This window comes from Eschscholzia californica, unplaced genomic scaffold, assembly GCF_041429995.1.
Source record: "Eschscholzia californica isolate CP2 unplaced genomic scaffold, dmEscCali1.0.p SCAF_1, whole genome shotgun sequence".
Lineage (NCBI taxonomy): Eukaryota > Viridiplantae > Streptophyta > Magnoliopsida > Ranunculales > Papaveraceae > Eschscholzia > Eschscholzia californica.
Genome location: NW_028238198.1, coordinates 26,275,552 through 26,344,903, shown reverse-complemented (window position 1 = coordinate 26,344,903; position 69,352 = coordinate 26,275,552). Strand labels below are relative to the sequence as shown.

The following is a 69,352-nucleotide window of genomic DNA, read 5'->3' as shown; positions in this document are numbered from 1 at the left end:
AAATTTCCTAAAGTTCATTTACAAATATAAGACAAAAAATACATCAAAATAGATTTACACAAAAAATATACATAAACATAGAAATTACATAAATCAAAAAAAGAAACCAAAAACTTAATAACAAAAAAAGATGTATCTTCTAAATCTTCAAGTCTGATTTTCATATGCAAACAAAAGGAAATTGTGTAAGAAAAATAATAGTTTGACACTAAAATATATAATAATATAATTATAATATAACTAATTTCAGAACGTAAACCTATTTTCAACAAAAAAAAAAGGTAAGTTTACATCATCACCATGAGAAAATTACAGATCTGTTTCAGAATATACACCATGAAAAAAAAACAGATCTGATTCATGAAAAGTTCTAAAAGTATACGTCAAAAGAGATTTTTTGAAATTTAATCCTTTATATATATCATTAATAATCTTCATCTAAAAAAAGCAAAGGTAGTCTCCATACTGTGTTTTTTTTCTATTTCTTCATAACTCCTTTTGATTTCGTCTAGACATTAAGTTATTTACAGCAAAAGTCGGATCAACAAAAAACACTAAAAGGTTAACTCTAAAACTTCGTTTGATCTTCATAACTTCGTTTTTATCTAGTTCTCCAAGACGTTCTTCTCTCTCTCTCTCTTTCTCTTTCTCTTCCTCTTTCTTTATCTGTCTCTTTCTCTTTCTTTCTTTTTCTTTCTCTTTCTCTCTCTCTATCTCTCTTTCTCTTAAACTCTAAAATGACCTAGAAAATAAAATAAAGAAGGAAAAGTGAAAACTAGGCTTATATACCAAACCCTAAATCTGATGGGAGAATGAGAGGCCAAAGAGTTTTAACCGTTGGATCAGACTGACCCTAATTAGGTTAAATCTGACTGGTTCTCGGGCGGGCTTATCGGGCGGGCTTATCGGGCCGGACGTCGGGCAAAGAGCTCTGCCCGAGTCCCGCCCGCGTCCGCCCGAAATTTCAGGCCGGGTAAGCCCGAGTTGGAGTCTCTTCGGACTGCGGGTTGCCTCGGATCGGGCGGTTAGGGCCGGATTTCGGATTTTCGGACCGTTTTCCCAGCCCTAGGTAGAATCTTGCCAACCTCAGAACTCTAATTCAAACAACTATCAAAACAATTATTCCTATTTTAGAGATCGAATTTAATTGTTGGAGAAAATTAAAAATATTATTACCTGTGGCAATTTGGAGAGGGAGATGGTTAGATGAAGATGAGATTTTGGAGAGGGATAGACAATTTTGGAGAAGGAGAAGAGGGAGATGCAGAAGAATTTTGGAGAGGGAGCAACAGTAGAGGGTTTAATTTGTTTTAGAAAGAAATAGAGGGGATACGTAGGATTTTGGGGTCTCGGGATAAGTAGGGTTTTGGGGGAGGAAATTAGAGAGAAAAAAATAGAAGAGGAAAAAGTGACTTTAAGTGTAGAAGATGAGTTTTGAACCCAGGACCTGCCGCATAAATTTTGGCACCCTTACCACTGAACCAAGTTAGTTTTTGGAATCCAGGGTTGTCCATGGCCTATATGGCAGCCCTCTTAATCCACCCCTGGTTGAAGGTTAGACAAAATATTATTTTATATAACGACTTTAACGTTATTAGTGAAATAAAATCTTTAACATTCGTAAAAACGTGGCCCTTGCCCCTTGGTAGAGAGGGGCCGACGACGCATTGGCACCAGTTGCACCCTCTCTCATACGTCCCTAGTCCAACTCAGTACTACTTCTCTGTTTTTCAAGTGATCAACAAAAAAAAAAAAGTGTATATCTACTCTCAAAAGGTTAAATCAGGTCATCTCCCTCCGTTTTTTTATTTATAATCCACTCCTGTTGCACAAATGTTGAGATGGCCGAGTTGGTCTAAGGCGCCAGATTAAGGTTCTGGTCCGAAAGGGCGTGGGTTCAAATCCCACTCTCAACATTTTTCACCTTTTTCTTTTAACTAATCCGAGTAAGGTAATGTGTCCCTATAGAATCCCACCATTTAGACCTGGTAAAATTGGGCTTCACATAATGGAAACTGTTAAATTTTAAATGCACTCACCATTTTTCTTATGTCCACTCATATGAAAGGTAATCCTTGTTCAAGTCAAAAGAGATGCTGAGTATATAACAAAAATGGTGAGTGCAATCTTCCCTGCCACAATCACGCCCATCTGGGAGACAATCACTACTTTAACAAACAAACATTGGTTCAATTATATTTCACTTTAAAGGAAATTAAGATTTTTCTTTTTCAACATTAAACGATGTTTGCGTGTTAGGGTTTCGATTTTCTTTTCACAAATAGATGTTTCCAACTTGTTCAACAACAAAAAAAAATAGATGTTTCCAACTAAACTTTGTTTATTAATTGATGTTTGCTAAAATAAACTTTACTAATGCTTGAACAAATGCAAAGAAAAAACAGAGTAAATACAATAGAAATCACTCTACAAACTCTAACCCTAGAACATGCAATATTGATGGAGATCTGCACCTTCAACATCTCATTTGCCAAAGTCATCACAAGATTCTTAAACTAAAAAGTGTGTATATATATATATATATATATATATATATATATATAAAATCTAGACCTAAATAAGAAAAAAACCCACTAAAAAATAATAATGTTAAAAAAACTCATTTTTTGAACATTTTTCAAAATGTTCCCAACATATGTAATTATGTTGTTAACAAGACAACATATTTTTTCATAATTCCATTTTTACCCTTACATGTTGACAACATATATCATTGTGTTGCTATAAAATGTTGACAATATCTATAATAATGTCCCGACTTATTATAAAATGTTGGCGTCATATATAATTATGTTCTTAACAACATATATAATGCATTAGTCAAAATATTATTTGTTCGTTAACGGATTTGTTAAATACAAAGGATAATATGCATAACATTTTAATTTTTGTAAAGGACAAATAAAAAATGCTTTAGTCTTTATATTTATGTCGAAAGCAAAACAAAAATGCGGAAACCATTTATTTTTTCACAAGACAAATCAAAAAATGTTGTAGCCAAAATGTTTGTGTTAGTTTGTCTATGTAAAATGCAAAAGAAAAAAATGCGAAATATTTTGGCAAAACAATGTCTAAGCAAAAACGAATTTGTTCAAAAATTTACAAATTGTTGAGACAAACTAAGATTTGTTCAGAAATTTACAAACTTGTCGAGGACAAACCAAGAATTATTCAGAAATGTTCAAAATTGTTTTTTGACGTTGATTTGGGCGGAAAATTTCATTTTGGAGGGTAAAATTGTATTTTTACCTACTGGGTTTTTTCCTCATTATTATTTAGTATTGGGCCTGATTCTCTTTAACTTCCCTATTTTGGGCCTTATAATATATATATATATATATATATATATATATATATATATATATATATATGTGGGCGCTTTTTTAATTAAATGGATACCAAATTAATTATTACAAAATTATAATAATTCAATTTAGACTTGATAACATGTTAATATATTAAGCTGCGGGCTACATGTATTTGCAGCCACTCACTAATCCCCGTTAACCCAAAAGTATCTCTACAAACTCAAAAATTTCTCCCTCTCTCTGTCTCTAGAATCCCATTAAGAAAATGGCGCCATTATCAAACTAGACTCTGAAGTTTTTGCCGGTGAAAGTTTGACCGAACTGCCAATGGGCAGGAACAATGTTATTGGAAGTAGAAGTACGCCCGTCACTACCAGTAACACGAAATGAAAGAGATTGACCAACTAATACTGAATTTGACTGCCAATTTTGACCCCAGTTTCTACTCATACTCATCCATCCTGTTTTTGACCCTTTTATGCTCACTCTTTCTATATCTCCTGCTCCACCTACGTTCGTTATCAAAACCAAGTTGAAATATCGGAATCCGTTTATCGTAAACCTTATACCTCCTTGTTTTCGGCACGGTACTCTGTTACAATATTCACAAAATATAATGTTAAAAGATACACAATCTCTTTTGAGTCAGCATAAAATTTTCTGGAATGATAAATCTCCGTTGGGGGACTTGGGGCCTTTTGGGTGGTTCGCCTATTGAAGGATCAAGGTGGGCCGAGACAGTGTAAACGCCCCAAAAGGTCCATACTTGGGCTCAAGCCGGCTCCGTCCAAGCCCGACCAGCATTCGGTCAAATGTGCCTCTGCAAAACTACTCTTGGCCCGCTCCCCTCTTCGCATCCTTACTGACTAGGGCAGTTCGAGTGCACTCGGATTGGACTTAGTCTGTGTTGGACTTGAACAGACGTACTGAGGCCAGTTTGAGGCCCACGGGAAGTTCCAAGAAAGGAATGGACTAAAAACAGAAAGACGGATAGCGGTGGGAGGCACCCTAGTTCACGCTACACGAGTTCGATGGAGTTTGCACCACGATTCAGGAAAATCAATTTTGTAATGTGATTCCTAGTAATTGCAACACACTTTACTTTATTTATATATCTAGTCAACTATATAAAAAGTAGAAATGGATTTTGTGTATCGTCTACTTGATTTACAATGCAAAAGGAAAGAGAATCGCAGAGCCACGTCCAGGTCTAAGACTCCCGGCCCCTTAAAGAAGAACCCGACAACCATAGGAAATTGAGAGATGAACTTACCGACGGTAAGAGACAGGAACAATCCCGGCGCGGTATTCAGCTATCTTAAGGAACATAGGCATGGCAAGATCGAAATGGGTACGAGGAGGATTACACCAACCACCATTATCAGAGGGTTGAGCAAAATTTGGTGGGCAGAAATTGGTTGCAGTAACTAAAATGGACGGACTTCCTGGATGACACCATCTTGGGTCATCAGCACATTTGAGCTCAAAACAAGCACCACAGCTAAGTCCATTGTTAAACAATGCAGTGCTCAATGCTGCTGTATTAACACCGTACCCTTGGCTGTATAGGTTTCCATATCCACAAGCTCCACCTTCACAAAGTTAGAGACAGAAAGTAAGTACAAAGAGAGAGAGAGAGAGAGAGAGAGAGAGAGAGAGAGAGAGAGAGAGAGAGAGAGAGAGAGAGAGAGAGAGAGAGAGAGAAGAAACAGGGGAAAATTGAAAATCAATCAATTCTGTTACATACCCATTGTACCAGAGGCGTCACTGCCACCATAGAATGTAGCGTGTGCACTTTGCCAACCACCGCCGGTGAATACGCCGGGGATTCTTGCTTCAGCCAGAGTGATGAGAAACGAGACTAGAGAAAGAACACAGAGCACCCTCAAAATGCCCATTTTTAGAGAGAGAGAGAGAGAGAGAGAGTAATAGAGAGAGATGGGTTTAGGGGTGGGGAGAAATAGCAATTGAAGGTGGAGTACTTAAGGATGACTCTTATTGGGTAAAAAAGAAAGAAAGGGACTAACTAACATAATTACACCGTAATTTATGCTAATTTGCCTGACCTTTTTTACTTAAATCCACCTTTTCATTTTGAACAAAATCACCCTTTCTTTTCTTGGTTGGTTTTACACAGTTATGTTATATAGGTCATTATGGGTTATTAGAAATTGAATTTTCTTCGATCACACATTATGCCAAAACCAACAACTGGTCTTTGGTGTTCAGTGGTTTCACACTCCCTTTTCAAGTCTTGTAGCCTAGGGTCCAATCCTTTTAAATCCAATATAGTATCATAAATAATGGTTGCTAACTAACTTGTTTGTTAGTTGCAACAAAAAAGAAGAACACCTTGTTAGTTGGTTGTTTAATAAGTATATTGAATAAACGAAGGACCATATAATGTATGACTATTGGTGTTCAATGTCAAAAAACTGAGGATATTCAATGTTTCGGTATCCGGTATATTTCGGAATCATACTCTAACCAATCACAAGTATTAGTTTATAAAATTTGCTAAACATCGACAAATGGTTGGTTCGGTTCCGTTTACAGAACCACTATAAAGAACTTAAAATATAGTATAATTGAACATTAAATAGAAAATTGATAATCGGAAAAATAAGAAATATTATGATATGTTAATACATTTTTTTCGTATCTTTTGACACTAGAACAAGTGTGTTACTTTAATTATGTATACGTTAAGATATATAAATAAATTAAGTTATTTATATTAACTAATATCTACAAATCTTTCAACAAAAAAAAAAACTAATCTACAAATCTTAATTATATATGAAATATATTATATGAACATTTGTGTGGATTTTGTTCAGTCCTGTTTCATTTTTCTGCAATCAAATCTTTTCACCAAACCAATCTACTAGTGTTAGACAATATCTAACCAGCCCAAACATTAAAAAAACTAATTGAATCAGTTTGGTTCCGTTTAGATAATTAGATTGGGTGGTACTTATAACATGGGTCCATGAGTTTTAGGTCCAAAATAAAATTCAAAAACGAATTAAGGTTCAATATTCACAGAAAAAAGGGAATTTAGTCATTTTCTCTTTTGGAAGAAACATTATTGATACATAATGTGTTGTGTATGACAATAAAAAAATGAAATATAGTATGAAATTTTAACAATAAATAACACGTTATTTATGAAACAAAACAAGAATCAATAAACAGAAAAACACAGTAACTTTGACATCTAGACATAATTTATACTAAATATGTTTTGTTGTAGAAATATACGTAATTGTACTAAAGAACGTGTATATTGCGAAACAGATAATAAGTTTGAAATCAATCGAAAAAATCTGATAAAAAAAAGAAAGAGAATTTTGGGATTGGTTTTCAAAAGTGGGTGTTTTCTTATATAAAAGGTTATAATGGGTATTACAATTAAATAGAAATGATAGAGATCTGTTTTTTCTATAGAGATGAACTAAATATCCATTATAATTATTATTTGGGCTTACAATCATATATTAATATTAGGGTGGACTAAATGTGTGTTAGGTGTAGATTTTTTTTATAAAGAACTCACAAATTATTAGGGTTATTTCCCTAATAGCCCCTAACTTTGTGACCAGCTTCCTGCCTAGCCCCTAACTTCATCAAAAATTCTCAAATGCCCCTTTTTTTCAGTTACCGTTAGAACACCGTTAACCAGTCATCAATTGTCTCTCCTACATCTCATCACCTCTCTCTGCCACCTCATCTTCTCGCCACTTCATCGTCTACTCCGGCGATGGTCGCCGGCCGACCAATTTTCCGGTCGACGATCTTCAACATTAAAAAAAATTCTCATCCTCTCTCTCTCTAACACTCCGGCGAAGGTTTTCCTTCGCCGGAATTGTTAGAGAGAGAGAGGAAGAGTGAAATAAAAAAAATTAATGTTTGAAGGTTGCCGGCCGGAAAATTGGCCGACGACCTTCGCCGGAGAAGACGATGAGGTGGCGAGAAGATGAGGTGGCAGAGAGAGAAGAAGAGATGTAGGAAAGAGAGTTGATGACTGGTTAACGGTGTTCTAACGGTAACTGAAAAAAGGGGTCATCTAGAAATTTCGATAAAGTTAGGGGCTAGGCAGGAAGCTGGTCACAAAGTTAAGGGTTATTAGGGAAATAACCCAAATTATTACTCCCTTGGTTCCATTTTGTTTGTAGTATTAGCGAATTCAACTTATTAAAGAATGGTATTTATTATTGACAAATATAAATACTTCTCGTAAACTATCCTCATTTAATATAGAATATTTCATTAAATACAACGTTGGTAGAAGCGTGAAATCAATTAGAACCTTTGAATGGTATTCAAATTAAAAGGTAATCTTGGAAGTTTCATCATTTTAATAATTAAATGAATATTATAGAGAGAAAGTGACCCAAATATTTTGGGAATATAAAGTGAATTCGATTTTCTCAAGGAAAATGACATAACTTGGGAATCTAAAGTAAATTTAGGAAGGAATCCCGAACCAAATGGAGGTTGATATTCAACTCAGTCTTGATTTCTGTCATAAATCATACGAAATTTTGGAAGTTAGATTTAGAAATCGTTTACAAAGCCTATCTTCGTCGGAAAGATGGGACCCGCCTGCGTACATCGGTCCAGGTACCACGCCGGGTATTAACAGAACTGATGGGACCCGTCTTGAGCCTCACGCGCACTTTCTCGACCAACACCCCACTCCTTACTAGATTTTTGTCTCACTTTTTTGTTGCTTTTCTCTACAGTAATTTTTCAACTGAGCCAGTCAAACTGTTGACTAGATTACAAATTCCATTGACCATAAGGGTAAATTATTAAATAGACCTTGAGTTTTGATAACTCCACTAATTTGTCCTCAACTTAATCTTAGGGGGTGGTAGTGGTTCAGGACATTGGAGGACACTCAGAGATAAAATGTTCCAGAGACATTTCGGGACATTTGTCCGTAGACAAAATGTCTTTATGGACATTTCAAGACATTTGATTCATAGACAAAATGTCTTAGAGACATTTCAAGACATTTGGTTCATGGACAAAATATCTTGGGGACATTTCAACATATTGAATCCATAGACAAAATGTGTATTGGATATTATTATTATTATTATTATTATTATTATTATTATTATTATTATTATTATTATTATTATTATTATTATTATTATTATTATTGAAGGGTAATTGGTAGACATTTATTATTTTAATATTATCATTAGTGTCAGAAATAATATATTTGTACTCATATTTCAATAATATGTTTTTCGACTTTTGTGGATATCTGAGGATATTGATGGCAATTGGTAGAAATTTATTATTTTAATGGTATCATTATTGTCTAATCATATGAAATAATATATTTGCACTACCACTTTGAAAATAAATTTTTTGACTTTCGTAGACATCCGTGAATATCTGTGGACATTGATGGCAATTGGTAGACATTTATTATTTTAATGTCATCATTATTACCTAATCATATAAAATAAAATATTTGCACTACTACTTTGAAAATATATTTTTCGACTTTCGTAGACATCCGTGAATATCTGTGGACATTGATGACAATTGGTAGACATTTATTATTTTAATGTCATCATTATTACCTAATCATATAAAATAAAATATTTGCACTACTACTTTGAAAATATATTTTTCGACTTTCGTAGACATCCGTGAATATCTGTGGACATTGATAGATATTTAGTTGATATTTATTATTTTAATATTATTACTGTCTTACCATATGAAATAAAAAAATTAATTAATATTTTCAAATATATATTTTTCGACTTTTGTAGACATCCATAGATATCTGTAGACATTGATGGACAATTGGTAAATATTTATTATTTAATATAGTTAATATAATATTAATATAATATTAATAATATAATAGTATAATATAATAATAATAATAATATAATAGTATAATATAATAGTGATATAATATAATATAATATAATAATAATAATAATATAACATAATATAATATAATATAATAATAATAATACAATAATATAATAATAAGATAATATTATAATAATATAATTTGATAATAATAATTATTTTTATCATCTTACTTAAATAAAATATAATAATATAATATAATAATAATAATAAAAATAATACAACAGTAATAATAATAATAATAATAATAATAATAATATAGTAATATAATAATAAGATAATATTATTATAATATGATTTGATAATAATAATTATTTTTATTATCTTCCTTACTCAAATGTCCCCAAGTGTCTACAAGTGTCTTCCATATTTTGAGAGACATTTTCTCTCCAAAAACTCTCCAAATTTACACTAAAATGTCTCCAAATGTCCCCAAAATCAATTTGTCTTGAAATGTCCCTAATTTCGTGTCTCAAACGAATAACACAGACATTTGGGGACATTTCAAATGTCCCCAACCAATAACACGGACATTTGGGGACATTTAAAATGTCTCTAACCAATAACACGGACATTTGGGGACATTTGAAATGTCCCCAACCAATAACACGGACATTGGGGGACATGAAAATGTCCCCCAATGTCCCCAACCACTACCACCCCCTTAGTATGTATTTTTGATCTCTATATTGTAGAAGATTTTTAAGTTTCTAGTTTTCCTTTTTCAAAAGTCACATAAATATACTAAAAGTTTTGTTAACAATCATTGGCCGGAGGTGTTACTTAGTTGGTTTTCAAATTTTAAGTACCGAATTTGAGACACGAATATATATTAGCTTTCTTAAGAAAATCATTCGTATACGATTTTTTACTTAGCAGCCCATATTACCTTCCCTAAAAAAATTAATTCTCAAAACTATACACATTTTCTAAATTTGTTGTTTGTAGACAATTTTTACTCAACACTCCTAATTAGTCGTGCTAGACAATGTCTTGCTCATTGATCATGGTTACATATACAGTTATCCACTCTTTAAGTAATTAGAATTTTTCTATTGTAATATTCTCTTTCAATTTTTTGGTACTTTTTATATTTTGTCTTCATGTTCTTTTTATGTTTTCTAGTGGATCGTCCATCTTTTCATTCTTCTAGTTGAATTTTAATAGCAGACAATTTGATTATGAGGTAATACTATTTGTCCTCCAATTCTAGACTAATTATGGTGTGTTTGGATGACGGAATCATGAATCCGCGGATTCATGAGTCCTTGGGATTCATGATTCCACGGATTCATGAATCCTAGTAATATTTTTTGACTTGTTTGGCAACTAAGAATCTTATGGTTTATTATTATTTGAGTATTTTTAAACGTCTTTAGAAAAAATATGATTTTTGAAAAAAATAATGATTTTGAAAAAAAATAATGATTTTGTAGAAGGAAATACTTTTTTGTTGATGTTAAGTTTGAAATTTAGGTTTATTAATCCAAAATCCTAGCAAATCCTATGGGGTAGGGTGGAATTTTGGTCCAATACAAATTTTGAAATTAGGAATCCTTAGGATTCAAGAGTCCTAGGATTCTTGGTAGCCAAACAGACCAAGGATTCATGATTCCTACCAAATTCCACTTTTAATAGGAATCCTGCAACCAAACACACCATTAGCCTATTTTGATCTAATTAGCGTGTTTGTCCGTTTTTTTTTTTTTGCCCCCTATGATCTTAACTTCTTTTTTTTTGTGTATTTAAGCAAATGTAACCATTCTAATTTTGTTTAATCTATCTACTTCCACTCTTTTCTTCTCCTCTACATGATACCTTCACTCTGAATCATCAAACCCACTGTTCCCTCCACCTCACCTCTTCTTCTTCACGGTTCCCAACGGAAAGTTGTAAGTAGCACAGTACTTAGATCTAGCAAATTAGTCAAATGAGCAGTTCCCAAATCAAATTGAAGAAAAATCCACTCTTTGTCCTATCATTTTCTTCCCCAAGAAGAGCCAACTCATTGCACCAAAAAAAAAAAGAAGAGCCAACTACTAAAAAGTAAAATTATTTTCTCTCATCTAGTCTCCGTCTTTCACCACCACCACCAGTCCTCCAGTCGCTACAGCCACTTTTATTTCTCTATTCAAAATGAAATCTGCCCACTTTTATTTCTCTATTCAAAATGAAATCTGCCCGAAAGTTAACTACATATTGGTGACTTGATAGTTGCGGGGCCAAAATAAAATTAACCTTAGAGTTCATTACAGATTGTTGCCAGGACGGCCCGTGGTGTGGAACAATCAAATAGTCTAATGTTTCTAGATGTGCCACTTACGTTTTTGACTTTGGCTGTATCTACTTTATTGGGATAAAATCCACAATATTGCCTTGCAAAAAACAAAAAAAGAATCCACAATGGATGCAATCTTGCAACAATACAAGGTAGTGAAAATGCAAGGGCCAAACGAGTATGGAATTGAATTTTATGTGCACCCATCAAAATGTAAACATACAAAATAGAGATTAGGAGAAGTATTTACTTACACATATAATAGACGATAACGAGGGATCCCTCGTCAATACTACCTTCACATAACAAATTAAGAGTTGACAACTCACATGGCCATGGATACATCCCAATTAAGAGTATTGTCTCAATGACTCAATTGGGATGCTGTTAAATCCCACAGGGATACATCCCAATTAAGAGTCCATTATCTACTTACCCTAGATAACTTTACACAATAAGATGTGTATATTTGTAACTGCAGAAAAAAGTTGGCTTTAGATAACTTTCTTAATCAGAGAAATTGAATCTTAAATACAGTTCTAGTTGTTGAAATAGATGTGAGAGAGATCACTTATAATAGCAACAAACAGAAAAATTACATAATCAAACTGTACTTTCAGTTTTCAGAATATATCAGACTACTGCAACAGTTACGGGGGGGCAACAGCCCCATCTCAAAACGTCTGCAGTAGAATCAGAAGAACTTGAGCATGCCTCGACCTTCCACACTGAGTTTTGATGCTTGAAGCATCTTCTTCTTTGGTGCTTTCAATTGTTGAAGCTTCTTATTCATCTGTAGATAACACACACCAGTCAAGAAGTACAGAGACTAGAAAATGCCCAACTTCTCAAATTTAACTGCAATAGTTTACAATTTCGTTCGAACCAGAACATATATTAACGCATCAATAGAAGAAAAAAAAGAACTAACCTTCAGCCTGCGCTGATCATGTACAACTTGTTTAGCCCGGGCTCTGATTTCATCCGGGTCAATTTTTGATTGGGGTCGGACCAAGAAGTCCAAAGGCAGAGCTTCAGGCCTGGAAGCATGTTGCCTGGACTCCCTGGAGGATGATTCACCAGACTTGCGTTCTCTGCATGTCAAAAGAAATTGATCAGTATAATATGAAGCCTGTTGATTATGAGGTAATCAATAATGAGAATGACTAACTACATATACTCTGAGCAAGATCTTACTGTGAAAATTCAGATAAATCAAGGTCATCGTCTCTTGAGTCCAGTGTTGCAGCTTTGTTCACTGGCCTGGATAATAATGGAGAAAAGCTCGAAGTTAGAAAGGAAAGAAGATATCATTTCTTAAGCACGGAAAACAGGTCAGAAGACTCTAAATAATTGCTATGGGAAGAAATATATACTTTCTCACTGGTGGTCTTCGGTAGGGAACTCTTTCATCATCAATACTTTTCATATCCTCAAACCTTGTGCTCTTGTTGAATATGGGTCGACTCTGCACAATTTTGTTTCCAGTTAGTAGTGGATCTTTATTTACATAAATAAGAGCTCATTTACACAACCTGAGCATATAATTTTCCTAGAATCAAAATCAATTCATAGAGTGAGTCAAATCTAAGCAAGTTAATCTAATATGGGAGCCAAATCGTCTAATACAGTCACCAAATACTCTGATAACAGGTTTAGACATGTCTTCCGTAAGGTAGAAAGAAGTTACAAGAGTTTCTGATCTTACCCACTTATCAACCAAGTCCTTAGCAAGTCTTCTATTAGCTGTTGTCTCTTCGTCTGATCTTGACAAAAACATAATCACCTGTCAACAAAAAAATGTCAATTCACCTACACGTTTCCTACAAAACAAAATTTTACACGTTTCCTACAAGACAAACAAAAGTTTGAGAGTTTCGTAATGAATAAAACCTTTCCAAGACCACTCTTCTTGAGCTGCTCCCTCCTATCATATTGCTCTAGATCAAGTGGGAACTGCAAAATCCGAATAGGTGATAAGTGAAGGATCAATCTAGAGAGCAGACGACCAACATTTAATACTAAAAGCAATACCATGAGACAGAGAAACGGTCATCATACATACATCAGTCAAAATCTTCAGTATCGCACTTCGGATGTTTATGTTAGGTAAGCTTCCATCTGGAAGGGGTTCAAGCCAATTCTTTAAGAGCGTAAGGACTCCATGATCTAGGAACTCCAGTTGAAGTTGTTTCCTGTGAGAACGACAATTAAAATCAGACACTACAATTAATATGATCTCATCGCTATCTTCATAAACGAAGCAGGCCTCTTACTTCGACAAAACTTCAGTCAGAAGGGGTAGCTTTTTCAGTTTATTCACAGCAGGTTTGGACTGTCTATTTAGTTCTGCATCCTCTTCAGCCGTTACTTCAAGCTCCGCCATAAGATGCTCAACTAGTAAAGCAATTTCTGCAGGCGTCTTCTCAGCTTTCTTCTTCTTTTTACCTCCCTTGAAGAGCCTTTTTATTTCATCATCTTCTTCACCCTCTTCTGCCTGCCAGAATCAGAACCAGTTTTCGAAGTTTATCAACAACTCTCAAAACTCAAACAAGAAGATACACTAAATTTACACATTCAACTAAACTTGTAATGTGAACTTAAAATGACTTCATTCAAGGATAAATTGCTAACCTGAGGCGCATCACCGGCAAATCCTGGTTCATTATCACTGCCATACCTATCAGCACGATCAACACCGGTATCATCTATGAAGTTATCATCATCCATAGTCCGGACACCCTCGTGGTCATCCTAAAATCGTGCAAAACAATATTGTTAGAGACTTCCATGGTTTAGCAAAAGTATAAGACTTCCCAAACAATCATACACAACTTACTTGATTTAAGAACAATTCAGTTCCAAATTAATCGAAGATAAGGGTTAAGACTATGATTTCTAAAGTTAAGTACAATCCAATAAAAAAACTGGTCGATCGACAACAATGAGTTCCAAGGGCAAATTTCATCTTCTGGGAACTATAAACTAATTAAATGGGTAATTTCTTTTACAATCAGAACGAACAAAACCCTAGAAACGAAGCTTGCATAAATAATCTGAATTATTAGTTATCAAGAAAGTAATAAAATAAATTAGGGCAAAATCTGATACCTCAGAATCGCCTCCAGCTATTGTATCCCACATCTCCTTCATCTCTGGGTCAGCTCCATGATCCTTCGATCCCATAGAACTTCCCCCCTTATAACTAAATTTAGATCCTTTCTCAAACCCACGATCAGATTTCAGCTTCTTATGATGATCTTTCTTAAAACTCCCACTATCTTTTGAACTCTTTCTTTTGTTGGAATACGTATCAGTATCTGAATCATCTCTAACAAAATCCCCAACATCAAATTCCTCCTCCTTCGTACTTTTCTTAATGAGTCTTTTCCTCGGCTTAGCTTTTCCAGAATCGTAATCACGAACTGGGGTTTGAGATCGATCTTGTCCCCAATCTTCTTCAAGATCTTCTTGTTCTTGATCAGATGGCATGTTATCAAAGTCCATCAAAGGCTCTCCATCCTCATCACGGTACCTAATCAATAACAACCAAAAATCAATATGAATAAAAACCCTATAAATTTATACAAGAATCTATAGAAAAACTTCGTTTTTTTTCAGATCAGATGCAACAAGAAATTGAGGGAAATCTGAGAAAGCTTACGGATCGTTTTCGTAACCCATGATGATCAAAGGGTTTGTCGCTACTGCTTGAGATCAGTTTCTTGGAGATAGATCTAAAATAACCTTCACGGCAGATAGAAATTGAGAATGAATGGATAGATATAAGAAAACTAGGGTTTCGAACTCTTTCTATTTTACCAGAGAATCAGAATACTGAATCGTAATATTATCACCTCTTTCCTGCGCTAACTTGCGCGGGTTGCTTGGTAGTCGCGGCTTGAACTTGAGAAAAGCAAGAAAATGGGTCCACATTTTAGGTCAGGCTCGTAGGGAACGGGTTGGAGTGTTGGACCAGGGATGGATCCAAGACTTTCTCTTTAAGGAGTTTTAAGAAGAAATTAGAAGGATTCATCATCAAAATTACATGAAATATTTCTTGAACAAATCTAGATTATTTTCTTGAACAAGTTTGGATTTCTTTTCTTGAAAATATCTGGAGATTTTGTATCAGATCTCTATTATTCGGTTCTAAGATATTGAAGACCAAGGATCGTTGATGATTTATGATCTAGGGTTTCTTAAAAACTAAATCGAATAATAACAAATTTGATATTTTTGAATCAGATCGAAGTATATATAAAAAATTTCTTATTATGTGGTGCATGTGTTTTCTTCATATAGATTTTCAGTGTTATAGTTTACTTTTTCGAAGGAATGTACAGGAATTTTTTTTTATGTATTGTACGTAACAGAATGTCTTATAAATTTTCTTTAAAATCATTTGAGAGAAATAGAATATTTCAGTTTGGAGAAAGAAAGATAAAAGGAAATGAATGAAAAAAAAGACGTGTTAATATCTTAGTGGATGACATATTTGTAATTTTACTCGAAAGTAAGAAGAACACGAAATTTTCTTTCATGAAAAATCTATAAATATCGTGTAAAGTACACCTAGCTTTGTAACCTTCATTTTTCAAGTGACAGGAAATCTGCGTTTGAACCTACAACGAATTTTTTTTCTGGACAGAATCAGGTTTCCATTAATGGACTGACTTTGGAGCTTTGGTCCAATCCCACTTTGGATAATGCATCAACTATAAAGTTACACAATGACGTGAAATATAGTTGAGTGAAACCAATTTGAGGAAATGAATAAGTGATAAGTCAGATCGATTATGGAACCACTTTTTTTTTATAACGTTGAGTCTAGGCAAATCACTAGAGAGAGAGCGAATGTCCTCCTCAATTTAATGGTTTTGAAACCGTAAGGTTAAACAATGTGAACTTTAAATAAAAAGATTGAATCTCCAATTTGATAGGATTATATTTTCAACAACACTCATTGATAAGGAAGTAATTCGTCATAAATTGATAGGGCTTTGACGAAGTAATTAAGAAGAAAATCTAAATTTGGAATATGAAAATGGAGAATAATTTTAAAGGCACTTCCAATGTGTTAGTGGCGCATTTTCGTCATTATTTCTCTCCAAATTTATTCTGAATGGGCCCCAATAACACTCGGTAAGGACACCTGTAAAATTTCCCATTCGGAAAAGATAATTTGACGGGAAAGAGACCAGTTGATATGATAGGAAGAAATGAGAAATGAAGAAAACGGAAAAGAAAGGAGGAACCAACTTAAATGGCCGAAGCTCTAAACCCAAAAGAAAAAAAAAAAGATCAAAAGCTGAAGAACACAAGTTCTGATACCATAAGGACAAATCTAAATTTGTGCATTATTAACAATAGAAAAAAACCTTAACTTACACGCCACTCAACACACTCGGTACATTTACACTCTGTTTATACCCTGTTTACACTTCAAAACTAAATCATTTTATCATTTATCTCTTCTTAATTAGCCGTTTAAACTCTTTATTATATACTTCGAACTTGTTGAAAATATTTATTATTAGAAAATTTGTTATACTCTTCGAACTTGATTTGAGAGGATTTAGATTTGGGTTATTTCTCAAATAGCCCCCAACTTTGTGACCAGCTTCCTGCCCAGCCCTCTACTTTATCAAAAATACTCAAATGACCCCTTTTTTCAATTACAGTTATAACGCCGTTAATCAGTCATCACCTTTCTCTCCTCCATCTCATCACCTCTCTCTGCCACCTCATCGTCTTCACCGGCGAAGGTCGCCGGCCGACCAATTTTCCGACCGTCGACCTTCAAACCTAAAAAAATAAAAAGTTCTCTCTTCTTCTTCCTCTCTCTATCTTGTTTTCTCTCTTCTTCTCTCTTTACACTGGTTCTCTCTTCTTTTTCTCTCCTATTTGAAACTACAAATTTGTCTTGACTGATAAATGAACCACAAATTTGGGTATATCTTTAATTGACTTGTTGATGCTATTGGTTTGAAACTCCATGATTATCATCATATAATCAAGAACCCTATGGATCTTGGAACTGTGAAAATGAAGTTGGGGAAGAAACTTTATAGAAATCCATTCGATTTTTCATCAGACGTTAGGTTAACATTCAACAATGCCTTGACTTACAATCCAAAGGGGCATGATGAAGTTTATGTTATTGTTGAAGAACTTCTCACTAAATTTGATAGGTTATTTGATCCTGCTTATAGAAAATTTGAGAATGAGATGAAGTTAATTGTTGGAGAAACGATAGTGGAAACTAGGGGGATTCGTTTTGTTCCGACGAAGAAAACCCTAATTTACAATCTAGGGTTTCATCTCCAGAGAGGTCTAGAAAGCTTGATCGAATGCCAACACCTAGAACAACACACCCATCTCAATCATTTTCTCCACCGCCATTTTCACCACCACCACACCCACCAAGAACAATGGCACAAATTCCTGCTCCGATTTCGAAACCAGTTATAGGTAGAATGGGGAAGTTGCCAAGGCCAAAGGTGAAAGATCCGAATAAACGAGAAATTAGCTTTGAGGAGAAGCAGAAACTGAGTGAAAGCTTGCAATGTTTACCACAAGAAAAGATGGATCAATTGTTGCATATCATAAAGAGAAGGATGTTGAGCTTTCACAAGATGGTGATGAAATTGAGGTTGATATTGAAGTTATGGACAAAGAAACTCTCTGAGAACTTGATAGATTTGTCTGTTATTACAAAAAGACAATGACATTACAAGTTGAAAAGAAAAAGAGAGAGAAAGAAGAAGAGAGAGCGGAAGAAGAAGAAAAAAAAATATGTTTGAAGGTCGTCGGCCGACAAATTGCTCGGTCGGCGACCTTCGCCGGTGAAGAAGATGAGGTGGCTAGAAAATGAGGTGGCTAGAAAATGAGGTGGCTAGAAGATGAGGTGGCAGAGAGAGGTGATGAGATGGAGGAGAGAGAAGTGATGAGATGGAGGAGAGATAAGTGATGACTGTTTAACAAAGTTATAACGGTAACTGAAAAAGGGGATCATCTGGGTGCTTTTAATAAAATATGGAGCCAGGCAGGAAGCTGCTTACAAAATTGGGGGCTATTTGAGAAATAACCCTTTAGATTTTTATATGAACGTGAAATGATTTTGTAATTACGTAGACAAATCAATGTTAATCAATAAAAATCTTTGTATGGGTAACTTGTATAGATCTATCAAAAGAAATGATGTAATGTTTAATAACCCAAATGAATAAAATTACATTATACTTCAGGAAGTAGAATTCTTTATCACACCGTAGGGTTGATTCCAATCATCAAATTCAAATATTTTATAATGTGATGAATGAGTTTATAGATTAATATGTTAGTGGCCCGCATGAAGTGTGTTACGCACTCACATTCTTTTTGTAAGAGGCACTCACAAATTGTCATTGGATATTCACTCTTTTCTCCAAAATTTTGGTGTTTTAGTGATTATCCGAATAGACACATCTCATTTGAGATAGGTGATTGATTAAATAGATATTTAATTTATTTATTTTTGTACCTTAAGACTTAAGTGCAGGCTGATCAAGTCTATAATTCTGGGCAGTTGGTACAAAAAAATGAAAAATAATATCGGATTCGTGACTATTTCAACAAAAAAGAAGATACATCACAAGGATTAATATATTTATTATAAATTCGTACGACGTAGAATGAGCAAATCGTTTCCACATCAAAAAGAAAAATGTAATCAAATAAATCAAATTAAGAAGTCCTTCTCATTTTAAAATGTCAAAATTACGGAACAACATATTATTGTGATTATTCAATCTTCAACAATACTATAACTTTCTTTTATCATAACAAATGTTACCTAGGAACATGATCTTACTTATTTTTCCATATTAATGAGATATTTCTACATCGTGTTTGCTATTATTTGGAGGACTTTTCAAACTTAATATACATTAATTAATACCATGACATGTTCAAGAAGATTCTAACATATTTCTTATCTATACTTTCTCTATAAGAAAAAGGTTAATGGATATGTCGGCCAAGTTTTTTCTGAGATTGGACCATTAGAAATAGTTTAAGCACAATAGGGTGATTATGTTCAATGCATCTCTAATATTATAATGAACATATAAATAGATTAATAATTAATTTGATTCTTGGGTTATTGTGAGATAGGGTTTAGTTTAGATTAATTATTATTTATCTAAATCAAGTCATTTAAGTAAGATGTGGGGTATATTTGTTTAACCATTTGACCATCTTATTCTTACACCTTTAAATAATCCCAATTGGTATTAATGAATAAAATTAGCAAATTATAAACTTGTACTTAGTAGGAGGGATGGGGAGTAAATTCATTGATCCCACCCTAAAGCCTGCCATCTATGCTGGAAAAAATAAACAAGAGATCTTTTTATTATAAAAGTTTAAGTTTACTCTTGTCATAACGTAATGAAGCGTCTGGTTCAAAAAAATTTATGAACAAATATTTTTGAAAAAAATTATTCATAATGAATTACGACTTTCATATGTTATCATGCATAACATTCCACAATTTTCTGAAATTTTCTATTGTATTGTGTTGGTTTTTACTAATTTATTTCTGTGTTCATAACATATAATGAACTGTCATAAAATCATATTCTTTAAAAATATAAAGTTACAAGTCAAGCATATTATAATATAAATGTTCATATTACAGTATGTAAAACCACATTACAATGTGTAGAATAATATTACATCATGTAAAGGCATATTAAAGTTTGAGTTGTCATAATACAATTTGTAAACTTTGTTACAACATGTCAAGTTCGATCTTTATACTCCTCGTTATGTCACACTTCTCTACAATGTCATATTTTCATAGAATCGACTTCTTCATCAATATGTTTTGTTCATCAGCATGTCTTTCTCCTTAATTAATTTTGATGTCAAGCATTCTTTATCGCACGTGTTTTCTTTTGATCATACATTCGTGGGTTTTGCTTCATCGGTCCAATCACATAAAATGGAAGTAATGAATCTTATTTTATTTTATTTTTCAGAAATTAACTTCGTTAAACTGCCTAACCAGCTAATGTAACATACAATGAAGTTAAAAGAGCGAACCTCAAAGCTACCAACATTAGGAATTTAACCAAAACTAAGACGCTTCAGGATCTGATAAATAATCTTTATTGATACATCATAAAGTGGTGAAATGAGATCTTCTAAAGACAATTAAATCCTAAAACCCTAGAGTGCTTGTGCATGATTAAATAACATAAATGACATATAATACTTTATATTAAAATAATATATTATGTAATATAAAATTTTTCTAGATAAATAAGAAAACCTAATTAAGTCAAAACTAATCTCGTTTTAGATGAAGAAGACGATAAAAATAAACTAACCTCGTTTTAGATGAAGAACACAATTAGAATCATATTCGTATTAGATGAAAAAATAAATAAGATTCAACTCAATGTATTGATATTTCAAACTACATGTACTTATACGAAAATGAGATTTATATCCTCACTTGATGAAGACTATGCAAGTAACCGGCAATCACGACAATTTCTGGATGACAAAGGAGCGAGGGGAACGAAAGAGATAGGAAGTGGAAGAGAGAAAAACAACACAAGTCTTAGTTTCTTTTTTCTTCTTCTTAGTATTTATAAAATGGAAATTTAGTTAAAACCCCCTACAACTATTTATTTTGGTGCAAATGGATCGCTTAGTTTTTTTTTTCTAGTCTTCAGTTCTCTAAGTATATTCGTAATTTCTAATTAATTGGAAGAGGTTTGCAACGGCTTACAAAAGGGTTACAGTTGTTTGCAAAGGAACAACAAAAAATTGCAATAAACATTAGGGTTTTAACTAAAGAAATACAAATAGTTAAGTTTTCAATCAAACAAAATTGAATTCTAACCAAATAAAATATAACTTGTTTTTTAAGTTTAAAATTAAAAGAACTTAAACTTGTCCAAGTTTTTGTTTATTAAAGGCCGCGGCTTTCGGGCATAACAAAAAATTTCTGGGGAATAAAGTTTTAGGAACATATTTATCTTTTAGTCACAAAAATTGACTCGATTGCTTTAGGCCCCTGATCTTCATATGTCTCATTCTTTCTCTCTCCTGCTCCCCACAAGAGATCCTCCATGGATTTGAGAGAAAAGAAGGATGAAGTTCTTAAGCAATAAGAGCAAGAACAACTTCTTGGGTTTTTAACTGATCTCCTAACATGGAAGTTCTTTATATTTTTTCAACCTACTAACTCTTCAATCTCTGGTGGAATTCTTGGGGGATCAAACCATGAAATTTTCTCACTTATCTGCAAAGCCACTTAAATCTGATGGATCACTTTGTATGATGGAAGCTTTTAATAGATCACAAGCTAGTCCTCTTCAACAATGGCTTCCCTTTAACAATTATAGTTTGAAATCAACACTATTGGTTTAAAGCTTTCCAGTAAAACCCTTCTTATCTTGCTTCCCACCATGGCCGATATCCATCTCGCTTCCCTAAATCCGAAGGTTTCAGATTTGAGAAGACATTGTACTATAGGGTTTCAAGGTTCTTCAATTGATGCTTAATTGATCGATCTGAGAAGCTATAAGATATCTGGACGGCTTCATCGATTCGCCACACCTTGGAAGCACCATTAATTTAGTTTCGGGTATCATTAATTCATAAAGAGATTTTGTTATTCACTTTTTTCAAAATTAGGGTTTTGGTCATATTCTTTTGTTTCATCGATTTCTGAAGAAAAAACATTTTTGTGTTGATATTGGAGGAGGTATATGAGTGAGAGCAGCAGGAGTTAGCGGAAGAGAGGAAGAGAGAGAAATACATGAAGAGAAAAAGATTAAGGGTCAGAGAACAAAAAAATCAATTTTTGGACCTAAAATAAAGAAGCTCCTTCAGTCAAATTTTGTTGACCGAAGTCTTTATTCCACGAAGACTTTTCTTTATGCCCCAAAGCCGCGGCCTTATTAAAAAGGTAGATTAGAAAAACAAAAGTTAGATTTAGACCTTTTACCTTTTAGGAAAATTATTTTGAATAATTACACTAAAGTTATTTGCAAGAGTAAGTCCAATGTAGGAGCTGGGACTCCCAATTTTGAGAGCTCCTGAATTTTGAGAAATCTTTGATTTTTTTTTCAACTCCAATGGTGGGCTTTCAACCGGGGATACCAAGTTCAATTTTTAAATTGTTGTAATTAGAATTCATTAAGAATAATCAAAGTTTATTAAAATATATTAAAATTCAAATTAAAACAACTAAAATAAAACTGTAAAAAATAAATTAAAACTAATCTAAATCCAATTCACCCAGTCTTCCATCAACTTCCTAAGAATAAAAAGTTGTGCGGGAAACACGTAAATAACCATTAACGAGCACAATATCATCTACATGACTATAACGCTTAGCGGAAACCGATGAATTCGCCATTTCATTAAAATTAAAAGTTTTTTCGTTCCCATCATTAGATAAATCAACTTCTGAACAACTATTTAACAAATCTAAAAAGCTTTCGATTATTATATTCGAGATTTGGATTAGCAATTGAAGTGAATAGACATGAAGAGAGAAGATAGATTGAGATAGAGAGAGTTATGGAGATGTATTGGGGTGGATCCCCTTGAAATAGAGATCCACCCCAACCAAGGCCGCCCCAGTCATTATTGAGGTCTAACGCCAAATCAAGAAATGGGGCCCCTTTACTAAAGCAAAAAATGAACAAAAAAATAATTTATAATGTCTTTGGGAGGGATCGAACCCTTGACCTATACCTTATAACCAAAGTTCTAAGCACTAGACCATTCATTGCCCATCTGTTGTAAACATTTTAGTTATAATTTGATTTATTACAAACGAACTACCCCATCATAAACTCCATGGAAGAGGCCCTCAGGTAGGTTGGGGTCTAAAGCAGCCGCTTTTGTTGCTTTGGTCCTGGGCAGCCCCTGACTCCAACACTACCGTTGAGAGACCCCAACTAGCTGTTGGGGACTCCCACTAGTAAGAATTTGAGGCTGAGAGTCCGGAAGGGTGGAACTCTTAGTCTCGAGACTCTCTGACTGGAAAGCCCAAGGGCTTGGGCTGGGTGCCCGTGCACCTTGGACGTGCTCTAAGTCCTTGGGACCTACCTGGGCTCACGCCTAAAAATATGTCAGTGTTGTCTATATATCTATTAAGAAATCCACATAGATTTTAAAAAATTTTATATGATAAAATATGGATCAGGTTATTTTACAGGTTTTGTGTAGTATTTAAATATTTCAGACCCCAATTATACTTAGACAACTCGCTTGAATTAAAAGATGATAATTCTAGGATTGTGCACTTTCACAAAATATGAATGATATAGTAAGAGAAACAAAAGTACTTCAATTATAAAAGTAAATAATTGATGATATATCTATTTGCTTTTAATTTTTTATTTTACCAGGTAGGAAGATTTGTTGCCAGATTTGATTCTAGTTATAGAGTTGTTATTTTTTTGTTTGTACTATATGTGGCATTATAATATTATTGGACTTTAATCTAGATCCGTGCTCTTATTTGTAGTCGTCGGAGCTTTCGAGAAATAATTCATTACAGATCATGAGATCAATCTATCGTGTATATGTGGTTTGACCTCCGAAGTCTTATCTTTTTGGGTTTAACCACATATATTTAGAGTTACATATGTTTTGTTCTAACCCAGCATATTACATATATACCAGCTTGACCGAACAGACAATATTTATACCTTTAATTCAAAGTACTCTGTGTTCGTGTTTTAATTTCCTTTTGAGTGATTTTAATAGTTAAAAATTTGTGAATGTCACACTAATAAATCATATCAATCCACAACATGAGCAAGGATCTCTCTCTTTGTATTTTTTTTTGTGAAAATATAAATTTTTTACTTGTAGACCGTATTAACATAAGTTCAAAACATTTGTTTTATAATTCATCCCTCTATCGCATTCATAACTTGGACTGTAAGCACGATTTGACTTAATTTTTTTTTTTTAAACTAGTACAGTTCATATTATAATTTATTAATTTTAGTATTTTATTTTTGTTTTCATGATAAAATGATTGTTATTGGTAGCTTGAATTTGATTTTGCTGAATTTCCATTTCTTTTTTGCGTTGAAGTTGTTGAATTTTCTTTGATTTATATTTGTAAATATTGAGCTTGGTGACCAAGAAACCAGGGCTGAAGTAATGATGTTTTAGGATACAAGTTTTTTTTTTTTTTTTTTTTTGTTAAGGAGTTTTAGGATACAAGTTGAATTAAAAGTGGTTCCCCGAACAGATACCAAAATAATTTTTGGCAGAGTCAAACGGCTCGGTCAACTATCTAAATACACGTGTCGCGTACAGAGGTAAGGAGAAAAAGTGAGTGAGAACAAAACGAGGTTTGGGCATCAAGAAATATCATTGCTGTCTGGCGGCTTGCTTTCCCTTATACGCGGTTATACGCGGTTTCTAAATGCAGCTATTTTAGGAATAAAAAAAGATGTTATCGGACGTAAAGAATTAGTCAATAAACATTGACTTGATCAAATATTGTCCATTAATCTTCATTTTTTTTTTCCCCCATTTCCCTCTCTTATTATTTCTTTCACTCTCACTGGCTATCTCTTTGTCGTTCTCACTCCAGTATCTCTCTCTCTCTTTCATTGTTGACCGCTCTATCTTTTATTGTAGAACACTCTCTCTTTCATTGTAGATCACTCTCATCTCTCTCGCTATAGACATATCTCTCTGGAGATTAGTTTCTCTTTCTATCTCTCTTGAAGTCTTTATCTTTCCTTCTCGCAGTCTTCATCTCTCCCTCTTTCTTGCAGTTTGTATAGATCTCTCTATGGAGATCACATAGTTCGTGCCCACGAAATGGCCAGGATCACGAAATCCTGAGAGGGTTTCGCCAGAAATCTTCCTCGAGGTCTGGTACCAGGAGCAGTGTCTGCGAGAGAGGGATCAATTAAGAAATAATAAGAGATCGATCAAGAAACAATATGAGATTGAGAAAAAAACATTGAGAGATCGAGAAAAAAACATTGAGAGATCGAGAGACATAGATAGTGAGAGTAATAAAAATAAATAGTAAGAGAGAAACCGAGAGAGATGGTAACAATGAGTGAGAGGGGAGAAGAGATGAGAGAGAACATGTGGCAACGGTGGTTGGAATGATGGCGGTGGGAAGTTGTGGTGGTGAAGGTGATAGAGAAGATGAAGATTAAGAGGAATTGCGTGATCAAGTTATTTTTGGATTAAAAAATATATGCCCCCGAAAATGTACAAAAAAACATGAATTCTTAGAGAATTTATTCTCTGGATGTTATTCTTCATGCCCCAAACACTGACCTTTCTAAACTCGGAAGATCACAAAATACCTCTTCTATAGGAGTTATATGGTGGTCTTTTTTTTGTAGAATTCAAATATAATTAGGATTCATCTAAACTGATTCGTCCGAATCATCAGATATAAATTATGTACTTTGTTTAGTTGTATTTACCCTTATAGGTAAAACCGTAAATACTAAAACGTCACATTTATATTCAAAATACATGCATATTTTTAAACGGAAGGTCTCATACAATTATTGTACTCAAATGATTAGATTAGTTTCTTTGACTTATTCTAAATAAATTGAAAAATTAAAATTTTGAAAGTTTCTAATAAATTTATTGGATTCGAGTGTAGTAAGTTGATATTCATCGAATATTTATTGGATATCGAATAGCTTATCGGATTCAAATATGGACCAACCTATATCTGATATGCTAAGCTACTATCTATTCCTTGACCTATGGTTGAAGATGAATACACATACAAAGGGAGGGGGTGGAGAGAGCTAAACTAAAATTTGAATAACTACCCATAAAAGATTTGAGATTAATGAAATGAAATAGTATCATTGATTAATATGATTTGAAATCCGAGAGAAACATTACCGAAATACTCTTTAGGATAAACCCCCGTCTCATTTAAGGGCGAAATGAAAAAAATAAAAACAAAATGAGTACCTAGAGAAACCGCCGCCATTGTTGAAGTAAAAATTGGAGATACAGCTGGTTGAGGGGGACAAACTAGGTTGAGAAACAAAACAAAATAATGAGCTTGGTCTGGCATCATTTGGGGAAGAAAACAATGAAAAACAAAATACCCAGACAAGAAGAAGAAGAAGATACTTTTCTATCTCCTTTCTCTATGTCTCTCGAAAAAACAGAAAAAGTGGTGGGGTTTTAAGGAGAGAGATGAAGGAAGGAAAATGGTGAGCAACCAGACCTCTAACGAAGGACCCCCTCCCCTTCACCGGACAATGAGATTAGATAAAGAGAGAATAGAGAAAGATAAGAGAAAATATCGAATAAAACAGAGACGGAAAAATAAGGAAGAAAAAAACGTAGGAGGAAGAAATCTGAAAATACTTTTTTATACTTTTAAATCCACCTAAAAAATTTGGTCAACCTATGACCTTCGCCGGAGAAGAAAGTGAGGTTGAGAGAAGGAAAGATAACACGAAAGTGAAATGTGATGAAGTAAAGGAAATAAGAGGAGATGAGCTGGCGTTTGATGTTTTTAAATCTTTTTTGAGTTAATTCTATTTTGACCCCCAAAGGTAGTTCCAGAAAAAGTTGAAGTTCTTTTGGCTCTTGGGGGCCAAGTCGAATTGTGACACTTATGAGAATTAAAACAACGAATCGGTGATAAATTGGGGATCAAAACGGAATTAACTTTTGAAAATCGTCTGACTGAACTCTTTCAGAGTATTAGATCGGCGAGGAAATGAGAATCTCGTGGACCATCGTGTCGCTTTATTGCTTTATTTCATTATTACAGGCGATAGACGGTTGCCGGTAGAATACCACTTCTCTGAGATAAAATTTGATAAACCCTAAAAGCTCCTCGTTCATCCAAGGTTCCCCTTTTCATTTCCGCCTTTCAGAAAGAAAACGCCCCCAAATCCAGTTGCTTTAGTGATTTCTTCTGGGGCTTTCTCCGTTTTGGTACGCTTTCTCTGTCTACCTGTTTCTCTCTCATCACCTCGCTCTGAAATCAATTTCCATTTTCATCTAATCAAGTCTTGATTTTGATTGTTTTCTTGTATCTTACTGTTGAAGTTAGTGAGATTTGAGTGAGGGTTTGGAATTTAGTTTCCCTTTTTATACATTGGATTTATGTGATTGGATCTAAAATCTGTTTTTTTTTGTGAATACATGAAGAATTCGTACTTGTTGAATTAGGGAGAAAGTTGGTAAATTTGGGTTTAGATTATATGGTTGATAATCCTCGTTTAAGGGGTTTTATTGATTTTATTGAGGGAATGGAATTTAACAATGATATTGTTTCTGATCAGAATCTTATGAACTTGTTGAAACTCAATGATACCAATCTTGATCAAACTTTTGTGAATTTCCCCCCTAATTTTGTTCATGACCCAAACCCTAATAATTTTGCTTCGTCTTCGAGTGTTAGCCCTGAAGATGATTCTCCTGAGAATAGTGATTTCTCTGATGTGCTACTCAAGTACATAAACCAGATTCTTATGGAAGAAGATCTGGAGGAGAAAAACTCATTGTTTCAGGAGTCTTCTGTTCTTCAAGCTACCGAAAAACCCTTTTACGAAATACTCCATCCTCCTTCCCCTGAAAGCCATTCGCCCCCATCTCCTGATACCCAAGTTGATAACTTTACTGGTAGTTTTAGTAACTATAGTAGTAATAACATTACCAGTGTTAGTAGTAATGCTGCTGACCTTAACTCGGTTGTCGATCATTTTGGTCAGTATAACTTGTCTCATATCCAAAGATTTCCAAGTGATTATACTTTTCGAGCAACCTCTCAATCGTCTTTCGGCTCCTCACACAGTTACAGTCCTGGGGTAGAAGGGTTTGTCCAAACTCCTGTAAGTAATGTTCAGATTCCTGACTTGTACTGTGAGAACGAACCTATTTGGCACTTTAGACGAGGGGTTGAGGAAGCTAGTAAGTTTCTTCCAAGTGATAATAGCTTGATTGTTAATTTGGAGAAGGAAGGGATTTTAAAGCATGAGGGAAGGAAAGAGGCTAGAGGTGTTGCAGTCAAGGAGGAGAAGAAGGATCATAGAGAGTATTCCCAGACTGAGTCGAAGGGAAAGAAGAATTTAAAAGGGGAATACTTCGATATAGAAGAAGGGAGAAGTTATAAGCAGTCGGCAGTGTCCTCTGAAGAGACAGTTCGATCAGATATGTTTGATAGGGTATTGCTCTGTAAAGGACATAAAGAGCAGGAGAATGTGAATTCCACTCTCCGTCAATCCATGAAGACTGAAACAAACAAGAATGTGCAGCAAAATGGGCATTCAAAAGGATCAAATGGTGGAAAATCCCGTGGGAGGAAACAGAGTGGGAAGAAAGACGTGGTAGATTTGAGAACTCTTCTTATTCATTGTGCACAAGCTGTTGCTTCCGATGACCGTAGAAATGCTGATGAGTTACTGAAGCAGCTCAGAAAACATTCTTCCCCTTTCGGTGATGGGTCTCAGAGGTTGGCCCATTACTTCGCAAACGGGCTTGAGGCTCGACTGGCTGGCACTGGGAGCCAGATTTATGCAGCTCTTATGAACAAGAGAACACCAGCTGCTGATATCTTGAAAGCTTACCAGCTCTATCTTTCTTCTTGCCCATTCAAGAAGATGTCACTTTTCTTTTCAAATCAAACCATTATGAACATGGCTGAAACTGCAAGTACTATCCACATAGTAGATTTCGGTATTCTCTATGGGTTTCAATGGCCTTGCCTTATAGAGCGCCTTTCAGCTAGACGTGGTGGCCCTCCTAAGCTTCGAATTACAGGAATAGATTTTCCCCAAGGTGGTTTTCGTCCAGCACAAAGGATCGAGGAAACAGGTCTCCGGTTAGCAAACTATGCTGAAAGTTTTAATGTCCCATTTGAGTACAAAGCCATTGCCCAGAAGTGGGAAACAGTTCGAATCGAGGATCTAAAGATCAACAAAGATGAAGTTCTTGTGGTGAACTGTTTATATCGATTTAATAATCTGCTTGACGAAACTGTGATGTTGGATAGTCCAAGGAATGCTGTTCTAAACCTTATAAGAAAAATGAACCCTAACGTTTTCATCTACGGGGTTGGGAACGGAGCCTTCAGTGCCCCTTTCTTTGTGACTCGGTTCCGGGAGGCTCTTTTCCACTACTCCTCATTATATGATATGCTCGAAACAAATATACCTCGGGAAAATCCGGATAGGATTATCATCGAGAGAGATTTCTATGGACGGGAAGCTCTGAATGTCATAGCTTGTGAGGGATCGGAGAGGGTTGAGCGGCCAGAGACTTACAAGCAGTTGCAGGTACGGATTCAGAGAGCTGGTTTCAGACAACTCCCGTTAAACAAGGAAATGATGAAGAAGGTTCGAGAGAAAGTAAGATCAGGTTACCATAAGGATTTTGTCGTAGATGAAGATAGCCAATGGATGCTGCAAGGATGGAAGGGAAGGATTGCATTTGCATTCTCTACATGGGTTCCTGTATAAAAGACTGATGAAGTTCATGAGCTTGTTTTACTGCATTTGGTCGTCGGGTTTATATATGATCTTTGGGCAAGCCAAATCGAGAGAGGTTATCTTATAAAGACCGACTAAGTTCGAACCATTTGTTTTCCAACTTAATACATCTTTTGAGTCATAATTTGGTTGGTAAAATTGAATATCTGCTAATCTAATGAAGATATTGGTATACTGGGTCTGCTGATATTGATGGACTTGCAGGACCATGATAGATTATACAGATGTAGGTAAGACATGAATTACTTTAGTCTACATAGTATTTGTACAAAACCCTAGTTATGTTGTAATATCCTGCTTCTTTTTGTGAACAGATTTGAGTTGATGTCATAATGGATGTTTCAATGTAAGTAAGAGATCTACCATAAATTTGCAGGTCTTTCATGGTTATTAGGTCAGAATTTGAGTCATTCCCTTGGATTTTCTTTCGATTATAAACATGGGATTGCATCTTACTTTTGAACGGTTTTCGACATGATGGGAGTGTTTATGGTTGTTCTTTGTTCTTAAGAGAAAATGTTTGGGCTTGTTTCTTTAGGTTCATTATTGACTACAATCAGCTTCTTGAAGTTTTGTTACTGATGGATCCTAGATGTAGAGCAAGATCTGAAATCTGTCTCGAGATCTGAATTGACAAGTCATATTATGTATGAGTCGGATTATATTAATAGTGAGACAAAAGACGATTTCATTGGTCGATCGAAAGGAGATAACCTAGTTTAAAGGGTCCCATGTTTCAGTGATTGGTGTTATAATACGAAAATAAGAGCTAAAGGTGAAGATATTTTGGTATTTTCTATTCTAAAACAAAAAGATATCCCCATCTTTGCAGAGAAAAATAATACAATAATGGTAGTGGATCTACTCAAGTTTAGGTTGGTATATTCTTGCTTACAGATAAAGACGACCATATAACTACAGAAGATATATAGACAGAGAAATTGATAAATTTTTGTGGAGTTTTGTCCATTCTTTAAGTACTTTTGGTGTATTTCATCAAAAAAAAAAAAAAAAGTACTTTTGGTGTTATCTCTACCTTTCTTCTTTTGTTGAAGTGGACATTATCTTTATGGAAATAATTTTCTTGAGTCTTCCCGTTTGGAGACCTCTCTCTCTCTCTCTCTCTCTCTCTCTCTCTCTCTCTCTCTCTCTCTCTCTCTCTCTCTCGTCAAAGACAACGAGATTTTCTAGAGTCTCTAAAATAACTACTTTCACATAATCACTGAGTGTCTAATAGAGCGTTTCACTAGAAATAATTTTTCAATAAAATTTTAAATATCATGTGGCACTCCGAATATAGAATTTGAGTGCCCCACTGAAGATGCTTGTGGTAGTAGCAGTAGTGGGAGTGGTGCTATGGTGACAAAGACTGAGATAAAGGGAAACAGAAAGGAAGAAATTGCAGGAATTTTCCTTATAATTGACGTTCCCGTGTCGAACCCTTTCGCATTCAATTCGAGCAATGTCACACTGTTTCAATTGTCCAGACGTAACAAATTAAGACGAAACGTGGGAAAAATAGAAAAGGTTAGAGATTAGCAGCATCTAAGCTCATGCATTAATTTCAATATAATACTATTTCTGAGAATATTGGCAAAACAAACAAGTGTGAAGTTTTACACTTATATATCATTTGCAATAAAGTTCTACAATTTTTGCAGGTTGCACATTTGATCCCTAGAGCAGACTAATATGGCAGTCATAAGAGAAACATTAGGTAACCTCTGATAAAATCAGGTTGCCATTCGATCCCACCCAGCTCTCTTACCTACAAAAAATGGAAAAGAGATCAAACAGAACCGCAACCTCAACAAATCTTTAGACGCTATAAACTAAGGCGGTGTTTTGTTTATTTCTTTTTACTATCTGAACATCGTTCGAGTCTGACTAAGTTATGAAATATAAACTAAGCCGTAAAGGCATAAACTAAGCCGTAAAGGCATAAACTAAGTTGGTATTTTTACTCTTAGTATCTGAATCTAACTCGTCTGAATTTGAATCATTGGACTCTAATGGACCCAAAATCAGCCCAAATTAGCCATTCATACGAGTCAGCAATTATGAGAAATCAATAAAAACGAATGCTCTAAAATATGATCCACTCAAACCTCAACCCAGATTTCAGTTCTGACTTGGGAAAAAACACCGAATGTGAATCGTTATATAACGCGAAGAAATTTGTCAATGAGACTCGCAAACCATATTTTTATTCGCCCAAGTTGGTTGAATATAGGTAAGGCAACTAGTTCATTTAAGCTCTTAGTTTTCTTGTGTTTTTAGGCTCATAGGTTTATAGGCAAGAGATATTTTTTTTTTTTTTTTTTTTGTTGAAAGAATAGGCAAGAGATATTGAGATACTGATCAAAAGAGATTGAATGAACGGAACAACCAACAAACTATAAGGATCACATAAAGAAATCGTTTTTCAACAGTACAATCTGTGATCGGCTACATATGAATCATACCTAACAGTATCAGAGCTATAAACATTGAGAATCATCATTCTTCAGATATGGGTTTCTTCTCATCGAACCATCTAGGAGGATCAAATCCAGACCCACCTGTCAAAATTTCAATAAGAAGTAAACTTAGGTGTGTTTTTTTCTTCTTTCCATGTCTAAATGACTTGTTTGCTCATTTGAAACAACGGACTCAAATGGACCAAAATCAGCCTAAATCAGCTACTCAGATCAGTCACACATCACTAGTCAGACACAAACAAAGGCTCAAACCTTACTTGAAGTCAATTCAAACCTCGAGGCAGATTTAAGGTTTGACTTCGATAGCGTTTTTTTTCCGCATTGTCTCAATCTCACTCTTCTGAATCTAATTCATTTGAATAGTCTGATTCAAATGGACCCAAGATCAATCCAAAGCAGGCATTTAGATGAGTCACACATCACAAGTCAAACAACACCATCATCCGACTCAAACCAATTCTCACCTCGAGTCAGATCACAGATCTGACTTAGGAAAAACACGCACTACCTTAGGGTTTCCTAGACAATGTTATAAGGTAGATAATGAAAAACTTGGATATCCATCAATGGAGTTCAAATATTCAGAGATTACCAAGCGGATTGCAGCGACATAGACGCCAAGCCGTAAGAACTGTGCCCTTTGCAACTCCATATTTTTTGTAAGCTTCCATGGAGTACTCACTGCAACTTGGAACATATCTACAACTCTTGGGCATAATTGGGGAGATTTCTCCTGCTTGACCAAAAACACAATTTCAATTTATGAAACCCTAGAATTAAAAATTGGGGAAAATTTAAAATCAGAGGAATCAGTGGTCCAATTTTTTTACTCTTGTAGAAATTAAGCATCGAAAGTGCAGCTTTAACTCCTAAACTCTCCACTTCCTCATCTGTGGAAGAAGAAGAAATGAATCTTCATTCAATTCATCAGAAAAGCAAAAGATTTGGTAACAAAGAAGAAGAAAAGAAAACCCATTTTTTACTGATTCTATACCTTGAACGTTCTTTTGGTCGGAATCTTTATCGATTGCATTCAGAATGACTGTCGATCTCCTCCTCTACAATTTGGGGGATTGAATTGAGAACAATATATACAGGTAATATCAAAAGATAAATATTGGAGAAAGGGTTTTGAAAAGAAGATTACCTTGAGGGGAGGAACAAGGGTCGCCAATCTTCGATGTGGTAAGGGTTTATTAAGAATTTGGGATCTAGGGTTTTCAATGGAAGATGGAGAGGAAGAGTAGAAGGGTTTTGGGGTTACCCAATATATGGAGGGAACAGTAGCCATATCTTTAGTCTGTAAAATGGCGCGGAATCTTACCTGCCATTTTAAGTAGAGAATAATGTCAATCTCCTCGTATTAGGATGCCTTTTTGAGGGAGAGGACCAAAAAAAGGGGTGCTTATGTGGGTAGGATCCAGGGTTATTCGGATATAAGGTTTAGGTCCAAATATTAATGGTTTTGGTGGGCCCGAGATAAAGGTACAACAGGGAATTGTGCCTAACTAGTTTAATACCCCTAATACCCTTTTTACCTTTATCTTCTTTACATCTCTCTTTCTCCAAGAAATTTATACAGCCCTAATTTTCTCTAAAAATCTCTTTCTCTCTCTCTCTCGAAATTTATACATCTCTCTCTCTCTAAAACATTTCTACACACTTTTTTTTTTGGATCTCTCCTATCTCGATAGAAACCCTAAATCCAGCAGAGATCTGGAGGCAACAAATCTGGATTTAGGGTTTAAAAAACAAAATGTTGGCTCTCTTTTCTACATGGATATAGTGAAGAATGATGTTTTTGAAAAAAAATTAACGGTGAAGAAATCAGACCTAAGGTTATTGTTTTTGGAATAATTTGATTTTTTGGACAGGTTTTGGTGAAAGTTTAATGGTGAAGAAATATTGGAAAAAAATCTGACGGCGAATTTTTTTGGAAAAGTCAGATTCAGTGAAAATTTAATGGGGAAGAAATCATTTTCTTGAACAGGGATTCATGGGTTTGGGAGAAATTCATATTTGTGTTCAGAAACAAAGCTTCTAGTGAATATAGTGAACAATGAAGATTTGATTAACATTTAATGGTGAAGAAATCAGATCTAGAGTTATCCTTAACTTGATCAGCTTTAACTATATTTGTTTTTTTACTTCACATATTTGTTGTGGGAATATTAAAATGTTGAGTGCATAGAATGGTGCACTGAACATCTCCAGGTTCTCTTAGATATTGTCCCAATTTTTGTTATATTTAACGTCATAGATATACGTTTACGTGTTGGAATGTAGTGTACATTCCTCAGTTCCCGTCACATTTTACCGTTCGCAATCCGTTCCCACGATTCGTTGTTATATGGAAGTTCACTGTACATTTTTTAGTTTCATTCGCCTTATATTTCTATCTTTTTCCTTATTTTGTTAAACATTTAATAGTGAAGAAATTTCAAATTTAGGTTTAGAAACATAGCTTATAGTGAGGAATGAAGATTTGATAAACATTTAATAGTGAAGAAATCAAATCTGGAGTTATCCTTAACTTGATCTGCTTTGACTATTTTATTTTTCTAGTGTCTAGTACATAACAAAATGTCCCGTACATTCGAACATGTCCCGTACATTCACAAATGGACTGTACATTTAAAAATTCCTGGTTCATGTTAAGAAGGCAGAGTACATAAAAAGTTATACTATGGCCAGTACATAAAAATCAGATTCAGTGAAAATTTATTGTACAGTACAAAGAAAAATGTCCCATAAATTTTCTTTGAAAGTAATTTACGTTTTGGAAGGAATGTCTTATAAACTCTCCATCATATAAGGAGAAAATGTTTGAGAGAAGGAAAAAAGTTAAGATTGGAGAGAGAAAATATGTTTAAAAAAAATATAGAGATAGAATCAAATCAATGAGAAACTACCAAAAAATATATGAAAACAAACTAGTGAAAAACTACCAAGAATGAGAAAAATTTCTCTTTGTACAGTTTGTTATCAAAATGTAATTGTTACTAAACCAGAAAAAAATTTAGAAGTAATATCTATTACATATTTCCAAAAAAGAAAAGAACTTTAAGATTTTAAGAAAAAACTATCCTTAAAGTTTCCCGGTGCACAAGAAAAAACTACATATGGGGTTATCCTTAATTTGATTTGCTTTGACTATTTTATTTTTTTACTAGAAATTCCTGGTGGACAAGAAAATTTTCGGTACACAAGAAAATTCCCGGTATTTAACATCTTAAAGTTTCCTTCGAATATTTTTCTAGTGTCTAGTACATAACCAAATGTCCCGTACATTCGAACATGTCTAGTACATTCACAAATGTTCTGTACATTTAAAAATTCCTGGTTCATGTTAAGAAGGCAGAGTACATAAAAAGTTATACTATGCCCAGTACATAAAATAATTTTCGGTACACAAGAAAATTTCCAGTACAAAAAGTGTCTAATACATAACTAAATGAGTGGTACATAAAACAATTCCTGGAGCACAAAAATATTCTCAGAACAAAAGTTTCTCGTACATAACCATATGCCTAGTACAGAAGAAAATTCCTGATACACAAGAAAAATCCCAATACAAAGTGTCTAGTACATATAACCATATGGTCAGTACATAAAATAATTCCCGATAAACAAGAAAATTCCGGGTACAAAAGACAATTCCTAGTACAAAATGTCCAGTAAATAAAAAAAATGTACAGTACAAAGAAAAATGTCCCATAAATATTCTTTGAAAGTAATTTAATTTTTGAAAGGAATGTCCTATAAACTCTCCATCATATAAGGAGAAAATGTTTGAGAGAAGGAAAGAAGTTAAGATTGGAGAGAGAAAATATATTTTAAAAAAATATAGAGATAGAATCAAATCAATGGGAAACTACCAAAAATATATGAAAACAAACTAATGAAAAACTACCAAGAATGAGAAAAATTTCTCTTTGTACAGTTTGTTATCAAAACGTAATTGTTACTAAACTAGAAAAAAATTTAGGGAGAGGACCAGATGGTCAGTACATAAAATAATTCTCACTAAACAAGAAAATTTCCGGTACAAAAGACAATTCCTAGTACAAAAGTGTCCAGTAAATAAAAAAAATGTACAGTACAAAGAAAAATGTCCCATAAATTTTCTTTGAAAGTAATTTACGTTTTGGAAGGAATGTCCTATAAACTCTTCATCATATAAGGATAAAATGTTTGAAAGAAGGAAAGAAGTTAAGATTGGAGAGAGAAAATATATTTTAAAAAAAATATAGAGATAGAATCAAATCAATGGAAAACTACCAAAAATATATGAAAACAAACTAATGAAAAACTACCAAGAATGAGAAAAATTTCTCTTTGTACAGTTTGTTATCAAAACGTAATTGTTACTAAACCAGAAAAAAAATTTAGAAGTAATATCTATTACAAATTTCCTAAAAAGAAAAGAACTTTAAGATTTTAAGAAAAAACTATACTTAAAACAAAAGAAAAAAAAATCACAAAGATATAAAGTATTTGAAGAGGAAGAGAAAATATTTGTAGAAAGAGAAAATAATTAGTTTAGATTTGAGAGAGAGAGAGACAGACATGGAGAGGACGACATTAATGTAGAGAGAGAAAGTGGAGAACAGTGTAGAGAGAGAAACGTGAAACACGGGATTTAATAATGGCATTTCTGTAATTTCGGGTGGCAATCTATGTAAATAGGAATAAAAATGTGGTTATTGTTGTAATTTCCCCCAATTGGTGTGACTAGTGGACCTGCCCCTCATTCTTTATGGGCAGTGGGCCTGCTTCTTGTTTGGGAGAAACAAACGGACCTTTTGCCCAACCCCTCATTTATTAGGTGGCGTGTTTTTTCTATTAATTTCACTAGTCGGACTGGACCGATATCTTTAGTAAAGACTAAAGAGTAGATTAAAAAAACAAACATTTTTGAATGAGACGTAACTCAAAGCAGACGTTAGATGGAGGGTTGCTAGTAATATTGTCCGCTTTTACACACCTGAGCCTCACAGTTTGAAAAAACCTCATTAGAGAAGGGTGCTTAACCTCTTCAGATGAGCACCACACTCCGTCTCACCACAGATGTGGGATTGTTTTAGAACACACCCTCCCAAGACCGAACAAATCGTGTTGACAACGTGTTATAGATGATGTGGACCAGCCTTCTAGACTACTAGCACTATTGTCCACTTTGACACTCCTGGATCGCACGATTTTAAAAGACCTCACTTGGGAAGGGTGCTTAACCTCTTAAGAGGAGCACCACACTCTATCTCACCACCGATTTGGGACCGCTTTACAACAATTGTAACATTGTTTAACTTTGCCGTCATATTCTACCACTTTTTGGGTAGTGGTTGAGCTTTAGGCTTCTTAGAATAATGGCCTTGTAATGACTCTTGCAGTCTATCTAAAGAAATAAATCTCTTTCATACAGAACATAGGGTTTATGGAGATAGCATAGCACATAAGAAACTGCACGGATGCGCACCTAAATGATTTAGCCTTGAGAGGCAAAAGCCTCTAATAATTGCAAATAAGAACATCTGCTCGCCCAACACTAGGAGGATATTTTTTGGAGAAGTTAGAGAGTGGAACTCCAGTAACTGTTTTGTAGAGAGAGAGATCTTAGTTTTGGTTGTTTTCTATGTCTTAGGTTTAAATTTGAAGTTACTATTTCTCTTTGAGAGAGATATGGATGGGTTTCATACCATCGGTGAAGATGATCATGAGAGACGCTAATCAAATTGAAAGTTCAAAGTCGACCTACGAAGAGAAGATGGATTTCGGAGTTGGTTCGTACATGAACAACTACGAAAATCTGGGTTAAAAGAATATATCACACGACGGGATTTGACAAAGTAATTTCTCGTCGGATTGGTATCAATTCTAGTATCATCATACAACTTCATCTTATTAGTACTATTTTATTATCGATGATCTTATAGGATCTTTAATTAGTGACCTTTAGGGTCTTCTCATTTTCGATTTTTAGGGTCTTTTCTTTGAGTTTGTGTCTTGTCAAGTCCTTTCCCTTCATGAGACACTTTACATTCGAAAGATCTGTGAACTTTACTTATGTAACTCTCTTGTAGTTCTCAGAGGAATAATAATTATCTACCATGTAATCTTGTGATTGTTATCACTTATGAATGAAATTATGGTTTAATAAAAAAAAATTGCAAATAAAAATCTCTCATATACGAGAGTGGAAGGCTCTGTAAAGAAACTTTAGATATTGCCGAAATGAATTATTAAATGAGTTACTCGTTTTCTTCTATCACCAAAATCTTCTCTCGGCCTTCATAACCCATTAACGACCCTATTCAGTTCGCATCAGATTACTTGGTTTCAGGTTTTCAGCTGAACCACAGGAAAAACCAAGATCCTCTCCTAATCTGAGTCAGATTATATTTGAATGAACTAAAAACCATCTATTAACAAACCAACCCATTGATTAAATACTCAATGCAGAACCAAAGAAAATAAGGGCAGAAATTCACGTTTAGAACACCCATTTTGACGATATTTCTCATTCAATAAAACAATGTTCCTTCGAACTCAAAATCATTACCACTTCAATGGTACCAGTACTAAGAAAACAAAATTAAAGTACACCAAGATGAACTTTAAATATTTGAAGTTGCCTTCATTTTCGTACTCCAAATCTTATGTGGATTTAAAGATGTTTATAATCTAAACCTAAAATTATAGAACAACAAAATTGCACAAGTTCTATACCTGTTGAAACTTCAACTTTGTCGATTCTGAGCCTTTGGTGGTCTTAGAAGATTCCAGTCTAGCTTATCGCGCTTTTGCTTCTTCTGAGAAGAACCTCTACTTTTATTTGCTGAAGATTGTTCACTACCTTCACCTCTAAGATTTCCTGGCGATCTATTCGGATATTGAGTTTCTGGCTCTTTCCTTTTATGGCCTCCCTCACAATCATCATCCATTTTTAATACATTTCCGCTCTCTGCATCTAATTTTGGAGACCCATTTTCACTGAAAAAGTAAAGGACAATGAGGAAACAAATCAGAAGCACTTTTAGACAACTGTTCTTGTAGAAGTTGAAGATGGGTCTTTCTCCTTTAGGAGGAAATCTCAAGTACAAGACATGTTGTTCTATCGGATTTTCCATCCACAGAAAATATAAATTCAACAAAACACAATGCTTTTTAACAGATTGGACCTAAGGAGAAGTATACTCACCCAGAAACCGTATTTAAGGAAGTTGTGGCCGGCATTGATGATTGACTAGGATTTGCTGCTGCTTCATTCAATTTCTACCAAGACAAGGCTTTTTAATAAGACGGGGCTGAAAGCCGAGAAGTTGTGAACATTCATTCTCTGAAACTTGATACTCACATCGATAGAAGGATTAAAACTTTGAAATGACATCCTGCCTTTTACTGCACTTGGATGAGGATTTCCTTCCATTACTACTATGCTGCAGAAAGGAGTAAACAAGTTAAAATTTTGAAAATCGGTTCATCTCTCTCGAACGAATTGTATAAAGTTCAGAATGAAGTGACAGTGGAAAAAGTAAATCTATAGATATTTTGTTTCTTAAAAAGGTGAATAAATTAATCAAGAAGAATAGGGCAAGCCATCTTCCTCTATACAAAGAGTGCAGCAGACTAGGAGTCCGCTAAAGAAGGCAAAAGAATTACAAGTTTCTACCAAACCCTTTCAGGACACTGTAACGTCCAAGTATCCAAGTTTCTGTCAAACCCCATCAATGTTTCTGCTCAAACTGGAGAGGATGGTCTCTGAATGGCTTCAGTAACTCCAGAACAATTATATCCACAGATTCAATTAGGGCCTGTCCACCGCACTTTTCGGGCTTCATTACCCAAGCCGGCTCACTAATTCCAGTGGACCGGCTGCACACATGCTATCTTTGGGGTATCTTGGGCTATTACAGACTCGGGTGAAGGTGACAAGTTTCAGGTTTCTAGGCTATTTCCCCACCCTAGTTTGGGTCTTCTATGAAAATTTTCAGTAAACAGCAAGCCGTAAGGTTCTAGATACTAATTACTAATGAAAGCTTCAATTACCTATCAGGACTACACTAAGATTTCAGGTTACATCAATCTTGTTCATCTACTGTCTACTGATCTACAAAACCCACAGTTTCAAAGAATAGAGGGTGGTAGTATCTGCTCAAATCAGAATTACCAGCACGTACGGACGTACCTGATTCCACTTACCCATTTTGGGTGGGTTTGCGATTCGGTACACCAAATTTGCCATACACTAATCTCTAGCCTTAACTAACCTCATTTCTTTGTAAAAGTCTATAAGCTAAACTAGTTGAGCTTTCAACCAATAGATTCCTTGTTTAACTAGTTAATAATTTAAATTGAATAGAGATAAATTGACCGAGAGCAGGTGTATCTATTACCTTCCATATATTATATATGTGAGAATATATGATTCAATTGTTTATCATTTTTTTTCTCTTTCTCGAATGTTAATAAACTATGGCGAATTAATCACGTACATGTAGACTTAAGGGTTTGTGAGATAATACTACTTATTAGCACGTTTTAATTATAATTGTAGCAAGTTTTAAAGTTGAAAATTCGAAAGTTTGTTCTTGGCAAAATTTTGACCTTTGGTTCGGTAATCGAACCAAACCATGAACGGATTGGTTCGGATTGAGATTTAGAATAACCGAACCCTTTGGATCGGACTATGGATAGGCTCAAAAAGTCGGTTATCCAACCGATGTTCACCCCCAAGCTATTCCACATGCATCATAGAGTAAAAATAATCCAACGCGCAAGCATACTGAAAAGGTATACTCCTGATGTACCCGATACTCACAATGTAGAGTATCACGTACGGATACCTGAGTACCCATACGACCATACCTGTAACCTTGGCTCAGATCACATACTCCAAATAGTTGTTCTTTAATTACAGTTAGATACAAACCATGACAAACAAAAGTTCTCTTTTAATACTTCACTTTTAATTAGTGGTGGGAAAAAGACCCGGCTACCCGATCCGTTCGACCAAGACAAAAAGTGTCCATGGGCACCCGATAGTCATAACGGTCAGTGTCCGACTGGCCCGAAAGAATTGGCGGGCGGTCACAATAAAAAAATTTTGTCGACGGGCTAACTGACCGATCAATATGGCTCATCCAAATACCCGACCGTACCAGTGACCGAATAGCTCGACCAAACAGCCTGCCCTCATTTTCAGATGGTATAGACCATCGAATTTCATAGACTTATGATTGTTGTTGGATATAGAAGACCAAACAGTCCCCAAATAAATACCCCCTAAGTAACCCTAATTTTCTTTTCCTCTCTTTTCTTTTAAGGTCCAAGTAAGTAAGTAACCCTAAACTAAACGGTTGCCGTGTACAAATCTTTGGACTCTTCATCCTCTCTATGATTTTTTTTTTTTGAAAACTTCGAATTAATTGATCGGGAAAAAGAATACAAAGAAGGAATTCAAGAAAAGGGGAGGCTTATAACATTTACATGTTAACTTAAGGCGCCCCCAATTCGAAACAAAATCAAGATAAGAATACGCTCTTGCCCAACCAAAATTCCTACTCCAGGAGAATAAAACTCCAAGCACATCTTCCTCCTCCACCTTGAAGCAAACTCTCGAGTCCTTGAAAATGCCATCATTCCTCGCCTTCCAAATGGACCAACAAATTGCATAGGGAACTAAGCGCCATATGTCTCTCTTCGATTTCTTGACTGGGATCTTGCCCCATTGCTCTAAGACCTGGGCAATTGATTTAGGAGGACACCAAAGGTACTCTATAGAGCCGACCAAAATGTCATCATCCTCTCTATGATTTCTCCATCTAGAAGTGAATCTCCAAACATCTTAGTTCTTTTCCCTCTTCATTTATATCGTTCTCTCTCTGAATCCCTCCATCCATTCGAAGTTTTGCATCGGGCATCGCACTACAAAGGTTTGTATAATTTTGTTTTATGTTTTTCTTCGAATCTTTAGTCTTTACTGATTCGATTCACACTTAGTTACTTACTGATTCAATTCATATTTGTTGTTTGAAGGTTGCTTCACGCAGATTTATTGTTCTTTTAACCCATGCATTAATTATATCTTGTCAAATGATGACCAAATTTATTTTTTTCGTAACGATTATTTTTGTTTTTTGGTTAATTTTTTCTTTTGTAACTTATAAGTTGTAATTTTGTTTGTGCAGTACGAAAAATGTAGTTATAAATTTTTTACTGAACAAGAATAAATTCTAACCTAATTATTTAAGAGTTAGCAACAAGTCGATTACAATTCACATATAAGATGAACTCTAGGAATGAAGAAACACTAAAAAAATATTGGAACAATGATAAAGGTACCATTTTTTCTTCTGGGTATCAATTGAAGCGAAGTTAGGATCAATTTTAACCTCTTCCTCCTTTTTAGGTGGTTCCTCTTTCTTGCTACCTCTTTGCATGAACTGAAACAAAACGCAGAACCCAATTTGAGTAAAACGAAATACTAACAAAGATCTTTACTGGCTAATTCGGAAAATTTGAAGCATTGAAGAAGAGCAAGAAACCCTAATGGAACTGAAATAAGTAGGAGATATCTTTCTAGGTTTCTGTAAATCAAGAAATGCATCAAGGAACAAGATTAGCCGAAAAGGGAAATAAAAAAGTTGGGTTTTTTTTCCTGACTCACCTTCAAGTTCTTCAGAGTACTGGACATCTCACGCTTCGCCATTCTGATTTCTTACAGGTTCTTGAATCTTGGTTTCTCCCTCTCTCTCACCTAGGGTTTTAAACAGCAGAAACGAGAGTCTAAAAAGAAGAGAGGGTTTTGTGATATTAGAAAGAAACCCATCTCTCCCAATATTTTTCTATTAGGTCCAATATTTCTTTTTATTAGGTCTAAATGTCCAATATTTATGGGGGGTAGCGACCGAAGTGAAAGAATGCATCTATCGTGTATAAAAGATTATCAAATTGTTAGATATTAAATGTACTTTTGATATTGTTAATTCGAGACGCGACTACCTGATATCTGATAAATCCGAAAGATTTGACGGGCTTGGACCGATTTTGAGCACTAGAATTCTTAAAATAACCTGCCTGACTAAGAGGATCTAGAATCCGATAACCCCGAAAGGTTTGATGCGCTTGGACGGATTTTGAGCACTAGGATACTCTAACAAACACTCTAAAAGTCCTAGTTGTATTGTCAATGATTCTCTTTCTTTAAGTGTAGTTAATATAGAGACTTCTAAATTTTTTTTAGTCTCCAATAGAGATCTCTAAAATACTTCTACTTAAGACACATGTCGTTTTTAAATTTAATAGAGAAAAATTAGTTAAAAAGCAAGGGGTTTTATTCGTTCTTAAATTTTAGAGTCTCTCTTAAGGGTATTTATTAATAAATGTTCCACATTATCATCGAATGTTAAGTAGAGTGTCCTACTGGAAAAGATTTTTAACAAAATCTTAAAAAATCCAAAGTGACACTCTAAGTTTTAGAGTTTGAGTGTCCCATTGGAGATGCCCTAAGCTCGAGAGCCCGAATGGACAGAGAGTTTCAAAGCTTGACAAGCCTGGCGAGATGAATGATATAGCCCGTGGGTATCTTTGACTACGACTACTACGACAGATTTCCAACCCTAGTGGTGGTACATTTTGCTCTTTCACTTTCATAGTTCTATTGCAACAGAAGACTATAGCTAACGGATGGCGTTGACATGAGAACTTGACCATATTTCTATGGCATCGGAAGACTATAGCTAACGGAAGGCATTGACATGAGCATTTGGGTCAAGTGGTTGACTCCTTTATGGAATCGTCTAGTGATTAATTAGTATAGGGGTGAAAAAAAATTTGTTCTTTTGTTAAAGTTGTTCTTCAATTACTGGAAGATGAGAAAAACATTCACCGTTGCACGTAAGAAAAAGAATTATCATTCCAATTACTACTTAAAGATCACTATAGATCAATGAGACATCAACATTTAACTGCAAAAACTGTGAAGGCCAAAGCCATCCAATAAAACTGAACCTTCGCTAACCTAGCAATTAACAGGATGACATAATGTACAATAGCATATATAAACGTTATTGAGAAGCATCATGTTAAACAACTCACAATGAAAACACCCCATACTACTAGAGAGGCATGGGTAATATGCAAGGGGAAACCTAACTAAGATCAATATGGGCATTGAACTCGTCTGCTAAAATGGTAATGGCCAGTGGTTGGTCACAGTGGTGGTTGTGATGAAAATCTCCATCTTCATTTGAAAAAATGTCGGACAATCATGCAAATTGCCCTGCAAGATCTCGCTTTAGATGGAGTGCCCTTACATGGGATCCCACAGTCAAGAGGGTCTTTAGTTGGAAATTATCGATCCCGACTTCTACGCATACTAGTAAAAATGTAACCTAATGGTAATCAAAACTTAAGTTTTCTTTTTATCCAATAACTCAAATACTAACTTTCATCCCAACACACTAAAAACACCATGCCACAAAAAAGTTTAAGAAAGAACCTCCATTTTCCCATATGAAATCAAATAGAAAATAACATTAGAAAACCGATTAAATCGGCTAGTTCACTGGTACATTATTTGAGTATACTCCGTAATATAGAAGTACAAAACTAGACCAAACGGAACACACCGAGAAACAAAACAACTTATTTGTAAGGACTCTTAGATCTCAAAAAGGAGTAGTAACTTGAGAAAATAGAGCCTTGAAATCCTTTGTGGCTTCACCAACTCCTTCTGGCTTTGACCCCAAATCAAATGCTTTGTTCTTCACTTCCTCAATCTCCAAAGCCTGTCAAGATCACGACGACAGTAAGCGATTTAGATTCAGATTTAGATTCAGATTTTGATTCAGATTTCAGAATACCGAGGTGTGGTTGCATAAATGCCATAAATGCAAGATAGACGTACCTGAACGCAAGCTTCAGCAACATCGGCCCTAGCGATGAACCCGTTTTCAGTAGGAAGCAAGACATCATCCTTAGCAACCAACAATTCCCTTACTCCACCGGCTTTGTTATCTAACCCTCCAGCCCTGTTTCACCCAATACATCAATTAGATAAGGGGGTTGCTACAGATCTCACCAAATGAACCATTCTTAAACCCTAAAAACAACACTCAATAGCTGATTAGTCTACTCTACTATAGTGAAGTCCTAAGATAGTTTTTGTGTGTTTTCTAGTAGAGACCAGAGTTCGAATTTTACTGTATGGGGTTAAAAGTAAAAGAAAGCTCATTTTACCTAATGATAGTGTATGGGACTCCAGAATCAGCCAAATATTGCTCAGCCTTTCTCTTCCAAATCTGCATTTCAAGGTAAAAAAAATATCATTAGCCCAATTTTTCTTTATAGGTAGGTTTTGTTTCACAAGTCGAAATCTGACTTCAGGTCTAAATTGACTTTGAGTCAGATTTTGCCCCTATTTGTGATGTTTGATTAGTCTAAATAGTCAATATTTGGCAGGTCTTGGATCTATTTAAGTTTAAAAAAAACTCACCAAAATATTTCCATTTCCCATATGATTCAAGAAGTGATCAGGGTCACATCCACCCATAGATCCAACAAGAACAATATGTTTAACACCCATTTTTTTAGCAGTATCAATTTGATTCTTCTGTCCAATCCAATCAACTTGTTCTGGGTATTGTCCTTCATCATAATAAAATTCAGGCATTGGACCTGAAAATGATGCATCAATCACATCTTCTGATCTTCCACCACTAATCATTTCAGCAGTAAATTCCTCAGTTGGTTTCATCCTAGGTATAGCACTTGTTAGAATTATCAAAGCATCAATTCCTTCCATAGCTGGTTCTAGGGTTTTAGGATCTGAAATATCACCAATGAATATTTCATCTCCTCCACCAAGTTTTTGTTTACTTGCTTCTGATCTAACCAAACCCCTAACCTCAAATTTGTCTGATCTTTCTTTCAATTTCTTGAATGCAAGAGAACCTAAAAAAAAACCCAAATCAAACCAAACATTTAAAATCAATTCAATTACCACCCAAATCAAAAGAAAGAAGATATTAAGATTGTAATACAAACCAGTTAACCCAGAAGCTCCTGAAACAAGAACAGTAAGCTTTTTAGATGAATCTGCCATTTTTTTTTCAAGATCTCAAAAACCCTTTTCTTGATTTTAGTGATTTGTTGTTATAGAATTATTGGATTGTGATGAAGAAGAAATGAAACAAACCCTTTAATTTATAGATAAAATTTGTTAGGAAATTTCTTTCATTAATGGACTAAAATTCAATTAGCCTTCTAGAAGAAGAAATATTTTAGTATATCATAGGCTGGTAGCTAGTAGCTGAGTTTTATTGACTTCTGACTTTTGAATAGAAAATTCACAACTAGTCCTTTCTTTCTGTTTTTGTTTGTTTTTAGTGGCAGAGAGGTGTCATTGAATTTTACATGTGTCACTTTAGAATTAGACTATAATAACACATCATAAGAAAGAAGAAATGGGAAAACAAGATAGGCTATAATTCACATAATGCCATGTTTGTTAGTAAGTTGTGAAAGGAAAAAAAACTTCTCATCCAGAAGTTGTAATTTACTTATAATCAACCACCGAAATCATACAAATAAGATACGTGATATTAGACGGATCAGGATGAAGAGATCCGACGATTTAGATGAGTTCAAGAAAAGAGATACGTGGTTAACACGTGTATGTACGTGACAGATCGAGTAAACGAGATCCGACGATCAAGAAGAATTCAGAATATTCGGAGATATATGAAGATCAAGAATATTTATTCTCTTATGTTTAGGATATATCTTGTAACTATCTAATGGTAATATTAGATAGATCTTATATCATTTCCTAGTTTAGTTAGGAGAAACTAGGAAACCCTAATTCCAAATTCGTTATAAATGTGAGAGGGTTCTAGGATTTAAATTATCGAGTTATGTTTGACCAACGCAACCGATCAAACCACGAGTTGTGGTGATTATAATTAAACAATTATTTCTCCGTATATGTACGTCGTGATTACACGAGAACCACGTTATATTATTGTGTCAATTATTTTAATGTATCCCTCCGCTTATCACATAATCGTGAATTTTAACACATACATTACGAGAACGACAACTATTTGATTATCTACTAATTTCATTAGCTACCCCTCAGGCTCAAAATTTTCTATAGAAATATCTAAGATATGTAGATTTAACTAGAAGAATGAGTAGTTAAACTTAAAAATCTACTAAATAGGTAGATTTAATATTTTAAGACCGCGACTTTAGAGAATAAAGAAAAATCTTCGGGACATAAAGACTTTGGTCAACAAAATTGACCTAAAGGACATCATTTTTTTAGGTTCAAAAATTAATTTTTTGTGTTTTTGCCTCCTAAGGTTCCATCTTTCCCTCTTCTCTGTTTCTCTCTATCTCTCTATCTCTCTCTATCTCTCAGTACAAACAGAAACATATTTTTCACCACCAAACCTCTAAAAAATAATCAATGACAATCCTTCTTCCCTTCTTATTTAATTAGTACTAGAAGAACATTGTCATTTTTTCTTCTCTTCCTAGAGAAAACAAGGAGGAAAGAAAGAATATGGACAAACAAAAAGAATATTGCTACCCAAATTGCAACAAACAAAACAATCCATGTTTGATTACTATCTGATCTTCAACAATATCACTCTGATCTTCAACAATATTGCTTTGATATTATGAATCTGATAGATTTTTAGGTCAACAATCTAGGTTATTAGTCAATATAATTGCTAACCAAATTGCATCAAACCCTAAATCTACAAATGAATCAACAAAACCATTATCAAATCATCAAAGACTATGGGTCAAAGATCAAAAACTTGGGGGGATGAATGCAATAACCCTAACTATCCTGGATCAGAAATTTAGTACGAATCTTCTTGACGGTTTCCTCTCACCATAACGACATGACTACATGAGAGGGAACCAAGTTAGAGAGAAACATTGGATGGATCGAAATTGAAAGGTGGGGATGCTTATTGCTTAATAACGAAGACTCCATCTCGATTGGGAATGAAAGCAGGAACTCGAAAAGTTGGAATTTGAGATTTGGTAGTATGGGCTGCTCTTGGCTTCTTTGAATGAGTGGAATTGCAGAAATAAAACATAGATTACAGAGAGAAAGAGTGACAACTAGGAAGTCGTAGAGAGAGATAGCAACAACAGGATGGAGAGAAAGAGCATAGAACGAAAGAGAGTGAAACACAAAAAGTTTAATTTTTGGACTCAAAACAAAAATGTCCTCTAAGTCAACTCAAGTTGACCAAATGTTTTATTCTTTGAGATTTTTCTTTATGTCCCAAAGTCGAGCCCTAACTTAATAATAAGTATTTCACTTGGTAATGTTAAGGAAAAGAATGGGCCTGATGATTTCGACGTGGCTGGACTACCTTAACCCAACTTAAATCTGACTTTTCAACAAAAAGAAAACTTAAATCTGACGAGTCTAAAGCGAGACTTGCCCAAACCACTCCGCTCAATTTGGCGTCGAGGTCTACTAATTCGAATACGATGAAGGGGCGGTCAATGATAGCCTAAGTAACCCGATCCAGCTGTAGTAGTCTGACTGGCACTAGTGTATGGGCCACAAGCCGAAGAATAGAAAAATGAGAAGAGGCCGTACTTCTTCTTAAAACTTCCATTACATTCTAAAAGTCCTTACTTATGGCTAGAGTAAATTTCTAATTGCCCCATCCAATAGGAAATATTCAAATATCTTGTGTAAATGATTGGTGTAGTCTTCTCGAGACATTCAACATTTGACGTTTTGAGATATAAAATTATTCGAAGACTTTCAATAAAAAAATTTCAAAACTAAATTATAAAGTTTCTTCTTTGGCGTGCTTAATATTTTATTTTCTTAATTATATCATCTTTACATTAAAAAGTCACAGTTGATTAGTCTTTTTCTTTTTAATTTTGATATGCTATATCTTAATTCCATTTCTTTTTTCAATATTCTATAAAATAAATGTTAGGAAAATGAAACAAGTCTTGCTTGACCGTGCAACATGTTTCACACTAAGACATTGTTGTTCATTTGTTTCTCTAATTGTAGGCTAAATGACATACTTTTTCTTTAACTTTTTTTTTCTTAATTTCTTTCAATATTTTAGTATGTAAACCTGCAGATAGAAATAAAAACTAGTGGAACATCAACTTATCTAAGAAGTTCAACTTGATTCTTCACTTTGACCCCAACCAAACAATAGTAAAAGAGTTTTTCTTTTTGTTCCTCAAAATCACAACCCAACATATCCACACACTTTGGGATCACTAGCCATTCTAATTCTAATCACTATAAGGTTTAATTAGTTTATTACACAATTATTAAATTTGGACCCTGACAAATAGTTTTGGAAGGTCCACTCCACTCGGTCAAACCGAGTGGACTTGGTCCAAATAGGAATCCTACTACAACTAGGATTCCTTAGATATTAGGATTATAGTTTAGATTAGTTTTGATAATTTAAAACTCTATCATGTAAAACCTATATATACTCATACCAAGACATATTGTAATACAAGTTGTAGTGTTAATAAACAAGGTATTTACCTATCTCTCTCTCTCCCTCTCACACGATCAACAACTCACTAATCTTCATCTCTCGGCTTCACCCGAGATCATCATCAATCATCCTCGGTTATAACCGAGAGCTGCATCCTTCTCTCTCGGTTATACCCGAGTATCATACCATCACTCTCGGCTTCACCCGAGAGTTGTCACCTATCATCTCGGTTATACCCGAGACCATCATCCTTTCTCCATCTCTCTCGGTTATCAACCGAGACGATCATCTTCTTCACCTCCACTCGGTTATACTCGAGTGTGTTCATCATTCAAAGGTTTAACCTTTTCACAAATAGCTAATACTAATAGTTCACATTTGAGAACACTAAATCAAAATAAAAACAAATGAACATTTCCTTCACACAACTACACAAGCATCATTTTCTTTACACCTTTCAACCACCATCATATCCAAGTTCAAACCAAATGAAACATACACCGTTTATCATTACTTCAAGATTTGAATCCGATCGAAGATACTTAAGGTATTGCAAATAGCTCTTCTTCGTGGGGCTATTCAAATATCTATTAATCAAGAAGAAAGAGCGTTAGCATCTTTATTTCGCACCGATCTAAGATCACATATCCTGAATCTGGCTCCTGAAATTCTATTGAGTGACCATCCTACACGTATCTAAGCCTTTACGAGGAAGAGAGAGCGGCTACCGAAAGCCAACCAATTATTGATATTGTCTCTAATCTTCACACCTAGGTCCATGAGCACACCTAAAGTCTTTAAGTACTTGCACCTATAACTTAAGCACCGGATGGGGCACTAGCAATGACAAAATTATAGATTCCTTCCATGGAAGGCTCAAGACTCTTTTACATCCCAAAACCCCCTATTATCATCATCTTACATTCTAATTGTTTTTTTTTTTTTTTTTAATTTCTATTGATCCTACTAATATCCTTCTCACATACTTCTTAGATCTTTTTATCTTTCTTTCAATTTCTTAAACACTAATTTCCCTGCCAAAATCAGAGCAACCCCTAAACCATTTTAGAGGGAAGGAAAAAACCAGAAGCTCTGGTAACAAAGACAACTTTTTTTTCTATCTAAATCAGCAGCCATGGCTAAAACTAGTACTGCTACAGTCAAACCAGTCATGACTTATGAATTTCCAAATTGCTCGATAAAAAAACCTTCACAACTGTCAAATACAAATATTGCCCCAGCAATCTATGCATGATCATGTAAGGGCGCACCCTTTTCATCTGTTCCTAGGTGTGCTGCTTTTAAGTATTGCCCGAGCACCTATTAGCTCGGTACTCAATGTGCTAGACATTTGTGGTGGGCTTAGGTGGGTAATGAGCACTGGAATTTTGAGAGTTGTCGGCTAGATTACGCCCAATAAACCTAATGTTCTTAGAGAACTAGAATTGACTCGATTGTGCCTAATGAAGGAAATAATGTGTGGATATGTGGGTTCATCCCGATTCCCAACCCCTACGCGAAATATTGTAAATGACAACTTAAATAGAAGATAGTTCAAGTGACTTGGTGAAGATGTCGTATTCATTTCAAGTTCAGAACTAGTCTAATAACAAATCTGGACTCAAGTAGCTCGAAACTCTAGTTGAGTCGTCTATTCTCATCCAGCCAGCTTGACTATAATTGAACTACTCAATCAAACCCACTCCAAATTTATTAAAAATTTTCAATTCTTATTTTTGTATTGGAAATTACACAAATGGACTTAGTTGAAAGAGCCACCTTTGCATCCCGAAAACCCAACCCATTTACTAGGATCCCACAATCGAGAAAACCACTCTAAAACATTTTAAGCCGTCAGATTAAATCTCTCGGTTCGAAATCGGGATCCATTAAGTCACTATAAATTTCGAGAAGGTTGACCCAAAAGAATACTACGTTTACTATATACGATCTGATCAACCACCTCGTATATAGAGTTTGGTAGACAAAAAAAAAAAAGGTATCTTCCGATTTTCCGTTTTTTCAGTTAAGATTCAAGCAAATTTTCTGATGATCCAAAAAGTATTTTTTCTTTAACTTTGATCCCTTGAATTCTCTCACTTGAGCTGTTCATTTCAAACTTTCTGATTTCTAATCACGCAGTCAAATTGAATCTGGTGAGTTTCTATTACTATTATGATAGTGATGAATTCGTTATTATTGTTTCCATGATTGTTTATTTCTAGGGTTTTGCTTTTTACTATTCAATTATTTGGTGGGTTTGAAGTGAATTTAAGTGTTTGAATTTTGATATCTAGGGTTTCTGATACTTTGTTGAATTATTAAGAATTAGGGTTTTTTTCGTTGGGTTCTTATGTTTAATGGGTAGGCAAGATTTGGCTGCTTATTTGGTAAATTAGACCTTCCTGGATTATCTGAGGAGAAATTTTGGGTGGTTTGTTACTTTTTTTGTAAGTATTATGAATGCAAACTGATTTCTGGACACTGTAATAGAGCTGGGATCAGTTTAGGTTTTATGGGTTCTGACTAGCTTAAGCTTTTAAACAAGTTGTAGAAGCTTTTCCCCATCAAAAAAGGAAAGATAGTGATCATATTCAGTACTTTATTGGGCAAAGTCTCGACTTCATGAATAACGGATAAACTTGTCGAACCAAAACACTAGTAAGGGGCAAGGAACCTATTAACCCAAAATTCTTTGATCGTTGTTGTTAAATGAAGTAAACTAGCTCTGGTTGGGATACCTCGAACTGACCGGGTGCTACTCGTTGAGAGTGATCTGTATACTTGACGCTCTCTTGAATGGCCAATTGTATAATTTCTGCATTTTAGGTTAGCATATTGAAGCAAGTTCACTTATTTTTCCAATCGTTCCATTGTCCCTGTGCTCAATGACTGAATTCCTCGAGCACTAGTACGTTTATACATCTAACAATTTCAGGGTTGTTTTTTACATCTACATTTTGCACATCTCTAGAGGACACTAACAGTGAGAAAGGTCTTTAGATCATAGGTTGATCTGGGTTAGATCAAGAGCTGGGGCATCATGTCTTTTCCTTTTTTTATGTTTTCGAACTCGAAGACTTCGTAGAAATGACAAATTACCCTTTTGTCCATCTTATATCTCAGATGCCCTGCTGTTTTTTGGCGTCTTGACTAATGGATCCTGATAGCAAGAAGTTTGGAAGAGGTATAGTGTTTTGACTAATGGTATCTGCAACTTCTGGTATTGTTGCTCTTGATTATTTGAACGCTGTGATGGAAATGAACAGTAACGACAGAGTTAATATGTTCTGTCTTTTCATGTGCTCCGAGTACTCGACTTGTCACCATTAGTGCCACTCTTCTTTCAGTTTTGCAATTTTTTGTTTCAGATATTGGGCTTAACTAAGACACCCCTTATTTGAGCCATCAGGACCCAAGGAACTTACTGGTGCTGTGGATCTTATACATCACTACAACTTGTTAGGCCATCATGAATTCTTCTGCAAGAAACCACTTCCTCTATCAGTTTCTGATGCACATTATCTCCGCAATGTGGCGGGAGATACAGAAATTAGGAAAGGAGAAGGCATGGAATTGGATCAGCTCCTCCAAAATAGTTCATATGTGACAGAAAATAATGTACAAATTCAGCCTTTTGACTATGATACTCTCATGGAAGCTTTCCGGCTGACAGAATCAGGCTCAGTTTATCTGCCTTCTGTAAGAATTATGCCATCCTTCAGATTTTTTGTCTGTTTGCTATTTTATGAAGGGTTTCAAGATAATTCTCTATTATTTTGCTACGTATTCTATGATCCCAGATTCCAAGGGCGCTGATAGTGACTAATTTCAGCCGCCTTGTTTTTGGTGCTACCAGATTTATAGCGGTTATGTTTGAAGTGTTCATTTATTCATGTTGATGTTTTATAGGCGGAGAAAGGAATCCCTACCACGGTGGGGAAATTAAGTGATGAGTCCAAGGACAAGGAACGAAAGAATAAAAAACTCAAGGATAGGGACAAAGAGAAGAACAAGGAGCATAAGAAAAGCAGACACCGTCACAAGGATCGAAGTAAAGATAAAGAGGAGGAGAAGAAAAAGGATAGAAGTGGGAATAATGATTCTAGTGCCGAGCACTCTAAGAAGCACCACAGCAAGGTTTTCTTTACTACCTTATCCCTTGAACTGCTTTTGTATTCGCTACTTTTACTTAAAGTTTGCCGCTTCCGTAGAACAAATTTAGAGACACCTAGCCAATGTTGATGAATCACTTATTACCTAAAATGTTTGGACAATACACACTCCAAAACGATCAATTGGCTAAAGTAATTCTTCTTGAACAAAAACATACAAATGCTAGAAGATGCATTATATCTTATGGACCTCGATTCCTTCCATGTCTGACAGGTCATGCTCACAGAATGCGATTCCCTGGAGCAAACTCGTGTTGTTTGCCTAGCTAAAAAGTTTGATTTTTGTATGATCGTAATTTTTAACAAAAAACTATCTTTTGTCTAGACATGTATTTCAACGGCATTTGAGATGAGTGATAATGGGCCTAATGTTAGTATTCATAAGCATTTGAAAGCTCTAGATATATTTATCTGGATCCTGGTAGAGGTTCAGGATCCATACAATAGGAAGTTAGGATCATCATCACATTGTTACGTCCAAAATTCTTAAATATGATGGAGTGAGCCTTGCCCTTATGTGATGAAAGTTTGTTTTCAGAAGAGGAAGCACGCCGGGAATGAAGATCCATCTGAAATTCAGAAGCACAAAAGCAGTAAGGTACTAAATAAAGTTCTTTGTTCTCAGCTACGTCATTTAGGAGCTCCTTGATGTCTGTATACCTCTAATGCATTTTCTTTAAACACCACTACTCTTTCTCCTTGAGTTATTTCAGCATAAGAGCTCAAAGATTGATGAGATGGGTACGCCAAAAGTTGTTGGATAACGACTCGTTTCTGGTGCGATGTGAAGTTTGTATCATATTGTTAGCAATAACATTTCGTTAGCTATCATTGATCTGTAGGTATGTCTCTTTTACATGGTCGTGTATTAATCTTCGTACATTTTGGTAACTGCTTTATTTTGTATCTTGTCAAATTGAACATAAGACCATGATTTTACTTCACGAGTTTCTACAAAAATTTCCGTACCACCCAAATAAATACACATGCTCAATGTGTATCTGCTAGCAACTATCGTATATTACTCACTTTCAGCACTAACTCTGTTGAAAGACCTGAATAGTAAGATAACAACACTACAGCTTGATTTTGGATTCATATTTCAGTTGAATCTTTCGATAATATGAACGAGATGACTACATCTGTCTCTGATTAATGATCCTTCTCTTCTTCATATATGAAAAACATAATTCTGATCCTCTTTCTTTTCTGTTTTGTTAGGTATAGTGCTCGACTAGCAAGAATAATCTATAGCATTTGTAAAATGGAATTAGATTGTGGATTTTTCAGTAGATGTTGTAGATAAGTTTATATCAGTCTTATTTCGGTTATTTGTTTTCTTCTTTAAGTTATCTAGATTGCTTGTATGAACAGGGAAGTTAGTTTCCGGTGATGTCTATTTGGTTAAAGGTTCATGTAATGTGTAAATGTTCATAGTTGTATTGTAAACATGAACAATATAAATCTTCCAGCTTGGGTTGTAGATGATTTTTTTTTTATAGTATGTACAGATTCTGTATTTATTGTATTTCTTTGGAGATCAAGATACTGGGTTGGGGATTCAATGGGACTGGTTTTTAACCCATTTGATCAGGCATACAACAAGTCCAAATTAATAAACCATTGTATATCTAAAATGACTACAATTCTAATGTCTAAAACAACTTAAGTTTGGAAGGTTCAGATTCAGACCACAATCTCAAACAAATCAAATTCAGAAAATAATCAAAACGAATACCACCCTCATGAAACTATATCAACCAGGACTGTCGCATCCATTACACTCATTCAGAAGCAGGGCCACAATTCCTGAACAAGCAAAAACAAACCCTAGTTGCTCGGTGCAGTGAAAGGCGCTGAAAGCTGCTGCGCCCATGTGTATAGGCCAAACTCACCACAAGAGGGAAAAGAAGTGGTTATTGGAATAAATTACTACAAATCTCTCCCTGAGATGGGTAAGGAAGTACATAATATCCTGGCAAATAAGTTAACCTGTACATTTCGTCCACTACAATGGATAAAATACTAAATGAGAAAGAAAAGTGTTTCTAAACGTACATTTTCTCTCTCTAGGCAGGGACGACGTCCGGGGGAACAGGTGTTGTCCCATCATCCTCTGCGACTTCCTTTGTTGTCTTCCCACTTTCTTCTTCCACTTCAAACCCTTGCTTGAATCGATCATAGTTCGTTGGTTCACTTGACTTGAATGGGCGTTCACCTAGTACCCGAATCATGTCTTCCTGGTGTAATACTTCCTTCTCTAGCAGCAACTCAGCAATTTTAGCTACTTCCTCTTTGTGTTCTTCTATCAATGCTACAGTGTGTTTATACGCCTTTGCCACCCATTCTCTCACTTCTTCGTCAATCATAGCTCCTGTCTGGCTGCTATATGGCTTGCTTATCTCGAAAGAATCTTCTCTCGGAGGAAATGAGAGGAGACCAATCTTTTCACTGAAGCCATATACAGAGACTTGAGCATATGTCATCTTTGTCACTTTCTCCAAATCATTTTGGGCTCCAGTAGAGATCTTACCCAGCAAAACCTGTGCCAAATGAAATATGGTTTAAGGATTTTGTGAACTGAATTAGCAAACATATTTAAGATTTCCCATTGTTACTACAAAATCGGAGTCCACCCATTAAGGCCAGCGGCCCGGGTGGGCAGAGCTCATCCCGAGATGCAGGTGCCTATGTGCTATGGGCGCCTGTGGGCTTGCCTCGGACTTGGTCGAATAGGCTGGCTATAGGTCCTTCGGATCATCTTCCCGAATTCCCACACCTGGGGAGGGTTAAGTACCTGCTCAGAAGCTCGACCACCAAGAGTCATGCAAGTCATATCGAAGAGCTGTTCCTTAGTCATTAAAAGGTTTTCACTTGGAACATATTGAGCAAAGCCAAGAGCTGCAGTACCACGAGGAACAATTGTAACCTTCAGCAACGGCTCTGCATGTTCAAGAAACCACCCAGCAACAGCGTGTCCTGATTCATGGTAAGCAACAGTTCTTCGTTCAAGCTTGCTTATCACCTACAAAGGAAAATAGGAAAAAGAAAGGCTAAGGTTGCTAGAAACAACTCCAATAAAAATGCTATCACATGGAATAAGTCACATAACCAGCAGTTGTACTAGTAGAAACTAATAGGGGTATATCTGTGACCCTAGGTTTGACTCAAGATCTCGAAGCATTTTTCTATGTATATCACTGATCAAACAAACAACTAGGTCCTGTAATATAAGAACTTACTTAAGCATCAGAGCAATTGGCACCTTTCTTAATAAGGAAAAACTGTATGAGACGAGAAGAATGTGTAAAACTAAAAGGAATACCTTGTTTTTCTTCTCTAGACCACCAATTATCCTATCTATAGCTGCATCAAAATGTTCCATTGTAACCTGTGGACTTTCATTCCTTGCAGCAATTAAAGCAGCTTCATTGCAGACATTTGCAATGTCCGCTCCAGCAAAGCCAGGAGTCAGGGCTGCAAGTCTCTCGGAGTAATAAGATGGCTCGTGATCAAGTTTAACCTTTTTTAGATAAATCTGAAAAATTTGATCTCGACCTTTGATGTCAGGTTTGTCTATTGAAATTTGTCGATCAAATCGACCAGGCCTCAAAAGCGCTTTATCCAAGATATCAGGCCTGTTAGTTCCAGCAAGTACCACAACTCCAGCAGTTGTACCAAATCCATCCATTTCAACAAGTAGCTGATTGAGAGTACTCTCACGTTCATCATTGCCACCCGCTAAACCACCACGTCCCCTTGCGCGTCCAATAGCGTCGATCTCATCGATAAAAACAATACTAGGTGCACACTGTCTAGCTTCCGAAAATAAGCTTCTAACCCTAGACGGTCCAACCCCAACAAACATCTCCATAAAATCAGAGCCAGAAATAGACAAAAATGGCACACCAGATTCACCAGCAGTAGCTTTTGCAAGAAGTGTCTTTCCCGTACCAGGAGGACCAACGAGAAGAGCACCCTTAGGTATTTTTGCGCCTAGCTCTTCATATTTTTTTGGGTTTTTCAAGAAATGTACAAACTCCATGATTTCTTGCTTTGCCTCGTCACACCCAGCTACATCTTTGAAGTATACCTGAGACAAGAAAAGTCCATCAGGAAAGAAATTTACACAAGGAAATTACTAGACCATTTTCATGAAATGGGCTTTTCCACTGTTTATCAGAGACAGACAATATGGAGTAAAACTAGAGCAAAATAAGTGAATGCAACTAACCTTGTTCTTAGTATTCTTATCCATTTTCATGAAATGGGCTTTACCAATGTTAAATATTCCACCCCTACCCCTTCCTCCACCACCACCACCACCAATGCCAATGCCACCCTGCATTTTGCGCCCCATGTACAAGAGAGATCCTAAAAGCAAAACCGTTGGGGCAAATCTCATCAACTCTTGGTACCAGACCATCTCAGAAATGTAGGTTACAGGAATAAAATCATGTGGGTCTGTGCCTAAGGCTTCCTGGACTTCTTCCAGTTTCTCCTCAAAAGACTCAACACTTCCAATGTTAAAATAATATTTATACTGGCTAGGAGTTCTTCGAGCTGGCAAATCATCTGTAGTTCCTTGCACAACCTCGTCATTGCTCTGACTGGTGGTGCGTGGGGAACTTCTGACATATACTTTTGCAACTGATTTATTGGAAACAACAATGTGATCCACTAAACCAGGTTCAAGAAGTTTGTTTTTAAACTCTTGAAAATTAATCTGTCAATACAGAAAAACACACAGTAGGAAGAAAATATTATAATGAATTAATTATACGAGGCAAAAATGCTAATAATCATTATAAATTTAGTCAGCGTTCTATATAAACTGAAATTAATATGAAAAAAATGATTGTGACCCACTTGCTGCGTCATCATTCAGAATCTCATACACTTAAACCAAACTTCAAAAATTACATAGTTATAGGCTTATAGTAGACAAGCAGGTTGTCACTCTACTTGAAGAAATGATCGTGACCCACTTGCTGTGTCATCATTCAGAATCTCATACACTTATATCAAACTTCAAAATATTACATAGTTATAGTAGACAAACAGGTAATCGATCTACTTAAAAATGTTGTTCTGACTTCATTTGATTCAGTAAGTGGGTAGCTAAATTTAGATTTAGAACGTTTACAACTTTACACTATATCGAAGCAAGTCAATATGCACCAACAGGAAAAGATAAGAGTCGTCTTATATTCAAAATAAGAGCAGGAGGTTTGACGTTATACCATGGAGTCGCGAGTTACTGGTCAACAAATTTAGGTACATTGGTCGAATTGAGGACAAAGAAGAATATTGAGGCGCGCTACCACAACTAAGGATAGGTTCTCAGTCATAAGACTTGTAACAATATAAGGCATATCTACATACTTCCCGTTGTATACTACTGAAAAATATGCGACCATTCTGGATAGAAGCATGAATGAAAATCGGCAATAAAACACTCGATGATTTCAAATTATGCACCAAAACATCAAATAAACATTTCTTCTGCAGGTAGTTGAATTGAAACCGCAGAACTTTTACATGACGAATCATCCCAAATACTAAAATTGGGGTAACTAAATTTTGCAATATCGAGTAACCTCAGTAGGGATCTATCAAAGTAAGTACCATAAGAGTATAAGGTAAAACATACCTGTTTCTGATCACGGGAACCAAAAGAAAAGGAAGAAAACAGCAATCCGATAAATAATAGAGGAGTAATGATATTTTGGAATTGCTTTATGAAGCTATCTTGAAAATTCCCCTGATCCCCGGTACTCGATTCCTCTGGAAAAGAGCAATTCATCATGAAATGTAATACAAACTAGTTAAAATTGAACAATTTACTTGACCTAACAAATACCTTTGGATTCAGTCTTTTGTTCATTTCCTTTAGGAATTTCCTTCTTATCTTTTGGGTAGTAGTTCTCATAATCTACAAATATTGAAAGCCAAAGACAAAGTTCAAATTTTTCACAAAATTAAATCTGATCAACTACTTTAACATGTTTCTTAGATTTAAAAGATATCAAAATCAACAGATCTTACTTTTTTTAGGAGCTTCACTAGAGAATAACCGATGAATTCTAGGGTTTGCAAGAGCAAAATTAAAATCTGATAACAAATTTTTCGTCAAAATCCCTTTTTGAGAACTAATAGAAGTCAAATAACTCCTAAAAAGCCCTAATCCAACATCATCCCGTCCGAGGAACGTATTCCCCTGTTGTGATTGGAAAAGAGCTTCATTCAAATTGGAAGACCTTCCACCATAACCACCTAAGAAACCATTCTGAAACCATAAAACTCCATTGATTAGAAAAGAATAAAAAACCAACAAAATCAAGAAAAAGAGAAAAGCTTGCTGCTTACTCTTGGAATGTGACGCGATGAACGTCGAACCGAATGCCCTAATTTTGAAAAAATCATAACTTCTTAATGGTGGATCATGAACCAGTAGATAATTTTCGTAACCTTAAACTTCAAAAGAGATTTTAGGTTTTCAGAATGAAGACGATGATGAAATTCCCAAATAAAAAATCAAGTTTCGGATTGGGAACCACAGACTCTGGGAATATTTAATGGAGGGTAAAATCGGCAGACTATGTTGGCTTAGGCCTGAGAGTGGGTCTAGGTCTGGACCTGGATCCGGGCCTTTCAACCGCTGGATTATAGGGGTGGGAACCGGTCCTGGTTGGATTCATATCATTCATCGGGTCGGACCGGTCGGGCTTTGAAACTCTACGTCCATTTGTATTCTCGGGCTTAATCGGACGGATTATTTTAAAAGTCATAGTGTCGAACCCATCCAAGTACGTCAAACCTGTCGGGTTTCTCATATATTAGGCGATCAAATATCGAATTTTCACCAAAATTTCGACTATCTCCATTGAAATGACTAAAATATTTCTATTTCCATACCGGTTGAGATTTCCATCGAAATGAAATTCAATTAAATTTCCCTTAACAATTCCTTCTTAAAGAGGCGCACCTCGGACAACAATATATGTATATTTCAAATGTTTAAAAAAAATATTAAAGTACATTTTGTCTATTTTATACACCATTTTCACCAATTCACTAGGTGACTGCAATATTTTCATCTTGATCACCCGCACCATACAACTGTCACATCTATTCTACGATCCACTATCATGCTTATATGTAGTAATATATAATTATGTTATATATGTATATATATAGTATATATATTGCAACATAAGATAAAGGACACATAAGAAAAATAAATGGATGTCATTATTAAGCGGGTTATGTCGAGTAAATTTAACGGGTCGGGTTCAGGAGGGTTACACTTTAAAATCCGAGCTGATGGGCCTAAAAGGTTACCCTAAAAGGTCTCTACCCGCAAGTATACGGGCATCAAGTAATAAAACCCGGTAAGACCGGGTCCGATGCTCAAGGATAGGGAGGTAAATCGAATATCGAGAGAGTCTAGCCCAACAGTTTAGGTGTCACTGACTAACTCAGACTAAAAAAACAGAAAGATGATAATTGGGTTTTTGATTGGTTTATAATAAAGAAACAAATAAAACGAAATAATCTAAAAATGAGAGGTGAGAGTGATTCGGGAAAAGAGTCGAGCAAGAATGGAGTGAGAGAGGATACTTCGATCTACAAAATCGATAGTGACTAGTACTTATAAACTATAAGCATGAAAAGTTAGTTAACTTCACCCACATTGACAATCCTAAGCATAATATGTCAAACCAAGCATAATCGATCGAAAGTTACTAAGTATCGACTATCAAACTAATAACATACTATCAAATGAGTCGACAAAGATCAAAGTATGACACTAATAAGCATAATCCGTCAATCTAAGTATAACCGATCAAAAGTTACCAAGCATCGACTATCAAATTAAGTACGGACTATGTGTCAATAAGTAATTACGAACGAGGTTTCTAATTCATAAAATTAGACGAAGTCAACTAAACTAACTGATGCAGGCGCATAAACGTGTGGGCCCACGTCCACGCGTGCCCACACCCTATTGGGTCATAATAGTAGTTTATTTAGTAGAGGAGAAGTTACTTTAATTTGATATTTCTTTAATTTTAAGTTTCTATGTTTGAGTAGTTTATTATTTTAGGAATCCTAGTTTGAGTCTATCTAGGAAGGTTTATTATCTTATAAAAGGAGATCTAATCTATGTTATTATTCACCTTGAAGAGAAAAACCATTGAAGTTATTAAGAATTTTAGTTTATTTTATCGTTTCTTACAGTTTTCTTTAATTATTCTTAGTTTATTTTATTGTTCTTTAATTATTCCGCTGCGTCTACATCAAGTGGTATTCAGAGCCATTTTTTTTAACCAATCACAATGGTTAATCTTACCGTTCCTACTCCAACAATCAAAGAGAAGACACCAACTTTTGCCTCCGAATGGGACAACATCAACAAGAAGTTATCCTCGGTTACAAAATTGGAAGAAGCTTTCGAAAATTACAAGAAGGAAAATATGGAAAAATTCGATCAAGTCAATGATTCCATCATGAAGTTATCTAAACAAATCGAAGGCATATGTAAGTCTCCCTCTTTTACCACCACTCCTTCATCTACTACTTCCATTCAAACATCATCACCACAACCACTCCCAACCACAACACCAATTTCAATTCCCCTACTTGGTCAACCTATCACTAACCCATGCCCGACCACTTTCCTCCCACCGATTCACATCAACCCTACATCACCACTCTCACCGGTTTTCCCATTAACATACATAAACCCTACAACCATTCCAACCACACCACCTTTTTCCTTCAACGACCAACAAAAATCAAACCAACCCGAATCGTTCTCCCACCATTCTACTACCAACCCAAGTATAACCCAACCGTACCCCTTTCAAGCACCTCGGCAATATTATTCACCAAGCACCATTCCACTCGAAACCCACCACCAAAACCGCCACACCGAACCCTCAAAAACCAACATGGAAACACCCACTCGCCAACACTCTCATGCCGTCTCTCCACATCTCACGCCAAATCGAGGAACATCCTCTTCTAACCAACGAACCGATAGTCACCACCCCTTCCATCACCACGAACCGGAAAACGTAACCCACCACGCCCATCAATTTACCGATAGCTACCAACCTACCCGAACCCGGATACCCGAACCGGTCATCAACCGACCCACTGACTACCCGCCTTCCTCTCATAACCGAGACATAGGTTCCCCATTAAACCATAACCAAAACCGAGAAGACCTAATTGAACCCGACTACTCCCATTACCATCATGAAGCCCGTCCACCAAACCGACCACACCTTTATGAACCGGCTAGAACCAAAAACCGTCCCACCTTTCATGAACCACATCATAACGGGTCCATGCAACGTAACCGTTTTACTCATCCACGTCCCAAGTATAATGAACCCGACGACTATCACCTAGAGGATGATCACGATTCTCCACCACCTTCTTCTATGTACCGTGTCCGAATGGACGTCCCGGCATATGACGGTTCCATCAACATTGAAAACTTTTTTGATTATATAGCTCGATTGGAAATCTTCTTTGATGTTATGCAGGTATATGGACAAGAACAGGTTAGATGTGTCACTGGATATCTTTCAAAAACAGCTTTAACATGGTGGAAACAAGAATCTGAACAAAGATGGTTATCAAATCTTCCTCCCATATCCTCGTGGTCTGAACTTAAGCCACTTATGATGGCCCGTTTCCTCCCTCCCGATTATGAAAATCAGTTATGTCTGGAATATCTTCGTTGTCGTCAAGGACGACGTTCAGTTGAGGAATATGCCTCCGAATTTCAGCGTTTAAGTACTAGGCTTAATCTCCCCGATACTGAATCCATGAAATTGGAAAATTTAAAGATGGCCTTCGAGGTGACATTAAGGATCTTGTCAACCTCCGTCCTTTCTCTTCTGTCTCAGAATGTATTAGTGTGGCTCGTTCTTTTGAATCGGATTCTCGATCTATTTACAGGGGGAACTACAATCGTACTAATTATATTCGACAACCTACAGATGATACTGATCTTTCTAAACAAACGGATGACGGGCCTAAGATTATTCCTGAAAATCCTTACAAAAAACAACCTCTAGGTAAGTGTTTTCGTTGCTTTGAAACAGGTCACTATTCTAATAATTGCCCGTTACGTGGAAAGACAAATTTAGTGGAAAAACAGGATTATTTAGATGAAGAGACGGATCATGTCAATATTGACCCGGATTCAGGTGACCGTGTTATGTTAGTCACTCGGCGGGTACTTTTTACTCCTCTTGAACATGAAAATTCTCAAAGGAAAAATTTATTTGTTACACGAGGAACAGTCTTGAACAAAGTTTGTACGATTGTTATTGATAATGGGTGTGTGGAGAATTTGATTTCTTCCAAACTTGTGGCTTACTTGGGTATTCCTACTATTCCAAAACCACACCCTTATCATACTGCTTGGATTCAATCCGGTACTGCTACCCGTGTTGATCGAATGTGTACCTTTTCCCTCTCTATTGGCTCTTTCTATTTATCTGACATTACTTGTGATGTTACCGATATGGATCTTTGTCATATTATTTTGGGACGCCCCTGGCAGTCAGATGTGGATGCTATTTACAAGGGTCGTTTGAACGTTTATGAGTTTCCATGGATGAAGAAGATTATCACTTTGTTGCCGATTGCGAAAGGATCTGATGAACTTGCCTCCATCTTACATTCGGTTCGGGACGAACCTTCTGGGGAACAAGGTGCTGATGCAGGCGCATAAATGTGTGGGCCCACGTCCACGCATGCCCACACCCTATTGGGTCATAGTAGTAGTTTATTTAGTAGAGGAGAAGTTACTTTAATTTGATATTTCTTTAATTTTAAGTTTCTATGTTTGAGTAGTTTATTATTTTAGGAATCCTAGTTTGAGTCTATCTAGGAAGGTTTATTATCTTATAAAAGGAGATCTAATCTATGTTATTATTCACCTTGAAGAGAAAAACCATTGAAGTTATTAAGAATTTTAGTTTATTTTATCGTTTCTTACAGTTTTCTTTAATTATTCTTAGTTTATTTTATTGTTCTTTAATTATTCCGCAGCGTCTACATCACTAACATTTAAACAAATCATAAGTCATTCATCACATATCAAATCATGTTTCACGCGTATCGGATTACAAAAGTTAGCTAGACATGACGATACAAATAATAAACGGGAAGAAGATAAAGTAAGACAAAGTTAAGATTGAAATCCCCCTTTTTCGATGATGGCGCGAGGCTGGGATCGTCAGAAAATATGAAGATGCATGTGCTGCCGATTTCCCCTTAGCAATGGTATAATTTCCCTTTAACAATACAGATTAGGAGTCTCCTCAATAAAACCAGGGTTCCCCTTAACAGCAGAGTCTTCTTCTTCCTTTAGACAAAATCCACCATGAAAGCTTCACTTAAGCTTTCTCTCTCTAGAGATATTGACTCAAAATCAAATCAAACACCAAGGTTAACTAGACAATGATAAATGGAGTAAAACCCCCAAGTTTTCCGGCCAAAAGAATGGACGGAACTACCCCAAATAGCTCCTTTAAGGTTCTGTTTTTCCGGCCAAGAAGTGATTGATTCCGGCCAAGGACTTGCTGTCCCGTGCTTCTCAATCAATCCCTGAGCAAGTCTCGAGTTACCTAGCCAATTCCCGAACTATTTCTTGTGAAATCCGGCCAATCTTCTTACACCCGAGCTAATCCCGTGCCTGATGAAGAACCAGCAGCTGTTTCTAATGGAAAACCCGAGCTGGTGCTGTCCCGTCGTCGTTGATCGAAGCCGGAGCTGTTGTGCGGTTGCTGTTAGTCTTCCCGTGCCGTGTCGGCCTAGCTCTGGCCGGTCTTGAGTGTTGTCCGACCAAGCTTTGGCCGGAAACCTCTCTGCCTTTCTCTCTTTAACTCTCCTCTCAAGCTTTCAGTCACCAACCCTAGAACCAAAACCCGAAGTTGTTGAATATTGGAGAAGATCATCTCTATTCAGGTTTTCTTTTGGCCAGCGCTTTGGGGAAAGCTAAATAGTTTCCGGGGTGTGAAGATTTGGTCAAAAATTGGTCAATTTTGTTTGACAATTTTATGTAGGGGGAAAGCAAAATAGCTTCTCCACCTCAGCTCTTTCCCTCCACCTCACTTCTCTCCCTCCACCTCATCTTCTCTCTCTCTTCTCCGATAGGTCGCCGGCCGAAAAATTTTCCGGCCGGCGACCATGAAAAAAAAAAAAAAAATTTCTCACATCTCTCTCTCTCTCTAAACTCCGGCGAAGGGGGTTTCCCTTCGCCGGAGTTCCGGTCTGTTGAAGTGAGGTGAGGTGAGATGAGGTGGAGGGAGGTGAGGTGAGGTGGAGGGAGGTGAGGTGAGGTGGAGGGAGGTGAGGGGGAAATTTTTTTATTTTGAGCCATATTCCCCATAAAATATGTTTCCCCGGAAACTTTTCGAAATTTTGCATATTCCCTTTAAAATTTCACACCCCGGAAACTATTTAGCTTTCCCCAAAGCGCTGGCCTTTCTTTTCTTTTTATTTCTTCCTTTACTAAAATTGAAACCTTGACTTGACTACCTCCATTAGACTATTTGACTTTGACCCTTTAGAGAGGAGGTGCTCACAGAATTTCTACTTGGTCCTTCTTTTTTAGACTCATGGACTTGGGTTTGGGCTGTTGCTTCTCATTAAGAAATCAAAGGGGGTGCCTATAGGTTTCTCTAATGCTCATTGGCTTCTTTCTTTCATAACTTCTTCGTCCGAATTCCGATCAGACCTCCGTTTTCATCGTTAGATTCATCATGGACTCCTCTTATTATCCGACCAATGATTTTTCCAAAATAATCAAAATACCCCTGATGTTCTTTCATTCCGATTTCTTCCACATGAGATGAAGTTGTGACAAATGCTCTGTTTTATTCCAAATTAAGCCTCAAACTCCAAATAAGGTATCTACCAATAAAAAATAATTAAATAATTAGAAATAAAGCCCGAAACAAACTAACTCATCTAAGTTAAGTGATCCAAATGTGGCATTTTAACGCCACATCACGAGCCCAACTCTTTTATTTCATTGGGTCGGTCGGGCTGAACTCGTTCGGAATTCGGGTACTTGTGGGTTTTAACGAACTCGGGTATCCGTAATAGTTTTGAATTCTCAGACTTTTTTTCCAGTCCTAGCCAGGGGCGTGGCCACAAAGGGGCACGTGCCCCCACAAGCCCAAGTGACCTCTCTTTACTAATACTCCAAAGCCACCTCAATTTTTTTTTCAAGCACCTCAAATTATTAAAGGCAAATCTACTTCCCATGTGTACGAATCATTAGTGTAAAACAATTATAACTCAAATTTACGAGGAAATAGTCTGACTATATCTCAATGTAATCTCACCCTTCGTTAGTGAAACTATGTAGCACGTGTATCTTTTATAAACTAAAATAGTATCAAAATAAAATATGACACTTGTTAGATTAAAACGACAATTGTAGATAGTCAGTCGCGTTAATAAGCAAACAGTAGAAAAAAAATCTTATTCTATGGACTTTAATGTTGATCCGCTCTTAAAATGTTGATAAAATATAAATTTTGTCCACTAAAAATAAGTATTACTTTTTTCCTCTCCTTGTCTCTATATTTCTACTTGAGATTGTGTGATTGTTTCTTTTCAAAATTTAAAATAAAATCAATTTAAAATTTTAATTCATAACATAAATGAAATTTACATATATATACTTTAGGATTGTTCAAATACGATTGAAAAATATGTTAGTTCGAAGAATTTTTGTCCAAGATTTTTGTTTTCCAAATGTGGAAAACTATATTATGACCAAATTTGTTTCTATTGAGTTGATCTGGAAGCCACTCGATATAATTAATTACAACATGATGAATAGATCGATTTTGTTTGATTTATTTGTGATATATTGGGTTTTATAACTAAAAAGTGCCCACATAAAATAAATTTCTGGCTTCGCCACTGGTCCTAGCTGGTAATTTATATATGTACCTTCAAATACAAAACCTGACCCACTTATAGCCTTCAAGGAGTTCAAGTAAAAATCGAACCAGACGGGATATCCTGTTAAGTTAATCCTACATTGGTTGTGGAAGGGGCAGGGGGTGTGTTAATAAGTGTGGGAGAAGTCTTACTTCTTAAGCTAGCTTTTGTGGTGAGAGAGGCAAAAAAACAACCAACACTGGTATCAGAGCCGGGTAATAACAAGTCTCAGCCCAATAACTATTGAAGTTAAGAGTCAATGTGTGAGGGGAAGATTGTTAGGTTAATCCCACATTGATTGTAGAAGGGGTGGTTGTGGAAGGGGCAGGAGGTGTGTTAATAAGTGTGGGAGAAACCTTACCTCTTGAACTAGCTTTTGGGGTGAGAGAGGCCCAAAACCACTCAACATATCCATCGTAATTGGGAGGTAAATTATACTCCCACATCACATCTGTACTATATTCAAAAGTAGAAATTGTGTTCATATGAAGTTGAAAATTAAGAAAAAAAAAAAAAGATTATAACTAATATTTGTAGGTCAAACAACTTTGTGAAATACATTACCTGAGAGTCTGAGACAGTCATTTAGAAAAAAACATAATATATGCTTGTTGATATATCGTCAAACAAGTCAATAAGTACTCACAAACATATGTCGATCTATTTGAGTTTACTAATCTGATCAATAAAAACCTGTTGTCTCTTGTAATCAAAATTAGTCGACCTTCCCTTATTAAAAATGACATCTCATTAGCACTCTAAACAAATCCCCTTTTAACTATAATCAGCCTCCCTTAACCCCACCAATTTGCATTACATCCTGAGAGAGAAACAAATGGAAAAAGTGTTCGATCCCTCCTAGAGACATTATAAATATTTTGTTTTGGTTGCTTTGGGTCTGGGTCGCCCCTGAGCATGAATATACGAGGAGATATTGATGGTAATAGATGAAGAAGAAGGGTGTAAAATGCTAAAACGAGACAAGTGCTTGGAGATGCCCACCCCCAGCGAGAAGAAAAAACCCATCAACAACAAAAGAAACGAAAGTTCCAAAGAAGAGATATTTTGATCCTAATCTTGAACTACTATTCTCAATCCCTTCTTCAACTAGACCTCAATCTTGGGCTTAGAAC

The 69,352-nt window shown here is 35.5% G+C and overlaps 7 protein-coding genes, 1 long non-coding RNA gene, 1 other non-coding gene and 1 pseudogene across 12 annotated transcripts; 4 read left to right on the top strand and 6 right to left on the bottom strand.

The window, feature by feature from the left end:
* Positions 1-1,835: 1,835 nt before the first annotated feature.
* On the top strand, positions 1,836-1,916 carry TRNAL-AAG (transfer RNA leucine (anticodon AAG)). Its single transcript has one exon. It is a non-coding gene; the product is annotated as a tRNA-Leu (tRNA).
* Positions 1,917-3,381: 1,465 nt separating this feature from the next.
* Positions 3,382-5,275, bottom strand: LOC147565546 (expansin-A4-like). Its single transcript, XM_086652016.1, has 3 exons — positions 5,077-5,275; positions 4,603-4,921; positions 3,382-3,921 (listed from the first exon to the last, which is right to left on the bottom strand). Exons 1-3 carry the CDS (start codon positions 5,225-5,227, stop codon positions 3,612-3,614), a joined length of 780 nt encoding a protein of 259 aa, XP_086508142.1. The 5' UTR covers positions 5,228-5,275; the 3' UTR covers positions 3,382-3,611.
* A 6,730-nt stretch (positions 5,276-12,005) lies between these two features.
* IWS1 (Transcription elongation factor (TFIIS) family protein) lies at positions 12,006-15,882 on the bottom strand. Its single transcript, XM_086652020.1, has 11 exons — positions 15,182-15,882; positions 14,629-15,052; positions 14,152-14,271; positions 13,794-14,014; positions 13,583-13,712; positions 13,411-13,473; positions 13,226-13,303; positions 12,894-12,985; positions 12,715-12,780; positions 12,449-12,611; positions 12,006-12,310 (listed from the first exon to the last, which is right to left on the bottom strand). Exons 1-11 carry the CDS (start codon positions 15,199-15,201, stop codon positions 12,212-12,214), a joined length of 1,476 nt encoding a protein of 491 aa, XP_086508146.1. The 5' UTR covers positions 15,202-15,882; the 3' UTR covers positions 12,006-12,211.
* An 11,365-nt stretch (positions 15,883-27,247) lies between these two features.
* Positions 27,248-30,422, top strand: LOC147565544 (scarecrow-like protein 14 pseudogene; annotated as a pseudogene). The gene is made up of 2 exons (XR_015230227.1): positions 27,248-30,283; positions 30,368-30,422. The product of XR_015230227.1 is annotated as a scarecrow-like protein 14 pseudogene (transcript).
* A 971-nt stretch (positions 30,423-31,393) lies between these two features.
* LOC147565543 (uncharacterized) lies at positions 31,394-32,022 on the top strand. The gene is made up of 2 exons (XR_015230228.1): positions 31,394-31,580; positions 31,715-32,022. It is a non-coding gene; the product is annotated as an uncharacterized LOC147565543 (long non-coding RNA).
* Positions 31,589-37,438, bottom strand: LOC147565542 (membrane protein insertion efficiency factor). Of its 2 annotated transcripts, XM_086652019.1 has the most exons (7): positions 37,403-37,438; positions 33,681-33,887; positions 33,528-33,591; positions 33,364-33,423; positions 33,126-33,266; positions 32,519-32,614; positions 31,589-31,821 (listed from the first exon to the last, which is right to left on the bottom strand). In XM_086652019.1, the coding sequence occupies exons 2-6, from the start codon at positions 33,822-33,824 to the stop codon at positions 32,553-32,555; spliced, it is 471 nt and encodes a 156-aa protein (XP_086508145.1). In that variant the 5' UTR covers positions 33,825-33,887; positions 37,403-37,438; the 3' UTR covers positions 31,589-31,821; positions 32,519-32,552. The 2 variants fall into 2 exon arrangements, with proteins under 2 accessions (XP_086508145.1, XP_086508144.1); XM_086652018.1 differs by lacking the exon at positions 37,403-37,438 and having other exon boundaries at positions 33,681-33,896.
* A 1,587-nt stretch (positions 37,439-39,025) lies between these two features.
* On the bottom strand, positions 39,026-43,444 carry LOC147565541 (uncharacterized). Its single transcript, XM_086652017.1, has 5 exons — positions 43,203-43,444; positions 42,878-42,978; positions 39,891-39,972; positions 39,735-39,808; positions 39,026-39,526 (listed from the first exon to the last, which is right to left on the bottom strand). The coding sequence occupies exons 1-5, from the start codon at positions 43,242-43,244 to the stop codon at positions 39,274-39,276; spliced, it is 552 nt and encodes a 183-aa protein (XP_086508143.1). The 5' UTR covers positions 43,245-43,444; the 3' UTR covers positions 39,026-39,273.
* Positions 43,445-45,022: 1,578 nt separating this feature from the next.
* On the bottom strand, positions 45,023-47,699 carry LOC147565540 (sanguinarine reductase). The gene is made up of 5 exons (XM_086652015.1): positions 46,583-47,699; positions 46,032-46,489; positions 45,776-45,837; positions 45,444-45,567; positions 45,023-45,324 (listed from the first exon to the last, which is right to left on the bottom strand). Exons 1-5 carry the CDS (start codon positions 46,638-46,640, stop codon positions 45,205-45,207), a joined length of 822 nt encoding a protein of 273 aa, XP_086508141.1. The 5' UTR covers positions 46,641-47,699; the 3' UTR covers positions 45,023-45,204.
* A 2,570-nt stretch (positions 47,700-50,269) lies between these two features.
* LOC147565539 (mediator of RNA polymerase II transcription subunit 19a-like) lies at positions 50,270-55,725 on the top strand. 2 transcript variants are annotated; one of them, XM_086652014.1, is made up of 7 exons: positions 50,270-52,211; positions 53,182-53,242; positions 53,468-53,757; positions 53,968-54,195; positions 54,769-54,828; positions 54,944-55,072; positions 55,452-55,725. In XM_086652014.1, exons 2-6 carry the CDS (start codon positions 53,212-53,214, stop codon positions 54,992-54,994), a joined length of 660 nt encoding a protein of 219 aa, XP_086508140.1. In that variant the 5' UTR covers positions 50,270-52,211; positions 53,182-53,211; the 3' UTR covers positions 54,995-55,072; positions 55,452-55,725. The 2 variants fall into 2 exon arrangements, with proteins under 2 accessions (XP_086508140.1, XP_086508139.1); XM_086652013.1 differs by having other exon boundaries at positions 51,998-52,211; positions 54,935-55,072.
* A 404-nt stretch (positions 55,726-56,129) lies between these two features.
* Positions 56,130-60,951, bottom strand: LOC147565538 (ATP-dependent zinc metalloprotease FTSH 10, mitochondrial-like). Its single transcript, XM_086652012.1, has 8 exons — positions 60,600-60,951; positions 60,279-60,519; positions 60,094-60,165; positions 59,884-60,017; positions 58,465-58,956; positions 57,556-58,323; positions 57,028-57,255; positions 56,130-56,773 (listed from the first exon to the last, which is right to left on the bottom strand). Exons 1-8 carry the CDS (start codon positions 60,654-60,656, stop codon positions 56,300-56,302), a joined length of 2,466 nt encoding a protein of 821 aa, XP_086508138.1. The 5' UTR covers positions 60,657-60,951; the 3' UTR covers positions 56,130-56,299.
* Positions 60,952-69,352: the final 8,401 nt, after the last annotated feature.

Excerpts from the sequence above, each read along its gene's own strand:
- IWS1 (XM_086652020.1), bottom strand. The coding sequence starts at position 15,201 with ATGGGTTACGAAAACGATCC. Across the intron at positions 14,015-14,151 it reads TTGCCGGTGATGCGCCTCAG|GCAGAAGAGGGTGAAGAAGA; the intron begins GTTAGCAATTTA and ends TGATTCTGGCAG. Across the intron at positions 12,612-12,714 it reads GATTTATCTGAATTTTCACA|AGAACGCAAGTCTGGTGAAT; the intron begins GTAAGATCTTGC and ends TTTGACATGCAG.
- LOC147565541 (XM_086652017.1), bottom strand. The coding sequence starts at position 43,244 with ATGGCGAAGCGTGAGATGTCCAGTACTCTGAAGAACTTGAAG. Across the intron at positions 42,979-43,202 it reads GTACTCTGAAGAACTTGAAG|TTCATGCAAAGAGGTAGCAA; the intron begins GTGAGTCAGGAA and ends GTTTTGTTTCAG. Across the intron at positions 39,973-42,877 it reads GATACCCAGAAGAAAAAATG|CATAGTAGTAATGGAAGGAA; the intron begins GTACCTTTATCA and ends TCCTTTCTGCAG.
- LOC147565538 (XM_086652012.1), bottom strand. The coding sequence starts at position 60,656 with ATGATTTTTTCAAAATTAGGGCATTCGGTTCGACGTTCATCGCGTCAC. Across the intron at positions 60,166-60,278 it reads TAGTGAAGCTCCTAAAAAAA|ATTATGAGAACTACTACCCA; the intron begins GTAAGATCTGTT and ends CAATATTTGTAG. Across the intron at positions 57,256-57,555 it reads GTCTAGAGAAGAAAAACAAG|GTGATAAGCAAGCTTGAACG; the intron begins GTATTCCTTTTA and ends TTTCCTTTGTAG.
- LOC147565546 (XM_086652016.1), bottom strand. The coding sequence starts at position 5,227 with ATGGGCATTTTGAGGGTGCTCTGTGTTCTTTCTCTAGTCTCGTTTCTC. Across the intron at positions 4,922-5,076 it reads TGACGCCTCTGGTACAATGG|GTGGAGCTTGTGGATATGGA; the intron begins GTATGTAACAGA and ends AACTTTGTGAAG. Across the intron at positions 3,922-4,602 it reads GTTCCTGTCTCTTACCGTCG|AGTACCGTGCCGAAAACAAG; the intron begins GTAAGTTCATCT and ends ATATTGTAACAG.
- LOC147565539 (XM_086652013.1), top strand. The coding sequence starts at position 53,212 with ATGGATCCTGATAGCAAGAAGTTTGGAAGAG. Across the intron at positions 53,243-53,467 it reads TAGCAAGAAGTTTGGAAGAG|GACCCAAGGAACTTACTGGT; the intron begins GTATAGTGTTTT and ends TTGAGCCATCAG. Across the intron at positions 53,758-53,967 it reads GCTCAGTTTATCTGCCTTCT|GCGGAGAAAGGAATCCCTAC; the intron begins GTAAGAATTATG and ends GATGTTTTATAG.
- LOC147565542 (XM_086652019.1), bottom strand. The coding sequence starts at position 33,824 with ATGGCTACTGTTCCCTCCATATATTGGGTAACCCCAAAACCCTTCTAC. Across the intron at positions 33,424-33,527 it reads CGACCAAAAGAACGTTCAAG|ATGAGGAAGTGGAGAGTTTA; the intron begins GTATAGAATCAG and ends CTTCTTCCACAG. Across the intron at positions 32,615-33,125 it reads ATGTCGCTGCAATCCGCTTG|GTGGGTCTGGATTTGATCCT; the intron begins GTAATCTCTGAA and ends AAATTTTGACAG.
- LOC147565540 (XM_086652015.1), bottom strand. The coding sequence starts at position 46,640 with ATGGCAGATTCATCTAAAAAGCTTACTGTTCTTGTTTCAGGAGCTTCT. Across the intron at positions 46,490-46,582 it reads AGGAGCTTCTGGGTTAACTG|GTTCTCTTGCATTCAAGAAA; the intron begins GTTTGTATTACA and ends GTTTTTTTTTAG. Across the intron at positions 45,838-46,031 it reads TGGGAAATGGAAATATTTTG|ATTTGGAAGAGAAAGGCTGA; the intron begins GTGAGTTTTTTT and ends CTTGAAATGCAG.